The sequence below is a fragment of the Hyperoodon ampullatus genome, assembly GCF_949752795.1.
Source record: "Hyperoodon ampullatus genome assembly, chromosome: 18".
NCBI lineage: Eukaryota > Metazoa > Chordata > Mammalia > Artiodactyla > Ziphiidae > Hyperoodon > Hyperoodon ampullatus.
This window is the reverse complement of record NC_136931.1, coordinates 57506634-57578564: the sequence shown is the minus strand read 5'-3', so window position 1 is coordinate 57578564 and position 71931 is coordinate 57506634. Positions and strand designations below refer to the sequence as shown.

Sequence of the window (71931 nt, the reverse complement as noted above, 5' to 3'; positions counted from 1 at the left end):
AATAGATCAGAGGAACATAATGAGAGTCCAGGAATGGACCTACACAAATAGAGTCAACTGATCTTGACAGAGAAGCAAAGGCAATACAATAGAGAAAAGGCAGTCTTTTCAACAAATGGTGCTGTAACAATTGGACATCCACATTAAAAAAAGAAAAGAAAAGAATCTAGATATAGACCTTATTCCTTTCAAAAAATTCAACACAGAATGGATTATAGATGTAAATGTAAAGTGCATAACTATAAAATTCCTAGACAATAACATAGGAAAAAATCTAGGTGACCTTTGGTTTCACCATGTCTTTTTAAAAATTATTTATTTGATTTATTTATTTGGCTGCACCGGTCTTATTTTCGGCATGTGGAATCTTTAGTTGCAGCATGTGGGATCATGTTCCCTGACCAGGGATTGAACCCAGGCCCCCTGCACTGGGAGTGTGGAGTCTTACCCACTGGACCACCAGGGAAATCCCCACAATGTCTCTTTAGATATAACACCAAAGGCACAATCCATGCAGTTAATCATGAATAATTTAGACTTCACTAAAATTTAAAACTTCTGCTCTCCAAAACACATTAAGAGAATAAAAAGACAAGCCACAGACTGGGAGAAAATATTTGTAAAACAGAATTCTAATAAGGACTGCTACTCAAAATATACAAAGAACTGTTAAAACTCAACAATAAGGAAACAAACAAGCTGATTTGAAAATGCGAAAAAGACAGGAACAAAAACTTCACCAAAAAAGATATACAGATATTTTCATAAGCATATGAAAATAAGATTAACATCATGTATCATGAGAGAGTTGCAAAACAAAACAACAATGAGATACCACTACACATCCAGTGGAATGACCAAAATCCAGATCAATGACAACACAAAATGCTGGGAAGCATGTTGAGCAACAGATACTCTCATTTACTGATGTGGGAACACAAAATGGTAGATAGAGCCATTTTGGAAGACAGTTTGGCATTTTCTTATAAAATTAAATGTACTCTTATCATATGATCACTAGAAGTGAAATAGAACTTGCAATTAAAATTTTTTAAAAACCTCTCTGCAAAACAAAAGTCAAGGATCAAATGGCTTCCTTAGGGAATTCCACCAAAGATACAAAGAACAACTTATTATTCTCCAACAATCCAAAAAAACTGAAGATCAGGGAACACTTCCAAATTCATTCTATGAGGCCACCATCACCCTGATACCAAAACCAGACAAAGACGATTAAAAAAGAAAATTATAAATAGGCCAAAATCTTTGATGAATATAGATGCAAAAATCCTCAACAAAATATTAGCAAACTGGGTCTAATAATATGTAAAAAGGATCATACACCATGATCAAGTTGTATTCATTCCAGTGTTGCAAGGATGGTTCAACATACGCAAAATCAATCAATGTGATACACCAGATTAACAAAAGAAAGGACAAAAACCACGTGATCATCTCAACAGACACTGCAAAAGCATTTGACAAAATTCAACATCCATTCATGATAAAAACTCTCACCAAAGCAGGTATACAGGGAAGATATCTCAACATAATGAAGGCCATTTATGACAAAACCATCACCAACATAATACTCGATGGTGGAAAGCTGAAAGCCTTCCTGCTAAAATCAAGAACAAGACAAGGATGCCCACTCTCACCACTTCTATTCAACATAGTACTGGAAGTCCTAGCCACAGCAATCAGACAGGAAAAGGAAAGAAAATGTATCCAAACTGGAAGGGAAGAGGTAAAATTGTCATTATATGGAGATGACATGATACCCTATATAGAAAACCCTAAAGACTCCCCACACAAACTATTAGAACCAATAAATGAATTCAGCAAGGTAGAAGATACAAGACTAATATACAGAATTTGTTGCATTTCTTACACTAATAATGAAATATCAGAAAGAGAAAGTTAAAAATTCCATTTAAAATCACATCAAAAAAATACCTAGGAATAAACTTATCAAAGGAGGTGAAAGACGTATATGCTGAAAACTAAAAAACAATGATGAAGAAAACTGAAGATGATTCCAAGAAATGGAATGGTATCCCATGCTCATGGGTTGGAAGAATTACTTTTGTTAAAATGGCCACACTACCCAAAGCAGTCTACAGATTTAATGCAATCCCTATCAAAATACCCATGATATTTTTCACAAAACTAGAACAAATAATCATTAAATTCATATAGAACCACAAAAGACCCTGAATTGTCAAAGCAATCCTGAGGAAAAAGAACAAAGCTGGAGGCATGAACCTTCCAGACTTCAGACAATACTACAAAGCAAAATAAATGAAAACAGTGTGGTATTGGCACAAAAAGAGACATATAGATCAGAGGAACAGAATAGAGAGTCCAGAAATAAATCCACACACCTACAGTCAATTAACCTAAGACAAAGGAGCAAGAAATTACAATGGAGAAAAGACAGTCTCTTCAATAAGTGGTACTGGGAAAGCTGGACAGCTACGTGAAAAATCAATGAAATTAGAACACTCCCTCACATCATATTAAACAAGTACAGTCAAAATGGTTTAAAGAACTATGTATGTCACAACATGGTCAACTTTTACAAGACAACACAGGAAAACATTCTCAAACATAAATCACAGCAATTATTTTTTTTATATCAGTCTCCCAAGGCAAAAGAAATAAAAGGAAAAATAAACAAATGGGACCTAATTAAACTTCAAAGCTTTTGCACAGCAAAGGAAAACATCAACAAAATGAAAGACAACCTATGGAATGAGAGAAAATATTTGCAAACCCTACAACCAACAAGGGGTTAATATCCAAAATATATAAACAGGTCATAGATCTCTATACAAAAAACAGCAACCCAATCAAAAAATGGGCACAAGACCTAAATAGACATTTCTCCAAAAAAGACATACAGATGGCCAACAAACACATGATGTTCAACATAACTAAATATAAGAGAAACACAAATCAAATCACAATGAGATATCACCTCAAACTGGTCAGAATGACTATCATCACAAAGTTCACAAATAATGATTGCTGGAGAGGGTGTGGAGAAAAGGGAACACCTGTATATGGTTGGTGGGAATGGAAATTGGTGCAGCCACTATGGAAAACAGTATGGATGTTCCCTAAAAAACTAAACATTGAGCTACTAACTATATAATCCAGCAATCTGACTCCTGGGTATATATATATCTGGAAAAACAAAAACTCTAATTCAAAAAGATACATGCACTCCAATGTTCATAGCATCACTTTGTACAATAGCCAAGACATGAAAACATGTATATATATGCAATGGAATAATACTCAGCCATTAAAAAGAATGAAATATTGCCATCTGCAGCAACATGGAGGGACTGAGAGACTATTATACTTAGTGAAGTAAGTCAGAAAGACAAATACCAAATGATATCACATGTGGAATATAAAAATAATACGAATGAATCTAAATACAAAACAGAAAGAGACTCGCAGACATAGAAAACAAACTTATGGTTACCAAAGGGGTGAGGGAGGGAGAGACAAATCAGGAGTATGGAATTAACAGATACAAGCTTCTATACATAAAATAGATTAGTAACAAGGATTTACTTTATAGCACAGGGATATACAATCTTGTAATAACCTATAGTGGCATATACTCTGAAAAACAAAAAACCGAGTCACTTTGCTGTATAGTTGAAGCAAACACAATATTGTAGATCAACCATACCTCAAAAAAAAAAAAAAGAGTCTCTACATCCCAGTATTTCCCACATCCCTCTGGCTCTCCCAAAAGAAAGCCCTGCTGCCTTTCAAAGCTAAATGTGCTGGGGGCGTACCTTCCCAGTGTGCCAGCCCAATGTAGGGCTCAGAATGCTCACCCCTTGGGAAGAATCTTTGGAATTGTATTATTCTCCTGTTTCTAGGTCACACACCCAGGGCTATGGTTCTTGACTCTACCGAGACTCCAACCCTCCTACCTGTCTCACTGTGGATCCTTCTGCATTCCTTTAGTTGTCGAAGATCTTTTCTGGTAGCTTCTGGTCTTCCTCGTCAGTACTTGCTCTGTATACAGTTGTAATACTGGTGTGTCCAGGAGAAGAGGAGAGCTCACGGTTTCCCTACTCCATCACCTTGGAGCATTCCCCCATGGTATTCTTGGTTACAGCAGCCCTAGCTGACTAAAACAGAGTTTCCTCGTTAATGAAGGTGGGTTGAGTATAATCACCTGAGCTTTAAATAACAGATGCCAAATAGTTACGACTGAAAGAAGTAAGAGATTGAAAACAGGAGAGGGATTCAATTTGCTAATGCTGCCTTTCTAGATGGAGATACTCAGAAGTGAGTCATTAAAGGAAACGTATTCTGCCAACAACACGAATCAGCCCGAAAGCAGTTCTTCCACAGGTTCCAGTTCACAACTTTCCTTTGGACACTGAGGGTGAAGGAAGGAATGAATGAACTGGCAACTGTGCATTGTGGAAATACACACAATTTACATATTTCTCATAATAGTAGGGGATTTTGTATTCCTCAACCAGGCAAAGTAGAGCCTGTGTACACTGGAGTCACGGCTCATGAGCAGAAATGGGCTGACAGTTGGGAAGCACGCAGCAGTGATTACAGTGATGTCCACAGGGAACCAGCTAGGATGATCAAAAAGAGACAAAAGAAGTTGAAAGATGGAGGAAAGGGTATAAAAGTAGACAATGGTGCTCACCAGGAGAAGAATGGTTTTGGCAGCTCTGGACTCAAGGTGGGGGGACCTGGGGGAGGCGTTGGTCCTACAAATGTGTTGGACCTGCTGCTTATGCCTGTACAGGATGAAAACCATGGAGCCACTGGCCCAGAGCATGAGCCCCAAACAGAAAACATCAGGGAATAATAGCGATGCTCCATACAATGCCTGTCTGGTTTTGTCATGATGAACAGCAGAGCAGTATCAAAAATCCTTTCCATTTGTGATGTTTTTGCTGCTCCATTTGCCAGTTATATCGATAGGAAAAACAACATTTACCAGCATTTGGAGCATCCAATACAGGAAAATAGAGGGAACAATGTACTTGGGAGCTTTTACTTTAAGCTCTGCCCACCTGGAGTTCCTGGGACTGATCGTGATGGCCTGAAAGACACTCAAGAGGCATATACTACCAGTGGACACTCCCTCCCCACTCTGTGAAGAAAGAAAAGAAGTCTGCATCCAAAATCACTGGGTCTCTGTTTCCACCCAAAGGGGGAATAATTGTCTGGGGGACCCCTTTAGAGATGAGGACCAAGAAGTTGGCTACAATCAGGTGCTTAAGGATGAAATCTGTGGACCTTAACCTGTAGCCAGTGAAGGAAAGGATGATATAATGACAAAGAAGTGAGAAATTCTCCAGGACTCCAACCACAGTCTGTGTTAAGAAGATCACATCCATTGTCAAATCGCTGCTAGCCATCCTCTTAGTTCACAGTCACTGATACTTGTCTTGTGAGTCTAAATGTCCTGCATGGGAATATGAGGCATGGGCTACATGAATCATGTCAGCTGAAATCCAATACTCTGCACTTACCGTTAGTTCCCAGTTAGAAAAATTTACTTCATGTTTTTCTGTTACTAGCAGCCTTAAAAGGGTTGAATGTATAATTTTTAAAGAGCACTTATATATAAAATTACTCATTGAAGGCACTCCACATGATCACTTCATTCTTCACAAATCCATGAGCCCGGGATTTCTGTGACTTCAATTTTACAGGGAAGGGTAACACAGAGAGGTTACATGTTTCTTGAGATTTGCTGCGTAGGACAGAGTGAAGACTTGAGACCCATTAGGCTGGTAAAGATAGTGCACTGAACCACCATTCTCTGCCAAAAAGCCAGTTAGTTCTATTCAAATAATAATCCAGGTCCATATTTAGTTTTGATTTCACAACTTATTTGATTTTAGACTGGTGGTATTTTATATTTTCATTATAACAAGATTCCATTCTTGTAAAGTTTTATTTTGTAGGGCACTATGTATTGTGAATGAAGCTTTAGGTATCTTAATACATGTAAATGCCCTGCGAGCAGCAGAATATTGCAGGAACCTGCTCCAGGACAAGGTAATGTCTTGAAGATGAGAATGGCTCGGTATTAGGACAACAACAGGAAGACTCATTCATTCATTCATTCATTCATTCATTTATTTGTTGGTGGAGTCTTTTATTTATTTATTTATTTTTGGTTGCATTGGGTCTTCGTTGCTGTCCGCAGGCTTTCTCTAGTTGTATCGAGTGGGGCTACTCTTCGTTGCGGTGCACAGGCTTCTCATTGCAGTGGCTTCTCTTGTTGCGGAGCACAGGCTCTAGGCGCGCAGGCTTCAGTAGTTGTGGCTCGAGGGCTCTAGAGTGCAGGCTCAGTAGTTGTGGCGCACGGGCTTAGTTGCTCCACGGCATGTGGGATCTTCCCAGACCAGGGAATCGAACCCATGTCCCCTGCATTGGCAGGCAGATTCTTAACCACTGTGCCACTAGGGAAGTCCCAGACTCCTTTATTTTTATGTCAGAAAAGCAGGTATAATGGCACCTATCACAGGAATTATTATTATTATTATTTTTGCGATATGCGGGCCTCTCACTGTTGTGGCCTCTCCCGTTGCAGAGCACAGGCTCCAGACGCGCAGGCTCAGTGGCCATGGCTCACGGGCCCAGCCGCTCCGAGGCATGTGGGATCTTTCCAGACAGGGGCACGAACCCGTGTCCCCTGCATCGGCAGGCGGGCTCTCAACCACTGCACCACCAGGGAAGCCCTCACAGGAATTATTGAATAAGCACATGTAATGCCGTAAAGTTTGGGACATAAAACACTAGTACATGACAAAATAGCATAAGCCAAAACTACATTATTATTATTTTCAGTTCATATACTTATCTATTTGTTAATTTCAGAGTTAAGTGAAAAGACTAGCAAAGAAGATTTGTGAATGACACTGACATACAAGACATATATGCAAAACAGCATCTGCAAGGCATGTATTCTTGTGCATTCTATAAATTCAAAGACTGGATTTTTAGATGGATAGTAACAGCATATTTTTTAAACAAATGGAAACAACATGATATGAGACTGCCAGCTGCGGCCTTTAACTCATAATTATCATGTCAACTGTTCTGTAAATGTAAGAGTGATGATAACCTCGCCATAACCCACACACTATGGAGGTTTTCAGTTAAGACAGAGTTACTGTCTCCATTAATTGCATCAGACATCCAGAGTTAGAAAAAACCTTTCTATTCAAGCCATTGCCATTTGCATACACCTTCTGCACAGAACTGGATGATTTTTGCAGATTCATCATACTCTTTATTGCAAACCTGGAAGGATTATTGGTGCACCTCTAGTCATCCTGATTCCTATAAGGTAGACTCAACAGCAGATTGATTTTACAACTTAGAATACAAATATTTTTAAGCAACTTAAAAAGCAGGTTTTGGGCTTCCCTGGTGGCGCAGTGGTTGGGAGTCCGCCTGCCGATGCAGGGGACGCGGGTTCGTGCCCCGGTCCGGGAAGATCCCACATGCCGTGGAGTGGCTAGGCCCGTGAGCCATGGCTGCTGAGCCTGCGCATCTGGAGCCTGTGCTCTGCAACGGGAGAGGCCACAGCAGTGAGAGGCCTGCGTACCGCAAAAAGAAAAAAAAAAAAAAAAAAAAAGCAGGTTTTGTTATAACTTGGAATGTGTCACAACAATCACTGTCAGAGGTTTACATTAAATTGCATGAGGAGTCTTTAGAGATTGGTGTAGATTCTAGGACCTTTACTAGCTCAGCTCATGCCTCAGACTTACTCCACCTTTCTGCACGGTGTTGGCACCGAATCAGGTTACTACACAGAAGACTGCCTTTTTCTGATATGATCTCTTACCCAAACTCTTTTTTTTTTTTTTTTTTGTGGTATGCGGGCCTCTCACTGTTGTGGCCTCTCCCGTTGCGGAGCACAGGCTTCGGATGCGCAGGCTCAGCGGCCATGGCTCACGGGCCCAGCCACTCCGCGGCATGTAGGATCCTCCCGGACCGGGGCACGAACCCGTGTCCCCTGCATTGGCAGGTGGGCTCTCAACCACTGAGCCACCAGGGAAGCCCTACCCAGACTCTTGATCTGTCTTTCTCTTACAGACTCTGCTGCTCAGAATGAAATAGAACCTCCTTACCTGACTCCTTCCTGCTGCCAGGACAATGGGCTCAGAGTGATGGTTTTTATAGCCAGTACCTGTGTGGCAGGGAGCTATCCGGAGCCTGATATATGGGTTTGAGATTCTGTGTCCTCCCCACCCCTCCCATCAGAACTGCAATAATCATTTCACCTGCAGCAGCAATGGGAGTGTAGGCTTGGGATCTGGGAACATTTCTGAAAACTTTTCTCTCAGTTGTTAATTACTAAAAACAATTACAAGTTTCTAGTTAGCCCCCTTAGGAAACAACTGGAGTGTTTTCAAGGGGCACTTTCTTTTCCGTGATCCCTGAAGGCAGACAGGGTCTCACGTGGAGGAGAGTTGGAAATTCTTAAGTCACACAAATAAAGACTGGCATAAAGGGTGTGTGTTCCTCTAGATTCTTCACTTTCCTGAGATGTTTCTCTCCTAATCTTCAGACCACTGAACTGAACCACCAGTTAAAGCATTGGTAGAGAAATGGAATGAGACAAAATACCTGAGAAGTATATTCAAAGAGACACAAGTAAAAGGAAGAATATGATAAATCACTCATTATAGAAAATGTCTGCACAAATCAAAGCCAATTAATTGGACTCATTTGCATAAATCAATGCCAATTAATATGGAGATGTTGTAGGAAAATATACTTTACAATTACTGACCTCCATTAGTGATTAGACTTAGACACAGAACAATATGCATAGAAAAAAATGAGAAGGTTCAAAAACAGTTTCTCACAAATTAGCATCTAGTTCTGATGGCTCAACAGAGAGATTTTACTATTCTTGTAAATATCAGGTGAACCAATGCTCAATTACTTAATTCAAGGGGATCAAATAGTTACCAGATTGCTCTACATTAATTAATTAATTGTGCTATTTTTCAGTAATGAGCACTTGATGCTTTGATAACTAAGAAATATAAATTAGGAGTTGAAAGTAATCTTTCAGTTTTCCCTACAAATAAATCCACATTTGATGCACAGTCACGATGCAATCATTGTCAATTTTCAAGTCAGGATTTGGAGCCATAATGGTGGTCAACCATGTCTGCACACAAACACGAACTCATTTAAACACAGGCAGAAGCAAACACACGTGCATTCACACTCACATACTCATATATACTCACATACATATACATAAGTCACATACTCACACAACTACAGGTGCAAACTCACATTCATGCACACGTTCAGCACAAACTCGCATCATATTCATAAACACACATGACGCCTTCATATGAAAGCATTCACTTTCATAAAATTAACTTACACAGTCCCTGTGTATCTGTGGACGACATGTTCATATACAGAAGAATAGTTGTATCTCCAGACTTCTGGATGCAGGAAAAAGGGGTCCTTTCCATTGTTTGTAATCCTTTCAACGCTGCAACAACCAACAGACAATATTTGCTATATGCAGCCTAAAATTGCTATGCGTATTACCTCCTTAGGTGGGTCAGAGGGTAAGAAAGGTAGAGTGCTCAGAGGCATGGCAGTGAATGGGTATGTGATAGGTCAGTATGAGAGAGAGGGCATAGAAAAAGGGGTACACAAATAAGACCATGGTGAAGGAAGCCTGGAGTGTGGGAGAGAGTACAGGGAAAGAGAAAAGTCAGAAGCATAAAGAAAAAGGAATATGAAAAATCCCAAGTGGTTAAAGTGCATTGCCGGTTTTGAGAGTACAACGAGGCAAAGTGTGCGGCGAAGTGAAGGGTATGAGGCATACCGGGTTCGAGGGAAATAGGTGCGGGATTCCATGGTTATGAAGGAAATAAGGGTATGAGGAGTTCGGGGGCAAAAATGTTAAAGGTCAGTGGTTGATAAAACTCCCAAGAGACTTATTGTCTTTGAGGGATTAAAATGATAGTGAGGGCTTCCCTGGTGGCGCAGTGGTTGAGAGTCCATCTGCCGATGCAGGGAACGCGGGTTTGATCCCTGGTCCAGGATCCCACATGCCGCAGAGCAGCTGGGCCCGCATGCCACAGCTGCTGGGCCTGTGCTCTGGAGCCCGCGAGCCACAGCTACTGAGCCCGCGTGCCACAACTACTGAGCCCGCGTGCCACAACTACTGAAACCCACATGCCTAGAGCCCGTGCTCCGCAACAAGAGAAGCCACCACAATGAGAAGACCACGCACCACAACGAAGAGCAGCCCCTGCTCCCTGCAATTAGAGAAAGCCCAAGTGGAGCAACAAAGACCCAACGCAGCCAAAAAAAAAAAAAAAAACAAAACAGTGAGAGGAGGAAGGGGAGTACGTGTGGGGAAGGCAAATGCTGGAAATATAATGTGGCCCAAGGCAGAAATAGAGAATTGAAAGAGGACATGAAGCCTGGTGAAGATAATGACCAAGAGAAGAGGAAAAAAATGGGCACATGAGAGTGAGGAAGCTGGGAGAACGTTGGGCATGAGTGAGCCAAGGAGTCCAGGAGAAAGGGTCAGGGATAAGAGGGTTGTGGGTTGTAGATTTGGTTTATGAATTAGTTGAGGATGCCTGAGAGTTGGGGCTGGGGTCCTTGATGGTGTGGGTGTAGAGTACATGGGGAATGGGCTGAGATATTTGGCTTGGAAGTAGATGCAGGGTAAGAAAATAAAGGCTCAAATGATGTGGTTTGCAGGGGGGATGGAAGGTGAGGCAGGCCAGACTAGAATCACATAGGAATGGATGTCCAAAAAGTGACAGGAGGGAGGTCGAGAATGCAATATAGGAGTCTGAAAAAGTTGAGTGAAGTTGAGGAGATTGGTGCATGGCTACAGCTCACAGGGGTGGAGGCACAGAAGATGTATCTGAGGGAGGGGAAATACACAAAAGAAGAGGGGAGGAATGGAACTGGGAAAGACGGAAGTGGCAATGTGCAGATTGGAGGCCACTATTTGATTTCCCATACATTAATTCTCCAATTTATGGTCAAATCACAACAGTCATGGGTAGTTTCTAATTTCAGCTCAGGGGAGCAAAAATCTTGCTTATATAAAATGCCCCCCAAACCGCTGAAATAGAACATACAATGTAGGATGGAAGCTAAATTTTGGGGTAAACAACACAATAGCATTTCACTCTTCATTTGGGAAACCACGTAAAGGATGTGACTTCCGTAGGTCATGCAAAAGAGGCTGTTTATTAGCCTCATGTAAATCAATGAAGTTAGAAAACTCCCTCACACCATATACAAAAATAAACTCAAAATGGCTTAAAGACAAATATAACATAGGATACCATAAAACTCCTAGACGAGAACATAGGCAAAACATTCTCTGATGTAAATTGTAGCAATGTTTTCTTAGATCAGTCTCCCAAGGCAAAAGAAATAGAAGCAAACATAAACAAATGGAACCTAATCAAACGTATAAGCTTTTGCACAGCAAAGGAAACCATAAGAAATTGAAAAGACAATCTACGGACTGGGTGAAAATATTTGCAAATGATGCGACTGACGAGGGCTTAATTTCCAAAAGGTATAAACATCTCATACAGCTCAATATAAAAAAAAACCCAATCAGAAAATGGGCAGAAGACCTAAATAAACATTCCTCCAAAGAAGACATACAGATGGGCAACAGGCACATGAAAATATGCACAAAATCTCTAATTATCAGAGACATGCAAATCCAAACTACAATGAGCTATCACCTGACACTGTATAGAATGGCCATTATTTTAAAATCCACAAAAAATAAATGCTGGAGAGGGTGTGGAGAAAAGGGAACCCTCCTACACTGTTGGTGGGAATGTAAATTGGTGCAGCCACTGCAGAAGACAATATGTAGGTTCCTTAAAAAACTAAAAATAGAGTTACCATAGGATCTAGCAATCCCACTCCAGGGCATATATCTGGAGAAAACCCTAATTTGAAAAGATACATGCACCCCAGTGTTTACAGCAGCACTATTTACAATAGCCAAGACATGGAAGCAACCTAAATGTCCATCAGCTGATGAATGGATAAAGAAGATGTGGTATATATACACAATGGAATACTACTCAGCCATAAAAAAGAACAAAATAATGCCATTTGCAGCAACATGGTTGGACCTAGAGGTTATCATACTAAGTGAAGTAAGTCAGACAGAGGAAGACAAATATCATATGATATCGCTTGTGTGTGGAATCTAAAATATGATACAAATGAACTTATTTACAAAGTAGGAACAGACTCAGACATAGAAAACAAATTTATGGTTACCAAAGGTGAAGGTGGGGGGAAGAATAAATTAGGAGTTTGGGGTTATCAGATACAAACTACTATATATAAAACAGATAAAAAAAACAAGGTCCTACTATATAGCACAGGAAACTATAATCAATATCTTGTAATAACTTATAATGAAAAAGAATATATATATGTGTATATATATAAAACTAACTCACTTTGCTGTACACCAGAAACTAACACATTGTAAATCAACTATACTTCAATAAAAAATAAAATAAATAAGATACTTAAGTTTTTGGTAAATGTTTGTGGTAATATAAAAGTAAAAAACATAGGAAGAACTTTAATGATCAAATAGTTAAGCAATAAAATTATTCATGAGTTACATTAGCAATAAACTATCAAAAAGTAAAATTAAGAAAGTAATACCACCTAAAACTGCACTGAAAAAAATAAGATACCTAAGAAATCATCTAACCAAGGAGGTAAAAGACCTGTACTTTAAAAACTATAAGCCTGGGCTTCCCTGGTGGTGCAGTGGGTGAGAGTCCGCCTGCTGATGCAGGGGACACGGGTTCGTGCCCCGGTCCAGGAAGATCCCACATGCCGCGGAGCGGCTGGGCCCTTGAGCCATGGCCGCTGAGCCTGCGCATCCGGAGCCTGTGCTCCGCAGCGGGAGAGGCCATGGCAGTGAAAGGCCCGCGTACCGCGAAACAAAACAAAACAAAAAAAACCTATAAGCCTGATGAAACAAATTGAAGACAACACAAATAAATGGAAAGAAATACCATATTCGTGGATTGGAGGCATTAGTATTATTAAATGATCATAGTCCCTAAGACAAGGTACAGGTTCAATGGAATCCCTGTCAAAATACCAATGGCATTTTTCACAGACTAGAGCAAATAATTATAAAGTTTGTATGGAAACACAGAAGACCCTGAATAGCCAAAATAATCTTGAGAAGGAAGAACAAAGCTGGAGGTGTCATGCTCCCTGATTTCAAACTATACTACAAAGCTTCAGGCATCAAAACAGTGTGGTACTGGCACAAGATCAATGGACACATAGATCAATGGAACAGAAAAGATAGAACAGAAATAAACCCATGCCTACATGGTCAATTAATCTATGACAAAGGAGGCAAGCAGATACAATAGGACAAAGACAGCCTCTTCCACAAATAAATGGTGTTGGGGAACTGGACAGCTACATGCAAATCTATCAAACTGGAATAATTTCTCACACCATATACAAAAATAAACTGGTATATACATACAATGGAATATTATTTATTTAATAATTAATTATTTTATTCTTATATATATTTTTATTTTTGGCTGCGTTGGGTCTTCGTTGCTGCGTGCAGGCTGTCTCTACTTGTGGCGAGCGGGGGCCACTCTTTGCTGTGGTGCACGGGCTTCTCATTGTGGTGACTTCTCTTGTTGCAGAGCACAGGCTCTAGGCGCACGGGCTTCAGTAGCTGTGGCACGTGGGCTTAGCTACTCCACGGTATGTGGGATCTTCCCGGACCAGGGCTCGAACCTGTGTCCCCTGCATTGGCAGGCAGATTCTCAAACACTGGACCACGAGGAAAGTCCCTATAATGGAATATTATTTAGGCTTAAAGGGGAGGAAATAAAGACATGTGCCACAACATGGATGAACTTTGAGGACATTATGCAAAAAGACAAATACTGTACGATTCCACTTTTATGAGATATTTATAGAAGTAAAAATCAGCAATAAAAATCACAGCAATAAAAGTAGAAAGGTGGTTGTCAGGGTATTGCAGAAGGAGAGATGGGGAGTTACTGTTTCAGTTTTGCAAGATGAAAAGAGTTCTTGGAGATGGATAGTGGTAATTAGCTTGGACAAAAATATGAATATATTTAACCACTAAACTGTACACTTAAAAAGAGTTAAGATTGTAAAATTGTATTTTATTTATCATAATAAAAAATAGAAAAAAAAAGTCCTTGAGCACTGCCACAAGAGGTGAGGGCGGGGGAGAGTTTGATGAGAAAGTTGGAGTTAGTGGGGTATGACTGAGAATAGGCGTGATAAAGTGAGGCGGGAAGGAAGAGGGCACAGGGACAGGGGGATGTAAGAGCAAGATTGTGGAGATTCATGGAGCATGGGGGTTGGGGGATAAAATGCAGGAAGAGAGAGACTGTAGAGGCTTAAAATGTACACAGGGGTTGAAGAGTGCAGTGTGTTTAAAGTGCACTGTGGGACACACGTCCTGACCCAACTGCTTTTCTTCCCTTCCTACCTGATTACACGTGTATCTTTCTTACAGCCTTGGCTGTAAAGGAGTCCTTCTCCCAGCTTCCAGTTACTTTCCAGTGAGAATTGTTCCACAAGTAGATGTATTTTTGATGTGTTTGTGGAGGAGGTGAGCTCCAAGTCCTCTTACTCCGCCATCTTGATCAAGAGGACTGAGTACTTTTTTCTTGAAGAGTCTGTTGCTTTGTCATTTTTTGTGTGTTTTCTGTCCTTTTCTTACTGAATTTTTATAAGTTCTCTATATACACTAAATAGGAGGTCTTTCTTGGCTCTATCTCTCTCTTTATCGCTTTTTCTATCTTGTTGTCTTTTGATGAGTAGAAGCTCTTAACTTCAATACAGCATCATTTGTCATGTTCTCCTTTGTAGTCAATATTTTCGTTCTGTTTAAGAAGTCTTTTCCTATTATCTCAAAAATGTTTTGTTTTCCTCTAAAAAATCATTATACCTTTAAATTTTACATCAGCAATCTATTCAGAATAATTTGTTATATGTGTTAGTAGTGACTTAAGTCTTTTTATCCATCAAGATAACACACTCCCATTTATTCTGAAAATGTTGTGTTTGCCTTTCTTTTTATTTGCTGTCATCTATCATTGCCTCATCTAGTTTAACATCACCTCACCCTCGGAGCTGATTTTCTGTCAAGTCTCCTGGTGATTCAGGCTTTTCTTATCTCTTTCAATCTTTACAACCTCAGTGTGCCACACAATCAAGGTCAGTCTTGGTACCAGAAATCTTCAGTGGAAATTTTTGTTTAGAGCATTGATTATTCTCATGTTTTAAAGGGAAAATTGCACCATGTTGAGAGACAATTTTTGGTCTCTTATGTTTTTTCACAGCTTGTATCATCTTCTGTCCTAAATTACCTTTTCAATGATTTTTTGTATAACAATCAGTTTCAGATAATGTCTGCAGTACCTCCTCCAGGGAAAAGGACAGATTAATTACTGGACCAACATAATAAAAATAGTGCCTTCCTCTGAGGCAAAATTTCGGCAGGTTTGTTGAGGACCAACTTTTTTTTTTTTTGCAGTACGCGGGCCTCTCACTGTTGTGGCCTCTCCCGTTGCGGAGCACAGGCTCCGGACGCGCAGGCTCAGCAGCCACGGCTCACGGGCCCAGCCGCTCCGCGGCACGTGGGGTCCTCCCAGACCGGGGCACGAACCCGCATCCCCTGCATCGGCAGGCGGACTCTCAACCACTGCGCCACCAGGGAAGCCCGAGGACCAACTTTTAAATATTTGGATTTCTTAACCTTGACAACATCCTCACTTGTGATGCATCCTCACTTGTGATGCATCCTGGGCCTCTTTGTATCATCTCTGAGGAACTTGAGGTGGACAAGAAGAATAAATGCAAACATGAAGCTTCTGCTGTTTACTATGTCATGAATAATAAAATCTTCTTTCTCAGACCCCAGAGTCTCATGCCTCCTGACAGCATCCACGAAGTTGACAGGATAATTTGTTATCTTGCCAGTAGGGTAAAATCTAAGAGATTTCCTCACATTCCTTAACAGTCATGATGAGGAGGATGTGATGCCGGGAGAGACAAGATTTTCTCAGAGAGAAAATTACAAAAATCCTTCAGAATCCCAGTTAAGGGATAGGAGAATGCTTCCTAGAACAAGTGGAAATTTTCTCACCCAAGTTCTGGGCAACGTGAGAAAAGGACAGTCCTTTTCAACAAATGATGCTGGGAAAATTGGATATCTACATGCAAAAGAAGGAGGTTGGACCCTTAACACCTCATACAAAAATTAACTCAAACTGGATCAAAGACCTAAATGTAAGACCTAAAACAATAAAACTCTTAGAAGAAAACAAAGGGCAAAAGGTTCGTGACATTAGACTTGGCACTGATTTCTTTGGATTTGACACCAAAGGCACAGGTAACACAAACTGAACTTCACAAAATTTAAAAAGCTTTTGTGCATCAAAAGAATCATCAGAGTAAAAAGACAATCCACCGAATAGGAGAAAATATTTGCAAGTCATATACCTGATAAGAGATTAATATCCAAAATACAGAGAGAACTCTTAAAACTCAAAAAAAAACCAACACCAAAAAACCAGAAATAACCCAATTTAAAAATTGGCAAAGGACGTGAATAGACATTTTTCCACAGAAGATATACAAATGACAAATAAGCACATGAAAAGATGCTCAACATCACTATTCATTAGGTGAATGCAAATCAAAAAATCAAAACTACAATGAAATACTATCTTACAGCCATTAGGATGGCTACTATCAAAATAATAGAAAACACGTGATGGCAAGAATGTGGAGAAACTGGAACCCTGTGCAGTTGGTAGGAATGTAAGATGGCACAGCCGCTGGAAAACAGGATGGCAGCTCCTCAGAAAATTGAAAATAAAATTACAATATGATCCAGCAATTCCACTTCTGGGTACCTATACAAAAGAATTGAAAGCAGGGTCTCAAAGAGATATTTGATAGCTAAGACATGGAAGCAACCCAACTGTCCATCAACAGATGAACAGACAAGTGCGGTATATACATAAAATGCAATATTACTCAGTCTTAAAAGAAAGGAAATTCTGCGATATAATACAACATGAACCTTGAGAATGTGAACATTAATAAAGGGAACCCTCACCAAGACGGTGTCGGGAGACCAGCAGGGGAAGCTCTCACACGCGTACCACTGGATCTCAGTAGATTCCAGGAAGAGATGTTTCCTTGCATCTCTGGCAGGAAGTGACGCTACTTTACTACCACCAGCAAGAGGAAGCAAGATTTTCTCATTGCCTAGCAACAGTTCAGCCAATGAGAGACTGTCACAACTCAATGAAAAGCCACTGTACTTTGAACTCCCAGTTTCCGCCAATGGATTTTTTGTATAACAGCCCCTCCCAACTGCCCTTTCTCCTCTATAAAATTTTCCTCTTCTTTGCTTTACTGGACTTACACGTTTCCTCACAGGTGCATGTCCCAAATTGTAATTCTTTGCAGCTCCTGCATAAACCCATTTTGCTGGTAAAGTAACTGGCTGTTTTAGGTTAACAAGGGCATTACACTAAGTGAAATAAACCAGTCACAAAAGGACAAATACTGTATGATTCCACTATGTGAGATACTTATAGTAGTCAAAATCATAGAAGGCAGAAAGTATGAGTGGTGGTTTCCAGGGATCGGGGAAAGGGGGAGATGAGGAGTTATTGTTTAATCGGCATAGAGTTTCAGTTTTACAAGATGAAATGAGTTACAGAGCTGAATGGTGGTGATGGCTGCACATTATGGATGTATTTAACACCACTGATCTGTATAATTTTTAATGGTTAAGATGGTAAATTTTATGAGTATTTTTGCTACAATTTTAAAAATTGGAAAAAAAAAATCCAGGGACTTGTTCAAATGAGAAAATCTAATAAAGACCCAACCCCAGGACCTGGCTCAAGCAACCCTTCTCCCCCAATGTTTTAAACATCACATACCTGTGGGTGAGTAGGGTTACAGACCTGGTAGAGCTGGATTTTCCCCACTCAGCCTCCAGGAGGGTAAAAGAAAAGTAGCTCCACATGTCACAAAACCAGAAACTAGAAGTTTGAGTTGGCTAGACTCTGATTTCAGGTGGATGGAGAGAAACATGTGACCCTGATACTCTTCGTGGTGAGTAGCTACCCCCTGCCCCCCAGAGCTCCTTACTTTCCCAATGGAGGCTGAGGAGCTGGAATCTACCCCCACCCTGTAGTTTAGCTTTAATGAAAATGAAGAGCAGTTCCCATTCTGCTGTTCCCCTACCCTGTGTGTATATAGAGTATTAGGAAAAACAGACCTTCCAGCTCCACGTGTGGGGAAGCAGGGGAGCAACCAGGAACCCTGGTGTGGGCCTTGGTCAGCTCCCCGCTCCACATGAAGAGTGTTGAGGTTACTGCCCTTCCCTTAGTATCTCAACCTAGAGTCTGGGCCAACAGTGCTGCGAGAAGGGTAATGACGCATGAGTATGTCTGCAGTAGCCCCAGCTATTTGACCGTTGAACACTGGCCAGAAGAGGAATGAGCAATGGTGGGAGTGTTCATGAGGTAACCACATGCTGCCGTAGTGAAAACGAGGCAGAGAGTAAGAAAGCAGCTGAGATAGAATGAGTAGGTAATGAATGAAGGGGGGAAAGAACAGCCAGCCTGGTGGGAATGAATGAAAACACCCCCATCATCTTCATCTTCGCCACCCACCCATACACACAGATCCAGGTCCCATGTCCTTGTGGCTCAGGGATGAACTCTAGGCCACATTGATGCATCCCTGCAGAAATGTGCATGGAACTTGTCTTTAAGCACAAAGACGTCTGAGAGATGTTTTCAGGCCTGTCATCACCCATTTGGGAAGATGATCCCGGTGCCTTCCTTCCATCCATACTTGATGACAGTATTTAGAATCTTGTCCTTCTTGTAAAGTTTGCACATCAGGAACAAAGCGCCCCCCTGTGGCCCTTATCTGCTTGGGCAGCCATGGTAATTCTCCTCCGAGGAGACACGTGCATTTCATGCACCACAGGCTGACCTCATGAGAACACAGTAATTCTAGGGCTCTGCTAGGACCTCTACTCAGACTATTGAAGTTAAAGCAGCCAAAGGTACCAACTGGCTCCTCAAACTCATCCACTTCCAGGTCATCTAGGTCGAAGCATTTGAAGGGCTGAATGGAGATGCTGGTGGTTTAAAAAAAAAAAAAAAAAATCCAGCCAAAGTGGAGTCATCAAAAAGGGAGACAATGTTACTTTGGGGTGGAGGGTTCTCATGAATGGTGTTGTGGAAGAGGCCACTGGAGACAAGTGATGCACCACTGCTGATTCAAGCCTGCAGGGGACAAGAAATTAGGGCCACGTAGCTCATTCCATCTCCACCCCGGTCTCTTCACTCTGACCGGATCAAGGACTTGGAGCAGCAAACATCAGCTCTTACAGAAAGGGTCGGCTTACAGAGCAAACAAAGCCTGTGGCCCGGGAGTGCTGCTCATAACAATACACTTAATATCACACATTCATCATTTTATTTGATTCTCCCAACTTGAAGTTCATAAAAGCCAAGTCACCCTCTAGATGGAAAAGACAGGACTGGAAAACTCAGAGGATGGGCCCCGAGGGCCAGTGACCTTTTCCATGTACTCCATGGCTGAGGCATTTCTCAACAAATGAGAGTGGGTGGATTTGAAGGGCCGTGTGACTGACCTCAGGTCACACTGAGTGGGAAATTTCTTCAAAAAAACAAAAAGAAAAAAAGAGCCATAAACATTAAGCTAAAAAAATAAATAAAATTAAAAAAAAGAAACGTTAAGCTATACTCAGTAGACTATTAGTAAATCTGTTAGTCATTCTGGAACTATTACAAATATTTTATGTGCCTTTCTGATATACGGAACGTGTAATTATATAACATATACTCTATGATACTTATATATTTTATATAATTATATTTGTTTCCAAATATCCTAAAATGTAATTCTAAGTATTATATAATTATATACATATCCTGCAATGTGAATAAAACAAATGATTATGTCAATGTAATTAAAAACTAAGCTTTTCAGCATAAAAGACAAAAGAAGTACCGTAAATATAAAATCAAACAGATCTGGGTTGTGATCAGACATTCTGCATTTCTAACAAGTTCCCAGGGGATGCCAAGGCTGTTGGTCCATTCCGCATTCTGAGTATCAAGATTCTAAGGTTCTGGGCTTCTCTGGTGGCACAGTGGTTAAGAATCCACCTGCCAACGCAGGGGACACAGGTTTGAGCCCTGGTCCGGGAAGATCGCACATGCCGCGGAGCAACTAAGTCCATGTGCCACAACTACTGAGCCTGCGTTCTAGAGCCTGCGAGCCACAACTACGGAAGCCCACACACCTAGAGCCCGTGCTCCACAACAGAGTAGCCCCCACTCGCCACAACTAGAGAAAGCCCACGTGCAGCAACGAAGACCCAACTCAGCCAAAAGTAAAATAAAAATAAATTTATTTTAAAAAAAGATTCTAAGGCTCTTGTATTAACACGAGGAGGATAAAGGTTTTGATTGTTAGACTTTGATATGTTGGTTATGCGTGTGCTAATTTCTAGGGCAGCGGTCTCAGCTGGGAGGGATTTTGCCTCCTAGTGCATAAATGCCACGTTGGAGACAATTCTGGCCATGGAGGAGGTGGGAGGTGTGACTGCTAACTAGTGGAAGCTGGGGATGCAGATAAATTTACTACAGCACCACCCCTACAACAAATTATCAGGCTGAAAATATCAACAGTACTCACGTGGGGAAACACTGTTCTAGGGGAACCACTAAAAGAATAAAAACAGAGTCTGTGGATTCCAAACCAGGAAGAGGGGAGAAAAGAATTGGTAAAATAAATCCTAAGTCAATCCACAAAGAGGCAATGAGAAAAAGAAAAACAGAAGAGTAGAAGAAATAGAAAGCATAAAGGGAGGTGGCAGATTTAGGCACAAATATATTAGTTAAGTACATTAAATATAATTGGAACTAAATATCAGTTAACAAAGATTGTCAGACTGGATTTTCTAAAACTATGCCATTTACGATCGCTATATATATAACCTAAGGCTGCAGAAAGTTTGAAAACAAAAGGATGGGAAAAGCATACTGTGCAAATACTAATCAAAAGAAAGCTGATGGATCTATATTAGTATCAGAGAAATAAGACTTGACATGAAAAGGTCCCTGCTCAATGTAAAGAAGTAATCTCATAATGATAAGACTGAATTCACCAACATATAAAGTCTTCATTTTAAAATGCCTCTATAAACATGGCTTCAAAATACATAAAGCAGAAATTTACAAAACAGAGCAGGCAATTCTACAATTAAAGTGGGAGATTAGCAATTTTCTTAGTATTAATTTGTTAAAAGCTAAATTTAGAAATGAATAGCAGATCTGCCTACCACAAATAAACTTGGTCTTTTGGACCTTGCAGAATGTTGCTCAGAGCTGCTGACTCTACTCAATGACACAAAGAGAGTTACAACACTTGACCATATACTGGGCCCCGTAAGTTAAGTCTCAGCTGTTATCAAACGATTTAAAAAATATCAAACATATTCTCTAACTATACTGCAAAGAAGACAGAAATGGATAGCAAGTATTAGGAAAGTCCTCTTCTAAACAGCACCTGAAAAAAATAGTCATCCCTTGGTATATGTGGGTTAACCCCAGAACCCCCCATGGATACCAAAATCCATGTATGCTCAAGCCCCTTATATAAAATGCCATAGTAGGGCTTCCCTGGTGGCGCAGTGGTTGAGAGTCCGCCTGCCAATGCAGGGGACGCGGGTTCGTGCCCCGGTCCGGGAAGATCCCACATGCCACGGAGCGGCTGGGACCGTGAGCCATGGCCGCTGAGCCTGCGCGTCCGGAGCCTGTGCTCCGCAACGGGAGAGGCCACAACAGTGAGAGGCCCACGTACCGCAAATAAATAAATAAATAAATAAAATGCCGTAGTAATTGCACATAACCAACGCACACCCTCTTATATACTTTAAATCATCTCTAGATTACTTATAATACCTACTGCAATGTAAACGCTATGTAAATAGTTGCCAGCATGCAGCAAGTTCAAGTTTTGGCGTTTGAAACTTTCTGGAATTTTTTTCCCCCCAAATATTTTCAACCCGATGGTGCAGAGGGCCAACTGAAGTATAAATAACTTTGTGGAGAAGACAGAAGAAAATTGTTTTATTCTTACAAACCTACTTACCTAGACCGGGGTAGCCAGATAGGGCTTAGTGGTGACCGTTCTTCATTGAGATGTAATTCATGTATCATCAAATTTACCCTCTTATAGTGTACAATTACATGGGTTTTAGTATATTTACAAAGTTGTGAAACCATTTCCACTAGTTCCAGGACGCTTCATCACCCCCAAGAGAAGCCTGATACTCATTAAAGAGTCACTTTCCATTGCCCACCACCCCCTACCCCGACCCCTCGACCTCAGCCACTTATCTACTTTGTCTCTATAGATCTGCCTATCTGGACATTTCATGTAAATGGAAGTTCACAATATATGGCCGCTTGTGTCTGGCTCCTTTCGCTTAGCGTAATTTTTTTTTTCCAGGTTCACCCATGTTGTAGCACATGTCAGTACTTGGGTCATTTTTATAGCTAAGTAGTATCCATTATATGGATACACCCCATTTTATTTGTCCATTCATCAGCTGATAAACACTTGAGTGGGTTCCACATTTTGGCTCTTGTGAACAATGCTGTTAGCAGCATTCGTGTACATGCTCTTCTGTGGCCATGTTTCCAATTCTCTTGGGTATATACCTAGCAGTGGAACTGCTTGGTAATGTTTTCCAAAGGGGGTCCACCATTTTACATTCTCACCAGCAGTGCATGAGGGCTCCAATTATCTCCACATCCTCACCAAACACTTGCTATTGTCTGCAATAATACAAATGATTTCTGTGATCTTGTATCCTGCCATCTTGCTAAACATGTTTAGTAGCTCAATTTTTTTTTTAGTGGACTCCTTAGGATTTCCTATATACAAGATCATGTCATCTGCAAACAGTTTTACTTCTTCCTTTCCAATCTGCAAGCCTTTGCTTTTTCTTGACTAAATATTCTGGCTAGAACTTCCAGTACAATGAGTAGAAAGGACAAGAGTGTCTTGTTCCTGATCTTATGTGGAAAGCACCCAGTCTTTCACCGTTAAGTATTATGTTAGCTGTGGGGTTTTGGAGACGTCTTTTATCATGTTAAGGAGGTTCCCCTCTATTCCTAGTTTGTTGAGTGTTTTTATCGCAAAAAGGTGTTGGATTTTGTCAAATGCTTTTTCTGCATCAACTGAGATGATTATGTGGTTTTGCGTTTTATTCTACTAATGATGTATTACATTGATTTTTCTGATGTTAAACCTTGAATGCTTGGGATAAATTCCATTTGGTCATGGTGTATAATTTTTTTTAATGTGTTGCTGAATTCAGGTTGTATTTTTGAGCATTTCTGCATCTTTGTTCTTAAGCGATAATGGTCTAGTAGATCTCTTTCATTTGGCGTTTTTGTCTGGTTTTAGGTATCAGGGCAATACTGGTCTCAGAATAAGCTGGGACGTGTTTCCTCCCCTTCTGTTTTTTGGAGAGTTTGTAAAGAACGGGTATTAATTAGTTAAATGTTTTGGTAGAATTCAGTAAAGCCATCTGGGTCTGGGCTTCTGTTTGTGGATAGTTTCTTCGAGGACTAATTCAGTGTATTCCACATATTCCAAACACAGGAACATTTCTGTTGTGCTTTATATTCCATAGAAAAGGGATAAAACTCTACCTAACAGCCTAAGTCAGATTTTGTCACTAGAGCAGTTCCGGTCAGATCAGGTTTTGCCCCGACTCATTAAAAAGGATTTCCACAACGTGCATCACGGCTGAGAGATCAGGACTTGTATTCCTGTAGTATTACTAAGCCAGCCATGCCATGTCCCTCCCTCGTCTACCTTGTCAAGCCAGCTTCCTTCTTTGACTGGGCTGAAGAGGATCTCAAGCTACAAGAGGAAATCAAGGCATTTTCTTTCTTCTGGGAGATTTATGGAGTTCTGGTCTGGTCGGTCCGTAAGGGCCCACATCACACACCCAACACACTCTGGGTCTGTTCCCCCATCTGGGAAACACAGCTGGACAGGGAAGCACTGAAGGGAGTGGCTGGCGTGGGGATTTCCTCCACACAGGAGGGCTGATGACAGGTTATGTGCTGAAACTTCAGATATTCTGACGAGAACCAAGGACAGGAGAGAGACCAGGCCTTCCTTCCGGCTGCTCCTTGTGTAATTTCTTGTGGGTTTGAAAAGGAGAAGTGGCATCAGGTCCACCTCCTCCATCCCTCTGCCCTCTGTCCTCAACCACAGCCCAGCTGAGGTCCTCACCCTCCAGGACCACCATGCCAGCCTCTTCCCTGGCTTCCTGGCCTTGTTTGACCCCAGAAGGATCTCCCCAAGTCTTACTGGACCCCGTCCCTCAGGGCCAAGTTCAAGCCCTGCGCCCTGCTATTTAGAGGCTCCTCGGGATCTGGCCCCTACCTACTCCTCCATGCTCCCCAGGTAACTCCGTCTCACTTCCCCACTCTCCATACTAATTACTTGTTTCCCTGATGAGGGAGGAAGAGGGAAAGCTTTCCAGGTAGAGTTTCATGTCACAGGCAAAAGGTTGGAGATGCTGAAGCATGTGTGGGTTTGCAGGAGCCAAGAATGTCTGCCAGGGAGTGGTGGGTAGCGAGACTGGGAAGATCTGAATCCTGGGTGCCAAGGTGACAGCAACCTTCCCTTTACTCCCCTAATGCAGGTGCCACCAAGTCCCAATCTGTCTCCTTGGGAATTTTCCTGTTACCCTCGTTACCTGCCACCTCCCCAACTCCACCTGCTCCAGCCCACTTAGACCAGAATCCTCCTGGATCTCTTAGCCTCAAGTCTCCCCACCTTCAATTCTGATGCTGTCACTCCTTTGCCAAAACAAGTCACATGGCCAAGCCCAGAGCCAGTGTGGGAGGGGACCACTCAAGATGTGAGCCCTGGAGTGTGGTCCACTGGAGGCCGCCAATGTAACAGTCCTACCATGTGTGGTCCAGAGACATCTTAGCTCCGCTGCTGACGTGCAGACGCATCAACAGCATAAAGAGATGAGGCTGACTCCAGGGCATATAGAGTATTTTGGAGCAAGCTGAAGACTGCAGCTTTATCCCGGAAGGCAGAAGCAACCACAGGGGTCTTGGCAATGAAGAAGTCATCTTGAACACTGCAGCCCCAGCAGACACCACACGGAGCAGAAGAACCTCCCAACTGAGCCAAGCCCAGGCCACAGAGTTACAAGGAATAACACATCTCATTGTTTTAGGTCACTGAGTTTGGGGGTTTGGGTTGTCACGCAGTAAAACGCTAAGTGGGACACCACAGTCACTTGTGAACGCTCCTCCAACGGTTACTGGCAGGCTGATGACGAAGCTTGAACATCCAACATCACGCTGCAAGTGATTAGTACACTGCCTGCCTGCCCACCGCATGAGTTCTTCACTCGTCCAGTCCTTCACATGTTTATAACCCAGGAAAGGTACATTTGGGTTTGGTGGGGTGGGGGGACTGAGTTTAAACCACAGGCCCTGCCCTTAGGAAATGAAGGTGAGCTAATAACAGGAGGAACAGAGTCCCTTTCACCCTCACCCCCCAGGGTTCGATGTGGTCTAACGAACAGTAGGGACTCGGTAACGTGAGGACTGAGCTGGTGAAAGCACCTTGTCACCCAATGCCAACTTCCCCTCCACCCTGCGGAGCCAGATTTCACTCAGGTGTCATGTCCTCTGTGAAACCTTACACGCACCACCATCCACTACGTCTGCTGCTCCTCTCTCTGGGGCTCTTTGGTCCCTGCATCAGTTAGAACTCGGGTGACCTGTAAGTGATGAAACCCCAAACAGTCACTTAAACAGTTTAACTCTCCCAGGCGACTGGTAACTTGTGTGGGTCTCGGCAGCATCAGGAACCCAGGCTCCGCCTATCTTGTTCTGCTGCCTTGCTGGGCCTACACGTCTAAGATCACTTCCGGGCCTGGGATGGCTGCTCCCATTCCGGCCATCTGTTCCACATTCCAGAGCACCCGAAGGAGGAAAGGAGGGGGAGCCTATCTCCTCCCCGCTTAGGAACCCTTCCTAAGAGCTGCACATACCACTTTGTTCACATATTACTGGCCAGAATTTAATCGCAATGCCACACCAAATTTCAAGAGACCCTGGGAAACTGCCTTGAATCCAGGCAGTCATGTGCCCAGCTAAAAATCAGGGTGTCTATCTTAGTAAAGAAATAGGCAGACAGATGTTGTGGGATAACTGGTTCTGTCTAGCCACAGTCCCCGGCCTGCTCCCTGTCACAGCCGTGACTATCCTGAGACCTCCCAACCACAGGGGGTTCTCCAGCAAGTTACAGCTCCCGAGCGACTCCTCTGATGCCCGAGTCAGTATCCACCTTATGTGTATTAACTCATTGAGTCTTCACACCTGGCCCCTCAATCTGGTTCTACTGTTATCCCCATTTTACACACTCTTGTAACCTGAGTTCAGAAAGACTGGGCAACCTACTCAAGGCCACACAGCTATTAAGTGAAGGAACTGGGATGTGGATGCAAGCAGTCTGGCTCCAAGGCACCTGCTCTTAACCACCACATACTCAGCCAACGTCTGTGAAACTGAACTGCACCTCAGGACTGTGCTGGCCAGAGACACCTCGTGGACCCGCTACCCAGTGGGCCAGCTGCACTCCCATCGGCTTCCCAGAGAACCCTCCTCACTCGCAGGACACAGGGGTGTGCGAGCCCAGTAATTAGGTCCTCCCCAGAGAGAAGGGCAAGACTGTGACACTGAGGTGGTGCCCTCTTCTCCATGCTAGCGACTAACACCAGAGGACCAGCTATTTCTAGACCTTTATTTCTCTGTGAAAAGGGGAAAAAAAGGAATAAAATAAAAACGACACAGTTGACACAAAGAAAACCACTGAGGGGAAGGAAGGGAGGTGGAGAAGTAGATGGCAGAGAGGGTCCCCATTACAGCAGTAGGAGCCAGTGACCCGGGATGCTCACATCTCTCCCCCAGCGTGGGCGGCAGTGGCCCCTTCCTCCCAAGGTCTCTGCCCTGTCCCAACTTGCGCTCCCCTCAGCCCCTTGGGAGGTGGATGGTGAGAAGTCGGATTCCCAGGCTGGGGAGGGGAGGACCCGTGCTGGGGGAGGGGCCTGGGGTCAGACCATGCACAGGGAATGACAGCCAAAGGCCCCCAATGTCTCCCTGAGGGAGGGACTCGGGGGGAGGGTGGACACCAGAGGCCGGCGTTGGCTCCTCTTCCAGCATCAGGCGAGAGACAGAACTGGGGGAACAGGAACAGCTGGGAGTCAGAAGAGCAGCTAGCCCTCTGCCCACAGCTGCTCCTGCGTCTCCCCACCTGGAGCAGCTGCTCCCAGGCCTAGCGCCATCCTTGCAGACCACCCTGCCGCTGGGGTCTCGGAGTTCTCAATGCCTTACCAGTCAGAGCCTCCTGGGCAAAGTACTTGACGTCCACGTCCTGGTCCTGGGTCAGCTTCTCTAGGATGGGCTTGACTTCGCTCTGCAGTGTGCTGGGAAGAGAAGAGGAGGGCAAGGGGTCAGCCAGGTGGGGCCGGGGGCACGAGGTGTGCACAGACAGACACACAATTGAATTAAGAGTCTCAGGGGCCAGAGAAACAGTTACTTTGAAGGTTGAAAGTCTGACAAACCAGGACAGAGGCCTCTGGGGCCCAGAACAGGTACAGGGAGGTCAGACAGTGTGGAAAAGTGGAATCCAGAACCCACAAGTCTCTGAGCCTTAGCAATCGGTACCTTCCATTCATTTAACATATTTATTGAGGCCTACTGCATATTAGATGTGAACACAGTGGAAAATCCAACCCTCTTGATTCTCACCCACGTGGAGCCTGGGATGGGAGGAAGACACAGACCAAACTGATGAAGAGTAACCGGAGAGGCAAGCGCCAAAATGGAGGGCCTTGGCCCTACAGGAGCCCAGGGAGGTAAGGGGCCCAGGGAGGTAAGGGGCCCAGGGAAAGGCATCTGCACCGACACTCGGTTGTCTGGGGAAACGAAGGTGGACTTCAGAGAGAAACTAAAGGTATGAAGCTGTGTCGTGGACAGAGAGAGAAGTCAGAGGTGCAGGTGTCACATGTCCCCTTCCAGTTGACAGAGCTCCCCCCGCCAATATAACCACTTTTCTCATTTCCATCACCTACATGCCCCTTCATCCATTTTTGAAGTTGATATGAATGGAATCCCAGGATAGGTTTTCTTGGGCCTGGCTTCTCACGCAGGTGAGTCTTTGAGAGTCACCTAGGTTGCTGCATACAGCAGGAAGGAGGCTTTTTATTGCTAAATAGTCTCCTACCATATGAATAAACCACAACTTATCCACTATACTGTCGATGGGCACTTGTGCTGTTTCCACTTCATGGTTAATATGAATAAAGCTACCATAAACATTCTTTTGTTAGAAACAAGCACTCCTTTCTCTCGGATATACACCCAGGAGAGGATACACCCGGGAGAGGACACGCCAGCTCATGGGGTGTACGTCTAATTAGCTTCACTCAACTCTACCAATTTTCAATGATTAGGCCTATTTATTATTTACAGCCCCACCGGCAAGATATGAGAGTTCCAGACGTCTACCAACACCAGAGTGTTCTTCACCAACACTGCGCCACTGAGCTTTTTTAGTTTAGTCATTCTGACAGAGCGATCCATTTCCCCCACTGAACTGCAGTAGCAGCTGCTGTGGTATACACGAGGGTCTGTTTCTGTGCCCTCAATTCTGTGCCATTGAGCTATTTGAATATTATTGTGCCAACACCTCACTTTTTAATTACTGTGGCATCATAGTTAAGTCTTGGTATCTGGTAGCATAAGTCTTCCAACTCTGTTATTCTTTAGGATCGACTTGCTTATTCCAGATCTTTGCATTTTCACGTTAATTGCAGAATCTACTTGTCAATTTTTCAACAAAGAACCTGCTGAGATGAACTGAGATTATACTAAACTTATGAGTCTGGGGAACCACCCCATCCATGAATATTATGTATGTCTTCTTTAATTTCCCAAAGCAACATTTCATAGTTTTCACTAGAGGTATTACACATCTTTCATTAAGTTTATTACTTGGTATTTGATGGTTTTGGTGCAATTGTAAATTACACACACACACTTGTTAATTTTATTTTCTAATGATTTGTTGCTATTATATAGAACTGCCACCTTCTCACCCCCTCACACTATGTGAGGCAGGTCATGTGAATTCTCATTCTACATTTGAAGAAACTAAGACCTCGCGGTCACAGAGCAAGCAAACAGCAGTGCCGGGCCTCAAACCCTAAGCTCTGCCTTCAAAAGTCAAAGATTAAGATGCCCAAAACCAGCGCTGCTGGTGTGTGAAGGAGGGTCCAGGCCTCACCTGTTGTCCAGGATGGGCCCTATCTTCTGCAGGGACTTGGCCACATTGAAGCGGACATTGGCGACGGGGTCCCCAGCCATACGCAGCACTGTGGGCAGCATGTGCTTGGTGGTGATGTCCTGCCCACAGACCTCAGACAGCACCTGGAGGTAGTGAGGAGCAGAGGGTGACTACCCAAAGTGCATGGCTAACTCCCATTTCTCTCCCTTTCTGACCAGGCCACTCTGGTGACTGTCAGGCCAGAGGGTGAAGCTGAGCAACAGGGGGAGTTCTGAGCCCAGATTCGCCCACCCTGAGGGTAGTTTATTCTCCGGAAGCTCCCATTTCCCCTAACACCCTCCTAACACCACTGTCTCCCTGCCCCGCAAACCCCCAGTCCACACTGTCCCATCCTGTCTCCCCACCCTCAGACTTCCCTTCATCCTCTTGGGATGGGACTTGATTCCTGACCCCTGGGATCCCTTCCTCAGTGCAGTGGTCTCCGAAGTGAGGCACGGGAAGAAATTATCAGAACACTTAGTTATGTTAGTTTTGAAATCCTATCCTTTAATTTCTAGTTATGTGTATGGTTTATTTAAGTGATTAAATATAGCTAATATATGGCAGAGCTAGAATTAAAAAGCAGGTCTGATTCTATAAACTGCACATTTAACCATTGTATCATAAATAGATATATACACATTTTGTGGGGAAGGAGAGGGTGCTCAGAAAGGTTTGGCAATCACTGTTCCGAGAGGCCAAGTCTCCCTAGTCCTGGGCCTCCCACAACGTCAGGTCCCCACCCCCAGAGGCCCTGTGACTCTGACTGGGGAGCCCCAACCTCTGGCCTGCAGTTCCCCAAGGACTCACCCCTGCAACCCCAGATCCCATCACCTCCCCACCCCCAAGCCAGGCTTCTCCCCTGAGGACCCTCTGCCATTCCTCCTCTCCTAGGTACTCCCCATCCCTCAGGGACAGGCCGGAGGCAGGTGGGCATGCTCACATTGATGCAGAAGAGCGTAGTCATGCGGTGCAGGTAGTTGGGGTCCCCAGACATGGCCAAGACCTTGGGGATGATAGTAGCATGGGCCCACTCCTTCCCAAACTTCTCCACCAGTTTCTTCAGGTTGCTGGTGGCCGCCTCGCGGATGGCATAGACTGCAGAAGGATGAGGGACAGGGGGCGGTGATTCAGAGGTGAAGGACTGACTCGGGCGGGGAGTCACAGTCACACTCGCTACTGCCTACCGAGCAGTCCTAGGTACCAGGCCACATACGAACCAATAAACTCCAAGAGAAAGAAAGGGCTTGCTGTGTGCTAAATGTAGGGTTTCCTTTCCACGCAGTACCTCAAGAGCTCCAAGATACAGACGGGCACACTGAGGCTCCGAGAAGTGATTTGCCCAAGCAAATGATTTAGTACTTAGTACATGGAATGGAGCCTGCCTGTTACAGAAAAATGTTAACTTTTATTTTTGCCACTCTTAGTGAAAACAATGAGCAGTTCTCACAATGGCCTTGAAAGTCTGGGATGAGAAGTCCCATGTTTCACAGAATGAGCATGGGCTCAAAGATGGCAAGTGACTTGCTTAAGCTTCAACAGCCAGGAGATGGGATTCAAACCCAGGCTGTCTGCTTGGTGGCCCTAGGACTCTTGACTGTAGCAGGCAGCCCCAGGGTGACCTGTTATGTCCGCCTCCGACCCCTGCGCTTCTCTGGGACTCCAAAAAGCAAGGAGTTGGTCCACATGAGCATCTGACAGCATGGGAGAGTGACTCTAGCCTCCTCCCTCCCCCCACCTGCCCCAGACAACCCACCCCTGCCTTCCTCCTGGAGCCCCCACCTCCTCCCAGAGACACCAGAAGTACTCACCATGATCTACAAGCCAGGCCATGCACAAGGAGTTGAGTTTCTCATCAAAGAACTCCACCCCCTGCAGAAGACAAGGAAGTAAGGGATCACGGGAGACCGGGTAGTTTCCAGCAAACCTCAGGGAAAACACACCCACCCCAAGCAGCCGGGACACTGCTCAGCTTCACCTGAGGGGCTTCTCTCTCTCCTCTCTCTCATTTAATTCTATCCATCTTATAAAGGCCCTATTTCCTGTGCACCTTCCTCCGACTCCCCGGACAGTCCTCACACCTTCCACTGAGCCCTCACGGCCCCCAGGTCCACCGGCACAGCCCAGGACACACTGCACTGTGACTAGACTCCACCGTCCACCTCTCCCAGGGCAGCGTGCCTGGCACCAGGCCTCCGCACTCACCAGCTGTCCAGCCAGCAGAGGCATGTACTCAATGATGGCCAGCCGCACTCGCCACTTGGCATCCTCAGCCAGCTCCACAATGGCGGGAAGCAGGGACTGGGACAGCTGCCGGATGCCAATCACCTCGTTTACGCAGTCCAGGTTGGAGATGATGTTCAGCCGCACCTCCGGGCACTGAGGAGAGGACAGAAGGGTTCTGGGAGAAGGCCAACACATGCAGAACCCAGGGCAGGGCGCAAAGGGCTCAACCACACCGACCTCGTGGAATACACATCTCTGCAGGGCAGACTACCACTGCCCAAGCCCAGCTCCCGGCCCTGGGGACGCATTAAAAGCACACACAAAGCAAGCAACATGAATTATTAAATGGGACAGCTTTTCAAATCTCATCATAGAAGCACAAGAAATGTTTAGCCCTTTTGAAGAAGTTGCAGGAATCACAGTGCAAAAACACGGTGCCCTGGGAAAAACAGACAAGATACTAATCCCAGCTCTGCCATTTGCTAGCTGGGAGCCCTTTGGCAAGGGGCTTAACATTCCTGGATATCAATCTGTGACACAGAAACGTCCATCTAATCCCAAAGGGTGGTAGAGGCTACTGAACTGCCTGATCCACAAAGGGCTTGGCATGTGGGAGTTTATTACTTTTATCATTTCTGTTGCTTTTACTCTTTTTGCTAGTCTTTGAGCTCTGTAAGGAGCACGTCTCATTTATCCTTATGTCTCCAGTACCCAGCAGAGTTTCTGGACCATAGTAGGTGCTCAGTACATCAGCTGAAAGAAAAAAACGAAGGAATAAAGAAATATTTTTGAACAACTAGGTGACTACCAATATTATGAGCTCTGACTTACAACGTGCACATATGCGGGTATCCCCCACTTTTCATAAGTTCGCTTTACACCACTTTGAGTTTATGAAAAGACCTACACTGGTGCCTGCTTTTGCTAACCCAAAGAAACCCAAAGAGGATTTTTGCTTTTACGAGAGAAAAAAACTGCTTCTTTGCTCTACACCATTTCGACTTATGACAGGTTCATAAGAACGCTCTATCTTAGGATAGCAAGGAAATCTGTGCCCCCATCTGCTTCTAAAAACCTTTGAAGCAACTTTTAAGAAAAGGCACATAGGGGCTTCCCTGGTGGCGCAGTGGTTGAGAGTCCGCCTGCCGATGCAGGGGACACGGGTTCGTGCCCCGGTCTGGGAGGATCCCACATGCCGCGGAGTGGCTGGGCCCGTGAGCCATGGCCTCTGAGCCTGCACATCCGGAGCCTGTGCTCCGCAATGGGAGAGGCCACAACAGTGAGAGGCCCGCATACCGCAAAAAAAAAAAAAAAGAAAAGGCACATAAACACAACTAATTCCTTGTCCAACATCATATATTCCTGGATGGCAGACACCACAGTTAATTTTTTCTACATCTCCCTCTGGGAGCTGTGGGGTAAGGGAGCAAACACTGAAATGAATCAGTGAACCAAATAAGCAAGTGTGCAGTAAAGGGTTAACTGGACAGGTCTAGGCTGTTCAAACTTGGCACATTCCAAAGGACTGGCCCTTGACCAGCTCCTGGGAGGTGATCTCTAAGCACCTGGAATATCCAACCTGATAAAAGGGTCTTTGTTTACCTGGGGGCCTTGGGCCATGCCAGATAGAGTATGCTAATAATGTGATTTATGGTGAGGACCTTGAGCCATGTGGCATCAACTTGACCTCTACAGGGGCTGGAGACAGAGTAACCTAAGGTCAGCCACGCGAACGGCTCCATTCCATGCCTACGTGACCAACCCCCAATAAAAGTCCTGGAAACCAAGGCTCGGCGAGCTTCCCTAGCTGGCAGTCTCCTCATGTGCTGTCACACGTTGGTGCTGGGAGAATTAAACGCACTATGTATAACTCCATTGGCAGAAGATAACTGGAAACTGGCGCCTGGTCTCATGCACCTTCTTCCTTTGAGGATATTAATCTGTATCCTTTCACTGTAATCAACAGTGACCATGAGTATAACAGCTTTTCTGAGGTCCGAAGGTTGTTCAGGCAAATCACTGGAGCTAAGGGTGGCCATGGGGACTAAGACCCAGCACGCAATGAAGAAGAGTAATGGCAACCGCTGAAAAGACAAGACAGCCTCAGTTGCCGGCTCCAAAGTGAGATTTCCCAAAAGGCCTCTCCACAAATCCTTTGAGAAAAGCACGTTAAGTCCTGCTTTTCAAAAATAATAGCCTCCTTTAGGAATGAAAGACAGCCAATTTCCTACTACCTAGTCTAAGAACTGAAGACGACTCTCAGAGCCAACACAACTTCCCCCTCCCCTTCACTGGATTAATGTGTTTCTTCCTAAAGCCAAGGATACTCAGGGAGACAGAGAGGGAAGGAACCGGCCCAGGGCTCATCAGCTTGTTAGTTTCACTTTTTCTGTTACAGTCCTTTGAATCTTCCACTAGATATAGCTGCTGCGAATGTTCATGAAACACCGTTTACATAAATAACACAGATGATTTAATTTTAAGTTTACTTATCTTTCTTAAAAGGACATTATATCCAATGATTATAAAAGCCTCAACTGTCATAATTGGGGGAGGGGTGTGCACAGCAGGGGACTCACCTGTGAAGAAATGAACTGTTACAATGTTCCCTCCAACTTCCTAGTGCACCGCATATGTGTGCCCGTGTGTGTGTGTGGTGTACGCACGCTCGTGTGCATGTGCATGTATGTCAGGGTGAGGTCTCTGAGAACACAGAAGTTACACTAACGGGTCTCACACTAGCCTGTGGTATCACCATCTGCCCAGTCCCCACCAAGGCAAACAGCAGGGGGCCTGCGGGCCCCCAGGCCCCGGCACGGCCCCTCCTACCTCTCAAAACCAGCCGTACCTCTGCAGCTTCACCCCCCCTCCCAGACTCCAGCAGCAGCCTCCAGTCTGGTCTCCCTGCGCCTCTTCAGGCTGCAGCACTTGCATCTTCCTTCGACACGTCTCAGGGCTCCTTCCCAACACCCAGACCTGCTCCGCCTCCTCCACCTCAGGTTCAAGTCCACACTCCTGCCCTGGCTGTCACCCCATGGCCTCTCCAGCCATCGCGCGGTGCTCTCTCTCATCTTTTGTGCTTCAAGCCAAATAAATAGCTAGCTGAGGTCAGTCGCATGACTGGCTCTGGCCAATGGGGTGTGAATAGACAGGATGGGTGCCCTCTTTGGGGTCTTACTGTTGAGAGGACTGGGCCTGCTGCTGGTCGGTGCCCTCCCCCTTCAGCCACCTCAGACCCACAGAGAGCCAAGGTCAGCAGGGCCAACCCCCCAGTGTAGGTCCACCCCACCTCTGGAGTGTTGTGAGAGAAATAATTCTCTTATTTAAGCCACTGTATTTTGGGGTCTCTATTACAGCATCTTAGCCTGAACTCTGATCATCATGAATGTATCACAGCACCTGTATGATCAGGGCATCATGGGACTGCCCGTCTGTCCCTCTCCACTGCCAGTCTCTGAAGGTCCTTGAGGATCAAAAGTGTCTCATTCTTTTTTCTTGGAATCCCTAGTGCCCAGGAAAAAAGGACTAGTACAGAATAAGGGCATGCAAAACAAACGCCTAATAAACAAATAAGCTAACGTGCAGTCCATCATGCCCACAAACATTCAACTCCTTGGCAACCTGGGTGTTTGCTGAAGATCCTGGCGAACCTGGGAAAGCAGCTGCCCCACCTGTCACAGCGAGAGCACAGAGCCTTCCCGGTGCCCTTACCTCATCCTTCAGCTGAGCCAGGAAGAGGGGCAGGAGGTGCTCGATGGTGTTGTCTTTGCCCAGGATGGGAGAGAGGCCCATGATGACTGAGGCCAGGGCCGACTTGACATGTTGGTTGGCGTCTGACACCAGCTCCTGGGAGGGAGAAGGAATGGGGGAGCCACAGGGTCAGTGGCCAAGAAGACTCCAACTCCTAAGAAGCCCTAGACACAGCCTACTCTCTCCATCTCAATCCAGGGCAGGCTTGGAGTACACGGGGAATTGCAGGTCCGTACATGTCCGGCCTGCCTAGAGTTCAACGACCCCTGTTCCCAGCAGCTTTCACCCCAATCCCAGAGCTCTCTGGATGAGGAGATCCAGTGAGCTTCGAGGGGGAAGCACTCCCTGCCCCCGCGTCCAGCCCTGAGCCCCAGACGCTGCCTGCACTCAGGGCCCCTAACTGCTCCAAACCCAAGACCGCCCGCTCCTGGAAGGCCGGGAACTTGGTTTGCATCTGGCTGCCACTAATGCCCAATCCCCATCCCTTCTTTCCAGAAGGCTCAGATCTGCTCTATTCCTCCCGCCAAGTTCCCTGTTACCTTGATGCAGGGCAAGATCTGGGTCATGATCACATTCTCCCGACAGTCAGCTGAGAGGTTTTCACAGAATTCTGTGGGCAGGGAAAGGGAGGTGGCGGCAGGTAAGACCTGATGTCCTAGCTCTGCCTTCAGCCTCCCGGACACCCACCCGCTTACTGTGTCCTGGTTGCCAGCACCAACCTTTGACCTTGTGGGAGGCTGCGGCCCTCACCTCGGCCTCACAGTCTTTCATCAGGTTCTGGAAGGCAGGGACCAGGTCCGTCTTGGTGATCTCAGGCCCCACTGCTTTCTGGAGCTGCAGAAAGGGAAGGTCAGGGGGGTCAAAGGGCTTGGCAGGTATTCTAAATGAATGAGAACAAAATCAAAGATAAAGGCACCACGAATGGAGTAAAAAACAGTCCCTGAAATCACTGCTGAGATGTAATGCCAGGGCCATGGGGGTGACCTCGGCCAAGTCTCGGAGCCTCTCTGAGCCTTGGTTTCCTTGTTGTACAGTGCCGAGTTGGGCTGGGTAGTGCAGTGGTCACGAGCATGGCTCTGGAGTCCAACTGCCTGGCTCAAATTCTTACTCTTACTTACCACCTGTGCGACCCTGGGTGAGTCCCTGTACGTCTCTGGGCCTCTGTCTCCTCAAACCACGAGGGTACTTACTGCACAGTATTGTTGTCTGCATTAGAAAGAACCACAGACCTCCTTCCTGTTCAGGCTATTCGGGGTTGGGTTTTCTGTTACGTGATCCAAAAACAGTCTAATGATGTGTGGTGGCTCTCACTTTTTGATTTAAATATTTCTGTGTTTTCTGAGATTGGTTACCAGAGCCCGTGTGACTTTTGTAATGAAGATGAAATGCTAAATGTCAAGAGGGAAGCAGGCACGCTAGGCCCTCCGCATCTCATGACACCAGGCAAGAACAGGCACACAGGTCCTGCTGGCGTGCCGCTTCTGGAGGCCTGGGGGAGGCAGGGCGGTTCCTGACCAAGGGGAGAGGTGAGGACCCCGGGGGCCTGGTGCCCAGCTCTCCAGTGTCCCCTTGCCCCAAAGCCAGTCCCACATGCCCTTGCTTGTACTTGCCCTCACTGCCCAGTGTCCGCTGCCCACACCAGACACAGTCCCTACCCCAGTCCTCACCCACTCATCTTCCAGGACCTGCCTCAGTGCTTCCAGGCCCAGGAACACCCGCCAGCCCCGCACCTGTCACACTTCAACATTACACTTCCCTCTGTCTCAGCTGGCCTCCCCCTTCAGGCTGTCTGTTCCCTGAAGGCCAGGGATGTGCTGAACTCACCGTACCCCAATGCCCAGCAAAGAGCTGGTGCTCAATAAACCTGCTTGTGCGATAAGCAAACTAAGATTTCTGTGGAAAGAGCACTGTCCTGGGACACGTGGCATCTTGTCCCTGTTCTGCCCGCCTGATGGTGTCACTGTGACCAGTCTAACCTCTGGGCTGTCTTATGGGGCTGAACTGTATCTCCCCTGAAATTCATACACTGAAGTCCTAACACACCCCACACCTCCCTGGAACCTCAGAATGTGACTATACTTGAAGACAGGGTCTTTAAAGAAGTCATAAGGTAAAATAAGGTCATTAGGGTGAGCCCTAATCCAAAATGACTAAAGTCTTTATAAGAAGAGAGGAGATGAGAACACAGACACACAATTAAAGACACGGGGAGAAGAGAGCCATCTACAACCAAGGAAAAGAAGTCTCAGAAAAACCACCCCTGCTGACACTTTGATTTTGGACTTCTAGCCTCCAGAACGGTGGGGAAATAAAGTACCACCCAGTCTGTGGTACTCGGCCACAGCAGCCCCAGCAAATAGACTATGTCTTCCCTTTTGTAAAAGGAGATAAAGTTCGATTAGGTCAGGAACACATACATGCTATCCTTTCTCTGCTCCTGTGGTTCTCTCCCACAGAACCTTAAGTTGGCTCAGAACCCTTCAATCAGGATTGGCAAGTGAAGTGAGATCCAAATGGATGATTACCGAGATCTTACCGCTTAAACACCCGATGATTCCCCTGGGCTTCACTAAATCCAGCTACTGTATGTGGTCCCTCCCCTTTGCCTGAGGCCTCAGTCTCCGCACCTGTGAGACGCTGCCAACAGCCCCCTCATGTACCTCTGTGAACTTGTCGGCCACCATGTATCGGACACGCCAGGACTTGTCCTCAGCAGCCTGGCGCAGGGTGGGCATCACCAGGGCCTCCAGATCCTCCTGGGGCAGGAGCTGGGCGATGTTCACACACGCCTCCACCGCTAGCAGCCGCACCGAGTCCTGAGGAGAGGATGGGAACAGGGAGAGTGCAGCAGAGGCCCCATCAGCCCTGGGACTCCCTTTCAGACTCAGGGTCCACCGGAGGGAGACAGAGGAGAGGGGTGTGGAGCAGACCCCACCTGCTCGTCAGAGGCCAGGTTGGAGAACATGGGGATGATCTCACTCTTGACGTTGTCCAGCTCCAGCACCTTGGCGAACTCCCCCAGCTTGGAGGCTGCGGCCCGCCGCACCATGGGGGTGTCATCTGAGCACAGGTTCCGGAAGTACCTGGGGGTTGGGATGGGGCTCAGGAGGAGGGATCCCTGGGATCCCAAGGCAGCAGGCAACACCACGGAGGGCGAGCACAGACGCTATAGTCATGCAGTTCCTGGCTTTGCCTGGGTGACCCTAGGCGAGTGAAGGCCTCTGAATCTTCCCAGCCCTACACAGTGGAGCTGATAACAGTACCTACCCTACAGGGTCGTTATGAGGGTTAAATGAGACAATGTGCATGAAACAATCAGCAGCCTTTCTGCACATAAGTCTATAGTGAATGGTAGGTACTGATTATATTATTATGACCACATAAAATTGCTTGGCTAAGGTGCTGGGCTGAGGCTACTCAAAGATTTTCCGGGCTTCCCTGGTGGCGCAGTGGTTGAGAGTCCGCCTGCCGATGCAGTGGACACGGGTTTGTGCCCCGGTCTGGGAAGATCCCACATGCCACGGAGCGGCTGGGCCCGTGAGCAATGGCCACTGAGCCTGCACGTCCGGAGCCTGTGCTCCGCAATGGGAGAGGCCACAACAGTGAGAAGCCCGCGTACCGCAAAAAAAAAAAAAAGATTTTCCCTTCCGGCAGTGACTGCTCCAGTTAGAGATGCACGGGGGCACATGCAGCCCTCTAAGTGCCTGCAGGCAGCTGTAGACCAGTATTCTGGAAGGAGTGCTGGCTCAGGGCCTGGGCTGGCTGCTCAGTGGTTCATGAAGATGGTGGATGGACACAAGTCCAGAGGGAGGGGAAACACACGTTAATAGAAAATTTTAATCCAATTAAAAATATTTTCACTGGTTCTTCTGGAAGCCAAGTCTTACATGCAAGCAATTCCCTGGGGTATCAAGCCAAAGGGGAGAAGGGTCGTGGAAGAGGCGGCCTCCTATCTGCCAACTGGAAACAGGCCTAAGATAGCATCACACATCACTTGTTGAGTGCTTCTGTGTACCAGATTCTGTTCTAAGCATTTTGTATGTACTAAGTCTTTTAAATCTTCACAATAACCAATGGGAGGAAGAACCATCATTATCTCCACTTCCTAAATGACCAAGAGGCAGCGCCTGGGTTCACACCCAGCTGTGTCCAGACACCACGTCTCTGAGGGGTGGGCAGAGCGGAGTGGGGGCTGGAAGAGCTCTGGGGCCTTTGGGCCCTGGATGGGCCTAGAGGGGGCCGAGGCTTGAGAGGAGGGGACCAAGCAGAGGGAGGAGGCTGGGTCTGGCCAGAGGACTCACTGTCGAAGTTCCGCCTTGACGGCACTGGACACGCGGGGGTAGCAGACGGAGAAGAGGCCGCAGGCCGACGTGCGGGAGGTGAACCAGTCGCCGCCCGCCAGCCGCTTCACGAGCGGCACGAAGTGGGCCTCAAGGTCGGAGGGCGAGTGCTCGTGCGAGATGGCCCGCAGGGACTCCACCGCCTTGTCCCGCACCACGGTTTCCTCCACCGTGGCCAGCGACTCCAGGGGTGGCTGGGGGCAGAACACGAGGTCACTGCCCAGCTCCCTCCCCCCGCCCCACCCACACTGCTCAGCTCCTCCAACAGGCCTTCCCTGACCCCCCAAGCCAGGCTGCCTTCCCTGAAGAACCTCTTTCACAGGTCCCTGAAGGCGTTTCAGTGGGGTCCACACACCTCAAAACTATACACGTCACTTTCTGAGGAGAGGGCTGCAACTGTCATCAGCTTCTCAAAGTGCAGGAATCATCACTGATGTGGACTGGAACATCTATTTACTACGTGTTCTGAGCAGGGCCACACCTCTAGGGGGCACTGGTTCTAACTCACTGAATCCTATGAAGCAGGTCCTATGAAGAGGAAACTGAGGCACAGACAGGCTAAATAACTTGCCCAAGCATAACAGCCACAAGTCAGGATCTAAACCGGGCCAGCTGGCTCCAGAACCTCCAAAGGGCTGAAAAGCAAAGGTGTGGTTTCTGACAGGCAATTGCATCAGGATCTCACAATACTGGGGGACTCTGAGGCTCGTGCCTCTCACTGGTTTGTTACTGTGAGGCCTGGAATGATCACGTTATTTTATGGACATCTGACTGGCTCACCCCCGACCCCAGCAGACCTCTTGGCACAGGGCAGGAACTCGGGAATTACTGACCTAATGAAGGGAGACTCAATTTACCCTAATCTGTTCAAACAAAGATGTGGAGGTTTGTGGTCTGAAGTCAAACCTGCCCTGACAGGTAAAGAAAGTAGAAAGAAATGATAAATGGCAACGCTTCCAGGGCCCATGCAGGAAACAGAAGTGAAGCAATGGGCAAAGGTGACAGGTGGGGACAACTGAGGCAGAGACTGGGGCAAACTGGAGAGCATACAGTCTAGGGAGTACAGCTGCTTTCCAGCTCTGTCAGCTGTCACCACGGGGAAACATGGCTGGTAAAAGCAAATCTGGTTTCCCAAAAGCAGCCAAAAGGGGCAGGTTCTTATCTGTGAAAAAAACCTCATTTAACACATGCTCCAACATGGATGAACCTTGAAGACATTATGCTAAATGAAATTAGCCAGTCGCAAAAGACTCCATACTGAATGACTCCTTTATGTGGGGTGTCCAGAGCACTGGCACGCCTCGTTTTACTGCGCTTCACTTTACTGCACTTTGCAGATACGGCACTGTTTTACAAACTGAAGGTCTGTGGCGTCTACCAACTCCATCAATGTCACTTTTCCAACAGCATTTGCTCACTTCAAGTTTGTGTCACATTCTGGTAATTCTCCCAATATTTCAGACTTGTTCATTAGTAATGTATTTGTTATGGTGACCTGCGATCAGTGACCTTTGATGTTACTATTGCAAAAAGACTACAACTCGCTGAAGGCTCAGATGATGGTTAGTATTTTTTAGCAAGAAAGTATTAACTAAGGTCTATGTACCTTTTTTTGACAGAATGCTATTGCACATTTAATAGACTACAGTAAAGTGTAACCATAACTTTTATATGTACTAGGAAACAAAAAAATTCATGTGACTCGTTTTATTGCAATATTCACTTTACTATGGTAGTCTGGGACCAAGCCTACAATATCTCTGAGGTATGTCTGTAGTCAGATTCACAGAGACAGAAAGTGGAATGGTGGTTGCTGGGGGCTGGGGTAAGGAGCTTGGGGGTCACTGGTTAACGAGTACAGAGTTTCTTTGGGGAAGATGAGAAAGTTCTGGAGATGAATGGTAGTGATGGCTGCACCATAACGTGAATGTACTTAACATCATGGAAGAGTACACTTAAAAATGGTTAGGGCTTCCCTGGTGGCGCAGTGGTTGAGAGTCCGCCTGCCGATGCAGGGGACACGGGTTCGTGCCCCGGTCTGGGAAGATCCCACATGCCGCGGAGCGGCTGGGCCCGTGAGCCATGGCCACTGAGCCTGTGCTCCGGAGCCTGTGCTCCGCAAGGGGAGAGGCCACAACAGTGAGAGGCCCGCCTAACCGCAAAAAAAAAAAAAAAAAAAGGTTAAAATGGTAAATATTATTTATAATTTACCATGATAAAAAAAATCAAAAACAGAATTTTTAAAAACTCATTTTAAAAAGGTGGCAATGGGGGCTTCCCTGGTGGCAGAGTGGTTAAGAATCCACCTGCCAATGCCGGGGACACAGGTTCGAGCCCTGGTCGGGGAAGATGCCACATGCCGTGGAGCAACTAAGCCCATGTGCCACAACTACTGAGCCGGCGCTCTAGAGCCGGTGAGCCACAACTACTGAGCCCACGTGCCACAACTCCTGAAGCCCACGCGCCTAGAGCCCGTGCTCCGCAACAGGAGAGGCCACTGCAATGAGAGGCCCGCACACCACGGCGCAGAGTGGCTCGCACTCTCCGCAGCTAGAGAGGGCCTCCGTGCAATGGCGGGGACCCAACACAGCCATGGGAGGGAGGGAGGGAGGGGGGAGGGAGGGAGGAGGGAGGGGGGAGGGGGGAGGGGGGAGGGAGGGAGGGAGGGGGGAGGGGGGGAGGGAGGGGGGAGGGAGGAGGGAGGGAGGGAGGGAGGGGGGAGGGAGGGGGAGGGGGGGAGGGGGGAGGGGGGGAGGGGGGAGGGGGGAGGGAGGGAGGGGGGAGGGAGGGAGGGAGGGAGGGGGGAGGGAGGGGGGAGGGAGGGAGGGAGGGGGGAGGGAGGGGGAGGGGGGAGGGGGGAGGGGGGAGGGAGGGAGGGGGGAGGGAGGGAGGGAGGGAGGGGGAGGGAGGGAGGGAGGGGGGAGGGAGGGGGAGGGAGGGGGGAGGGAGGGGGAGGGAGGGGGGAGGGAGGGGGAGGGAGGGAGGGAGGGAGGGAGGGAGGGGGAGGGAGGGAGGAGGGAGGGGGAGGGAGGGAGGGAGGGGGAGGGAGGGAGGGAGGGAGGGGGGGAGGGGGAGGGAGGGAGGGAGGGGGGAGGGAGGGGGGAAGGAGGGGGGAGGGAGGGGGGAGGGAGGGAGGGGGCGAGGGGGCAATGATTCAAAAGGAAAACATAAAGCCACGCCTGCCCGGGGACCCTCAGTGTGCGGCCTGTGTCACAGGGACACGCTAGCGTAGGGCTCTGGGTGCAGGGCCGGCTCACAGGGGTGCGGCTGCAGGTGTGGTGTCACTGCAGGGAGCGGGCTCCTCCTATTTCCTTGTTTTCCCACCGCCCAGGCTGGCACACGGGAGGCACTCAATCTTCCATTTAGAGCCCCTCAGTAAATACTGAGTAAGAATTGATTAATACTCAGCAAGTGACTGTAAGTGGAACCTATGGTAACCTGTCACGATCACAGAGGCCTGGGGCCCAAGGCTAAGCAGTAGCTACATCACCCAAGGGTCTCTGCCCCAGTGGGTTCCTGGAGGGACAGGTTCTCACAGTGTGGTTCCCAGACCGCCCACGGCAGGACCACCCAGGAGGCCCCTCCCAGCGCAGACCTGAGAGTCAGACTCTGGGGGCAGGGCCCGGGAAGGCGCACACTGAGGGAGCCCCAAATGGTGTTCCTGCATGACCAAGACCCACTGCCATGAGGCCTCTGTGCGATGGAGGGTGGGGCTCTCAAACCTGGGGAGGGGGAAAGGCACGAACCTCCTAAAATCATCTCTGCTCGTTTGACGAGGGGGTCTGGAGTTTCCATCTAAGGGACCCATGATTCCAAAAGGGTTAAGAGCTGCTGATACAGAAGTAATCCTCACACTATAGCTACACGGATCTCTGTGAAATTCCATCTCACTCACACCGCAGAGAACGAGGGCCGGGATCGGGCGTGACCCACCTCTGGGTTCCCGGAGCCCACAGTCCTTGCTCATGTTCATGGAATGAACAGCTTGCAAAAGAGGCATTTCCCGTAACTTGTCAAATCCACCTCCTCCAGGAGCTCCTCCTCAACGGCTCCCCCATCCCATCCAACCCAGGTCAGCCGCCTCTTCTGGGTTCTACGGGTCCCTGGTTTCCCTTTCTTCCAGCGCAGACCAGCCTGTGGGGCCACCAGGAGCCTCTGCAGACAGCACAGAGGAGCGGTAGCGGCAGCGAGCTGGGGGCCTGGGTTCAAATCCCGGCTCTGCCGCTTCCCAGCTTGTGCCTCGGTTTCCTCATCCGTGAAGTGACACCAGCACAAGCCACACAGGGTCGCTGCAGGACACAATGGGTTACTGTACATAAGGCACTCAGAACACACGCTGCAGGTGCTGAGTGGGCTGAAGCTATTCTGACCTGACTTGCCTGCGGGTTCCCAGTGTTGCCTGGCCCAGAGGATCCTCACGGATACCAGTTCCAGAGGTCACACATGACTGCTCCCCAAACAGAAGCACGGGATAACAGGGGTTTCCCTCACTGGGAATGATCAGTGGAAGACCCTGACTCGGCAGGGGAAGGAAGCCAGGTTCCAGCCTTTTGTCTGCAGACCTGTGGCTCTGGTTGAAGCTGTGGGGTACTCAACAGTGTTCTCTGCTCCTGAGTCCTCTGAGAAGCTGCTGAAAGCTATTAATTCTCTCCTCAGAAAGACTGATAAACACCAGGGGCTGCAGATAGTTCCATGGAGTTCAAGGGACCCCTTTCAGTAGGTCCAGGGACCTCCTCACGTTCCTGGTGTTAAGCAGTCCTGTTCTGTGTAAAATGTATGAAATGACCTCATTCTCATACAATTTTCTGTGTGTGCATATACAATGATACATGTGCACTCAGATGAGAGGCAGGATACCAGAATCTAATGATAATTATCACAGTTTCGTAGAGTTAATGCTTAATGCATGTTTGGAAGAAAACAAATGACCATATCTGCTCAAATCCAAGACCCCAATAAGAAGCACATTATTTCACACACCACTAAGAGGAACAACCCCTGCTGACAGTAACTGTAAAACACCGTCAAGTGCAGATGCCAGAGTATGATAACATGTCTTCAGGAACCACGGAAGCATTATTGGGAGGAAAACAAAGGAGGCAGAGCTGTTCCACAGCTCTGAAGAACCGTGAAAACTGAGCGACCTCCAAGGGCCTTTCCACGCAGGTCACAGGACTGGAGCACTTCCTCCCTTCTCTTCTCCCAAACAGCAGTTACTACCAGTATCTGACCATCTCTGTCCCCAGCCATCACCCAGCACAGGGTCACACAGGCAGGCAGTGGGTGGACACACCTGGAACCCCAGCTCCGCCACTCGCCAGCCGTGCGACCTTCGACGCTGAACCTCGGTGCTCCAGGCGGCTGTCTCTACCCCAAAGGGTGGACACGACCTCTCAACATACGGCATTAATGACAATGGAGCTAAGATCTGTGAGTACTTACTACATGCCAAGTACTGTGCTAAGGGCTTCTTGAGTCGATTCTCAAGGTACGTTTTAATGACTCGAGGTTAAGTAACTTACAGGTCACACAGCAACCAGTGGAAGAACCCAGCCTGGCTCCAAACTGAAAGCCTCACGCACAGAGTGCTGGTGGGGCCTGGCGCTGGTCAGGCACGCCCGGTCAACGGTCAGGAGGACACCCGCGTTTTCGTGCTGATGTATTAAATGTCACTGCTGACTTGCCGGATTAAAGTGAATGTCCAAGGCCCATCTTCTATTCCGAGAAGTTGACCCCAGCCTCTCCTGCACTCTCCCCTCCCCGCCCTGGCTGCCAGGACCATGGGTCTGACCCCACCAGAGGCAGGCAGGGGCCTTCACCACCTTCCAGACTCACCAGCAGGCAGTGCACGTACTCAGGGCCTCCGACCAGAGTGGTGAAGGTGCCCAGCTGTTCTGCCAGGGCCAAGAGGACCTCATCCTCATCGTAGATGGTGTCTGTGGGACAAGACAGACTGGGTTAGAGTTCCACCCCAAGTACGACCCCACCCTTCAGTAACCCAAGCTGGGAACAAGCAGGCTCCACTCTGCTTCCTCAAACTGGCAGCCACCCTCCACCTGGGTGGGCAGAGATGAAGGCAGAGGCTGGGGGCAGCTGACAGAGTGCCTGTGACTAGGTGTGGGACACTGGGGGAGTGAGACCACCTCGCTGCAGCCCGGTTTCCACACCTGGAAAATGGTGCCAATCACCTCCACTGCAGTGACGGCCGGACTGAGGAGCAAACGCGACCATGTGTGACAGCACAGAGCCCGGTAAACGGGAGCTCTTTCTGCTTCTACGCTCGGCACTGTTCCCTCTGCCAGGAACTTCGCTCTCTTCAGCCTGAGAAAGTCTTCTCTGTCCTTCAACACTTGGTTTAGTTACCGCTTCCTGGAAGATTTCCAGGATGCCACCCAGACAGGTCAGGTCCCTTCTCCAGGCTCACTGCCCGACCAGGCCACCCTTATCAGAGACCTCACCACGGGCTACGACCCTCGAGTCCAGGACTGGCTCCTCTCTGTGCCCCAGCTTCCGCCAGAGGTGAGCACAGCGGGCACTCCATCTGCTCAACTTTGCTGAAAGAAGGGACGATTGTGCGCGGAGAGAACTGCTCTGTCCCGACACCTAAATCCAAAGGCCCTTCTCAAGCTCCACCCTCCCTTCGCTGAGGCGACGGGAACGACGATGGCAGAAGACGCCAGCATCCCCAGCGTCCAGGCTGGCATCTCAGCTCCCCAAGTTTACGTGAGGCATGTGCCCATCCCGTGGTAGGTTCAGATCCTGCTCTATCGTTGGCTGTGTGTGTGGCAACTCACTTGGCCTGAGACTCTCTTCTCATCCCCCAAATCACAACAACAGCATTGTTCTGAGACTGAAGGGAAGTAACTGCTTTCTGTGGAGAGCTGAGCGTGGGGCCCAGCACGAGAGTCAGTGCTTTAGTAAACTCTGGCCGGCGTGGCTCTGGCGTGTCCTGCTCTCAGGCTCCCTCCCAGCCTCGGTTTCGCCGGCTCCCCCTGTGGACAGTTCAGATCACCCTCCCTGTTCTGTTCCTTTCCTGGAGACCTTAAGGACATCCTCAACTCGTACTCAACTCAACTCAACCTCCAGTCCAGACTCCTTGGCCAAGCTGCATCCCTGAAAGGCAAATATACGGGAACTGCCAGCACCTCAGATCTCCACCCTTCCCACCTCTACACAACTGCCCTCCCGGCCTCTCCGGCCCAGACCTGTCAACCTCCACCCTAACGTTGCCCCTGCGTCTCTCCCTGCGCCCTCAACGTGCAAAGCACCACGTTCAATCCTGGCTCCGTCTGCCGTTCACTCCTGCCAGCTTCCCTCCCAGGCAGCCTCCCCGCCACCTCCACCAAAAAACTACCAGCAGCACGTGCTGCGTGGAGCACCAGATCCTCCAGCCACCCTGTGAGTTAGGGCCTGCTTTATCCCCCTCTGCAGAGAAGGGAGCTGAGGCTGGGAGAGGTGGAATGGCTTAGCCAGGTGTGCCCAGCAGGTTGGTGGCACACCTAGGTTTCAAACCCAGGTCCTTCCAACTCTTTTCTCTACAGCTTTTTAGCCACTGCTTTACACTGCCATACCACACTCCCTGTACCCCTTTTGCCCCTGAGGCTGTCCGGGCCTCAGTGTTCTAAAGCCGTCAAGTCTCTCCAACAGTTCACCAGTGGAAGCCACTGGTTTGAGGTCATCTGCTCAATGTCATGTGTGCAGATGCCTCCTCCCCATGTGGTGTTCAGAGGCAGACACACCCCTGAGCTCCTCAGTCATCAGCTGTGACTGTGGGCAAGTCCCCGCACATCCCCTCAAGCCTCAACTCCCCCAGTGTGAAATGATGAGGGGGTGAGACTCCCTGCCTCCCTCCCGCCCCCCAGCCCATCACTAGGCCCCAGTGAGAGGATCAGAGATGAAAGAGCTTCACTAGAGACGAAGCACAGCTAACTGTGAGCCTTTACTGGCAATTTTAATTAGTGTGAGGTATGAAGTCATAATAAGAATGATGGGAACTGAGGATTTACCATCAACCGGTGATCCAGTCTGCATCAGACACTGTGTCAAGCGCTGTAAGTGCATCTTCACAGACAGGAGAGCGCAGGAACAGTCTAATCGCTAACACCTGAGCAGCACTTACGTGGGATCTTACTTCATCTGCATATTAGGCTGTACTATTAATGGCCTTCTCACACATGAAGAATCGGAGGCGGGCAGATATGAAATACCTCGCCCGAGGTCACACAGCTAGAAAGTGGCAGAGCTAGCATTTGAGCCCAGGTAGTTGGGACCCAAGTCTGTGCTATGAGTCATTAACCAACACTGTCGAGTTTGGAGCCAGCGTGACTTGATAAATATCCCTTCTGGAGCACCTCCTAATTGTAGGACCAAATAAGTTACCTCATCGCTCCATGCCTCAGTTTCCTCATCTATAAAATGGGGGCAGCAGTCTTACCTACCTTAAGGAGTCACTGTGAGATTAACTTGGACAACGATGGTGGTGTACATTTACTGAGCACAGCTCTATGTGAACGAACTCAATCCTCACAAGAAAGGGTTTAGAACACCACCTGGCACGTTAGGTATATATACAGTAAGTGTTAGCTGTTACTGTTATTATTTAATGTTCACGTCAATGCTACATCACATGTCGACTATGCCCATTTTACACATAAGAACTCTATGGAACAGTGAAGTAACTCGCCTAAAGTCACCAGCTTCTAACTACTGGAGCTTCGATTCAAACCTGGCTCTATCTGCCTCCAGAGCGCTTTTCACCAGTCCCTGCCCCAGCCCCAGCCCCCAGCACACGGCACTTACAAACAGCTTGTTAACTCCAGAGGGGCCTCTCTTACCTGGCAGGAACCACCCCGGGAGCCCCCAGCCGACCTGGGCCCCAGGAGGACCGTACCTGTGAGGAAGGGTAGAAGCTCACTGCGGGTCCTTTCGACGCCAAGGGCCAAGGCGATGGTGGACAGCTTCTTGATGCTGTTGAGGCGAAGCTGATGACGGAACAAGAAGAGGAAGGGAGAACGTTAGCAAGCCCAGACTTCAGGGAGTCTGACACCTCTGGACCCAGTCAGCCCCTGGAAGTCTTGCTAAGCATGTGTGGGGTGCTGAGTAATAACCTGACAAGTCTACCAAGTCCCTCTGTGACCTTGAGTCATTAAATTACAATGGCAGCAGCAGCCTCAGCAAAAGCATCCCTCAGGTCTCACTGAGCCAACACCCCTCGTGGCGCTTTCGAGGACCACTCCGTCCGACACTGCGCCCGCCTCCCCACCGTCCCCGCCCTCCTGCTTTTGCCCCCTCCTGCACTCAGCAAGGCTAACACACTGAGCCTTGGACTCTAACAGCGGTAGCCACGTCCCCAGCTTACTCTGGGCCCAGTCCCAGCCCAAGCGCTCACTTGCACTGTCTCATTTAACTCTCATGACAAGCAGAGGGTTACAAGCCCTGCCCCAGAGAAGAGGAAACGGGCTCAGGGAATGAAAGTCCCTTCCAAGGGTCACACAGCTCAGATGGTGTAGAGAGGGATTGTAACCAGGACTGTTGGCTAACAGTGACAACAGAACAAACAATACTATAATGGCGGGCAGCCACCAGAAGCTCGGGCAGAGGCTCAGACAGCTCTTCTCACAGCCTCTCGAAGGAACCAACACTACTGACAACTTGATCTCAGACTTCTGGCCTCCAGAACTGAGAAAGAACACTCTTGGCTGTTTTAAGCCACCAAAGATGTGATGCTTTGTTGTGGTGACCCTCGGAATCTCACACACTCCGCTGACACACAGCGGGTCTCAAGCTCAGCCTGTTGGTGTTAGGACCTCACTTGATCCTCTCGTCCCCGGGAGCAGGACTAGCGCCAAATTTCCACCACGATGGAGGCACAGAAAGCTGCCTGAGCGAGCACTGAGACCCAGCCCCAGCTGCTGCCGTCTGACTGGGAAACCTCTCCTCCTGTGTCTCCATCCTGACCACAGGGCCACTCCTGCCAAGGCCCCAGGGTTGCGGCTGAACGCAGTGAGCTCATGTGTGTGAGTGGAAGGCGACGCCCTCAAGGGTGAGGAAGCCGCGCCAGGCCAAGCGGGGATCCTCCTCCCGGAAGGAAGGAAAGAATAGGAGGGTCCAGGTCAAGGAGAGCAGCCAGGGCTCCCCCAGCCCATTCTCTCCCAGGCCCCACGCAGCTGCGAAGAGGTCTGCAGGTGACTGGTGTCCTGCATCCCCTCTGGTTTAAGGCGTTAAGACTCTCTGTGGGAATCACAAGGATGAGAACCTCAAGAAATGCTATGGTGGCCTCACCTCAGAAAAACACACACACCGCACTTTTCATACCACGTCACTGGGTTTTGGAGCACCTGGGCTTGAGGTAGTCCAAGCACTCACCATCCTGGTAGTAAAAGGATCTTCAGATTAGGTACTACAAGGCCTGCATCTTATTTTTAGCCCCAAATTAAATGTATATAAAGACAGACCTATAGAAACAGATGAAGAACTAAACATGGTGCACAGGAACGCTCAGTGAACCTGAGAGGTAAGCACACAGGTGCTCACTGCACCAGTCCAGAGGTGGGCAGACGTTCTGTAAATCGCCAGGGAGTATTTTCAGCTTTGCAGGCCACTCGGTCTCTATCTCAGCTACTCAACTGTGTCTCCGTAACACAAAAGCAGCCAAAGACGCAGACGATACGTAAGCAAGTGGGCATGACTGCATTCCAGTAAAGCCACACCTGCAAGGCCGCGTGCGGGGCAGAACCTGGCCACAGGCTGCAGTGTCCTGGCCCTTGTGCTAGGCCTTCGACGTTCTGTACGTTTGAAGTTTTCCTCAAGAGTACATCAGAGTAAGTATGGACTCAGTTGCCTGTTTCTCTGTCACCTCCAAGTTGAATCTCTGTGTTCTTCTCTCAGCCGGGCTACATGCAAAAGTACACTGGGCCAGGGCACAGGATGCTGGCAGGGGAGAATCATAATGACGGTAACAACAGCCACTAGCATTTATTGATTGCTTACTATGTGCTTGGCAGCATCCAAGTGCTTGACTTGGCTAATGAACACATTCACTCCTTAGAACTGTGCTCTGAGGTGGGCACTGTTCCTAGAATCCTCCCTTTTAAAGGTAAGCACGCTGTTGTGCAGAGAAGCTGCCACTTGGTGGAAAGGTGCAGGGCCGTGCCCAGAAGCCAGATGCCCTGATCTTATTAAGCTCAACATCACACTGTCACTGAGGAACGACGCCCAGGAACCCGGCCCAGGAGAGTCAGGCCAACTCTGCCGTGGTGGAGAGCCCCCTTCTGCCCACTGCCGTCTCTGGAGATCCTGCTTTGGGTTTTAAGAACAGCTGCTGGTTTCTTCAGTATAAATGGCACCGTGAACGCTTAAGAAAGGCAGCAACAGGGAGGGCTTCAGATACACTATCTGGGTTCAAGGCTAAGTTGCTTTTCACATTAGCTGTGGGACCTTGGGCCACTCTTTGTACCTTTTTGAGTCTCAACTTTCTCATCTGTGAAATGGGGGCCTGTAATAATACCTATCCTTTGTACTTTGTGAGTACAAAGTGACACGATACTGGGAACAGCCTCGCACCAGAGGAAGATGAATAATGGCAGCTATGGCAACCTTGCTCAGTTGACAGCACCCTCATTTTCGTCCACGTATCAAGGACACGTGCAGCAGCTGGCCAGCTGTCCACCGACGTCTCTTTTCCCTTCTCTCACAGTGACAGAGTAATAATGACAAACATTTCTTTGGTACTCACTATGTGCCAGTAGTGTTCTAGGTGCCAATGTTTTCACTCATTTGACCCTCACAACTGTGAGGTAAACACAGGATCACCCATTTTGGGGCAGAAAAAACAAAACCTCACACAGCTCTCAGGTGGCAAGATGTGAACCCCAGCCACTTGGCTCTGAGCCAATACTATCAATTCATATTTCTGTTTTATGGTGTTTTTCAGTTGGGGGGTGCACTATGAACCCCTTAGCAGGTTTTTAAATTATCACAATTTTGAAACAGAGGTGAGCATAAACAGCACTAGAAGTATTTGCAACAGCTGAAATGAGCTCTGAAGAGTTATGATTACCACTGGTGACAGAGTCATAGGTTTTCTGTTTTTTTTTTTTTTGCGGTACACGGGCCTCTCACTGTTGTGGCCTCCCCCGTTGCGGAGCACAGGCTCTGGACGCGCAGGCTCAGCGGCCATGGCTCACGGGCCCAGCCGCTCTGCGGCATGTGGGATCCTCCCGGACCAGGGCACGAACCCGTGTCCCCTGCATCGGCAGGCGGACTCTCAACCACTGCGCCACCAGGGAAGCCCGAGTCATAGGTTTTGCTAACGCTATTTATAGTATGCTATAATACACTATTATGTATAAATATAATTCATAATAGAAGAGAAGCTAAATTTGAGTTAGGGATTGGTGAAAATAAAGATGTTATTTTTCTCATCCAAATTCTTGGACCTGCCCTGAATGCCAGATGGGCCCCAGGTTAAGAGCTCCTGCACTGGGCTATAACCTCTGGTTTTCACCTGTGCACATGAACCCTTGGCGAAGATATTTCTGAATCACCTGTGCATTTGGATATGACCATGAGACTAATGTCTGGCCAGTGAAATCCAAGTGGGAATGGTGTGTGTGACTTCTAGAAGTGTCTCTATGGGGAGACAGGGTCACATCCTTCATCCTTCCTTCCTGTTTAGAATGGGGCTATGATGGCTGGGGCTTCAGCAGCCATCTTGGGGTCTTGAGATAACCTGAGGATGGGGAGGGCAGGATGGAGGCCAAACAGAGAACAATGTGTAAGAGCCTGGGACCCTAACACCTAGAGTGACACACCAGCTTGGACTGCCACCAGACTTTTTGACTGTGAGTCAGAAATAAACTTCAAGCTCATTTAAGTCTCATATATTTATAGAATTTTCCTATTATTCACAGCCAACCTTAATCCTAACTAACCCCGTCAATGACCTAGTTCTAGACACAAAGACATAAGGACAAACTGGCCCAAGGAGCTTCCAGGAAAGATTTTCCTCTTTGACAAAAGGGAGGAGGACCAGAACCGCCTCCTTGTCCCAGTCGGCCCCTGCTTTCAGTGTGGTCCCACGAGGACGTAAAGGCAGCAGATGGATGCAGCAACCCCGTGACCACACGAAGCAGGTCAAAAGAACTGCACACTCTGACCCAATTCTGTGATATCCTTGAGCTGCCGAACTTGTTACATGAGGCAAAAGTGAACGCTTATTTAAATGACTGTTGGTTGAGTTCTCTGGAACGTTCCTGAGAGAGCAGCTATTAAAATCAATAAGAACCCTTCACTGTCCCTTCATCCAGTTGTAGCCATACGAGTTCCCTGTGCACTGTCCCCAAGCATGTCCCCACCAACACCTACCACAATGCTCATCTATGGTTCCATGGCCACGCTTATCACCATGGGCTGGGGATGCAGGCATCCCCAGCAGCCCTCAGGCTAGTACATGAGACATAATAAATAATCAATAAAATGGGCTTCCCTGGTGGCACAGTGGTTGAGAGTCTGCCTGCCGATGCGGGGGACACGGGTTCGAGCCCTGGTCTGGGAGGATCCCACATGCCGCGGAGCAACTGGGCCCGTGAGCCACAACTACTGAGCTTGTGCGTCTGGAGCCTGTGCTCCGCAACAAGAGAGGCCGCGATAGTGAGAGGCCCGCACACCGCGATGAAGAGTGGCCCCTGCTTGCCTCAACTAGAGAAAGCCCTTGCACAGAAATGAAGACCCAACACAGCAAAAATAAATAAATATATATATTTAAAAAAAAAATAATAATCAATAAAATCTCCCTCCCCACCACTACATCCGCATAGAAACACTACTCACTTTTTAAAACCCACGTCACGTTCAATCCGTGGAGCTTCCCTGACACGACCACGTACAGTACGAGCCCACAGGCAGTACATCTTCCCTCCACAAGCGAATAAAGCCCGAAGGCCCTGCTATGGACTACAAGGCCCAGCATGACGTGGTCCCTGTCCACGGATCCACTCTCACTTCCCACGCCCTCCTCTGGCTCCCTGGGCTCCTGTCACAGTGGTTCCCTTGACAGTAACTAAAATGCAAACGTATTGTTAGCCCAGGTCTTCACACTTGCTGACTTGCTTCTTCCTCAGCCTGAGACACCCTTCCCCCCAGACAGCCCAGGGCCCCTCTCACTGCATTCAGGCCCCTGCTTCATCCTCACCAATGACCACCCTGGGTAAACTAGCATGCCCCCGTCACTCTCTATACGTCTTAACTCATCACTTCCGACATATGCAGCTGATCCTTGAACGAGAGCGTTAGGGGTGCCCACCCTCCCCGCACTTGAAAACCTGAGTATAACTTATAGTGGTCCCTCCGTATCTGAAGTTTCACATCTGTGGATTCAACCAAGTGTAGATCATGTAGCACTGTAGTATTTACTACTGAAAACGATCCGCATAAGTGGACCTGCACAGTTCAAATCCGTGTTGTTCAAGGGTCAACTGTTCTTCTTTGTTCACTGTTTATCCTTCCCCACTAGAATGCGGGCTTCACAAAGGCAGGGACTCTGTCTTCTGCCCTCTGTGCCCCAAAATCCCAGGAGAGTGCCTGGCAAAGAGTAAGAGTCCAAAAGAATCTGGAGGAATATGCTCCAAACTGTTACTGTTTGGTAGAGCTGGTGGCTGATAATGAGCAGTGTGGAGGGGTCTGCAACGTGGGTGCTTTAACAGTGAGCCTCAGCCCGGGGAAATGCTCAGTGAGCCACACAAGTGCCTCTTCACCTCCTATCAAATCCTAAACACCGGGACTTCCCTGGTGGCACTATGGTTAAGAATCCACCTGCCGCCTGATCGAACATGGGTTCGATCCCTGGTCCGGGAAGATCCCACATGCTGTGGAGCAACTAAGCCCGTGCGCCACAACTACTGAGCCTGCGCTCTAGAGCCCACACGCCTAGAGCCCATGCTCCGCAACAAGAAGCCACCGCAATAAGAAGCCCATGCACCACAACAAAGAGCAGCCCCCTCTGGTCACAACTAGAGAAAGGCTGCACGCAGCAATGAAGACCCAACAGAGCCAAAAAAAAAAAAAAAGTCCTAAACGTCCTTCCACCTCATTCCATGAAGAATCATGTTTTTTTTTTTTTTGCGGTATGCAGGCCTCTCACTGTTGGGGCCTCTCCCGTTGCGGAGCACAGGCTCCGGACGCGCAGGCTCAGCGGCCATGACTCACGGGCCCAGCCGCTCCGCGGCATGTGGGATCTTCCCGGACCGGGGCACGAACCCGTGTCCCCTGCATAGGCAGGCGGACGTTCAACCACTGCGCCATCAGGGAAGCCCAGAATCATGTTTTTAAATGAACATAATGTGTGTGGGTACGTGTGGGTGGATGGGCGTGAAAAGTTCTGCATCACCCAAGAGTGAAATGGGCACCACAATCTCTCTTTCTGGAGCTTTTTTTTTTCTTTTTTAAAGTAACGAATGAGCAGGTACTCTGGCTTCACCAGTCAGCTAAGGGTCTCCAGATAAATCCCAGGCACCTCAAAGCTTGAGTTTCCTCACTGTAAGATGGTTATTACAACAATGCCTGCCTCACAGGATTGCTGGGATAATCAAATAAGGAAGACAGAGACAGAGCTTGGCACGTAGCAAGCACCCAAGTGTTAACCATTATTCTCATCGTTATTTCTCACGTATTTGTATTTCTTGAGCACGGGAAAGAAAAAGGTAAATTGAAACAGAAAAAGTAATCTCACCACCCCTTGGAAACTGCAGCACAAACAAATACTTTCCTAGCAGTTTGCCTGGTGTTGTAATTATTTATGGATGTGCCTGTTCCCCCTTTTGGAAGGTGACTTGTCTCTGGGATGAAGAAGGGACACGACTATTACCAACTGGTGATTCCTGACCCTAATACTGGGCTGGGCACATCAAAAAGCAAAAATATACATATGTTTCAAGTTTTTAAAAATGCAGGTCCCCCAGTGAAGGCATGGCAGAGCCTGGAACTTGAACCCATGTTCTTCACCATCACCCTATACCAACTTCTTTTTAAACTCTCAGAGGGCAGCCTTACTCCTAAGTTCTGCTTCAAATCCCCACGTACTCCTTGAAAAGAAGTCGGAGCCATATTTCTAAGATGAGGACACAGGGGCATGCTGCCACGATGGCTTTGACAGTGGTGAATACCTGCTGTCTTTACAGTTTATCTCACTTAATCCTCACAACAGCCCTGCCAGGTGTGTCTTCCACCCTTTTCCTCATTTAACAAGAAAATCAAGGCCCAGAAGAGTTGAGTAACTCCTAAAGTGGCCAGTCCAGGATCTGAAACCCTGGACTGCGTCCACCCATGGCACTGCCTCCTCTGTGTCTCCTCTGGGCCTACACGCTGTCCCCACAGGGGCCCAGCTCAGTGGTGAAGAGTGCTGCCCTGAAACCCAGTGCCCTTGGCTAAGTCCTAGTTTCAGTATTTACTGGGTGGTATGACAATGATTGAGTAGCCTTATGTAAAAAATGGGAAGAGGGTTTCCCTGGTGGCGCAGTGGTTGAGAATCTGACTGCTAATGCAGGGGACACGGGTTCGAGCCCTGGTCTGGGAGGATCCCACATGCCGCGGAGCAACTAGGCCCGTGAACCACAACTACTGAGCCTGCGCGTCTGGAGCCTGTGCTCCGCAACAAGAGAGGCCGCGATAGTGAGAGGCCCGCGCACCGCAATGAAGAGTGGCCCCCGCTTGCCACAACTAGAGAAAGCCCTTGCACAGAAACGAAGACCCAACACAGCCAAAAATAAATAAATAAGTTAATTAATTAATTAAAAAGCCAAGCATTTGAAACCCTTAAAAAAAAGGGGGGGAAGAATTTCAGACTGAAGATTCATACTCACATTCAGGATCTGATTTAAACAAGCTAACTGTAAAAGAACACTTCTGGAACAATCAGAGAAATCTGATTTTGAACCAACTACTAGGTGATACCAACGAATCACTGTAAAAACTTTGTTAGCTATGATAAAAAACGAAACAAAAACTTCGTTAGCTATGATAACGGCATTGTGGTTATTAAATGTCTTGTTTTATAGGTGCATGACGAAAGACGTAGGAGAAAATATCTGGGGCCTGGGATTTATTTTTAAAATATTCAGCCAAAAAAAAAAAGGTGGGGGGGAGAAGGATGAGGGACAGGTGAAAAAATATGGTAAAACTTTTAAAAAAACTGCTGAATCTGGATTTGGTACTATTTTCTCTGTTGTTTGAAATTTGACAATCAAAAAACATTTACTGGAAAGAAAACTAGCACCTATCTCAGATGTGTTTTGTGAAGACTCAATGAATGCACACAAAACACTTAGCAGGCTGGCATACAGCAGGGTTTCTCAACCTTGGCACCACGGACCCCCGGGGCTGGGCCACCCTCTGCGGCGGGGAAGGGCCTGGGCAGTGCAGGGTGTCAGGCAGCATCCCTGGTCTCTCCCCCGCTGGCTGCCTGCAGCACTCCCCCCACTAGCCGTGACAACCAAAAATATCCCGACATCTGTCCCCTGGTAAGAACTGCTGCTCTAGAGTAACCATTAGAGGAAGAGCTTTTAAAAGGCCTGCAGCACCTCACCTAGGACAACTGAGGCCCTCCTTATTTCACCACCACCACCGGCAGACATTTAACGAAAACTTAAAATACATCAAGCACTGTTCTAAGCGTTTTCCACGTACGAACCTATTTAATCCTCGCAACAACCCTCTGAGCTGCTAAATTAAAATTTATTCCCATTTTTTTCCTTTTCTTTTTTTTTGCCAAGCCGCACAGCTTGAAGGATCCTGGTTCCCCAAGTAGGGACTGAACCCCGGGCCCACAGCAGTGAAAGTGCCGAGTCCCAACCACTGGACCGCCAGGGAGTTCCCTAGTCCCTTTTATAGGTGAGAAAACTGAGGCAGAGACAGTATTAATAACACAGAAACCTGGCCTCTCAACCAGTGGACCACATTTTAAGAAACATGGTGCCCCAAACATCCCTGAGATAATGCAATCCAGCCACTGCCTCTTACTGGCTGGGGCGGCGATCTCTTTGCAGCTCACTTTCCCAAGTATAAAACCACAAGCCACCATGACAACTGAACAAGGTCAGCACTTCCTGAACGCCTTCTCTGAGGCAGCCACTTACCATGCCAATTCCACTGCAACTTCCCAACCAGGTAGATGCTGCTTCCTCATTATTATTTCTTGTAGATGAGGAATCTGGACCCAGAAACGGGGAAGGCACTGGTGCAGGGCACAAAGGGAGCAAACAGGTAGAGCTGGGATTCAAACCTCAGTCACCCCTGACTCCTCCTTCCACATCACTCACCACGGTGCATCCAATCCATCAGCAAATCTCAACAACCCTCCTTTTCAAGATACCCCCAATCTCACCACTTCCCGCTACCTGCCTGCCAGCGCTGGTCCTGGCTGCTCTGCAGTGGCATCCTGGTAAGTCTATCTGCTCCTGCCCGGCCCCTTCTCGGCAGCCAGAAGTCAGAACATGTCACTTCTCTTCGCAAAGCCTTGAACTGGCTCCCCCACCTCACCAGAGTCTTTGCCCTACTGGTCCACAGGCCTCACCTGATCTAGCCCAGGATTAGTCCGCACCTGACACCACTTTGGCAGTCACTGTGCTGCAGCTACCACGCTGGCCTTGTTCTCTGAACTCACTGAGCACGCTCCCATCTCAGGGAGCCAGCACGCACCTGGCACTCCTTACGTATTTCCTGAATAATTCCCCTTCAGACTTCAGTGCAATAAAAGTAACAAACAAAAAGAAAAATTAAATTACTTGAAAATGTTTAAAAAAAAGGGGGGGGCACTTCACCACCATCCTCAGACTCCTACCACTCTTCCCTCTCAATCTCTACCTTGCAACCCAGCGACTATGGTATGCAGAATAACGGCCTCCCAAAGATGTCCATATCCTGAGCCCTAGAAGCTGTATGTCACTTTACATGGCAACAGGGACTTGGCAGGTGTGATCAAGGTTAAGGACCTTGAGATGGGGAGAGTATCCTGGATTACTCAGGTGGGCCCAATCTCATCACATGGATCCTTAAAATCAGAGACCCTCTCCCGGCTGGTCAGGAGATGTGACTACAGTAGAACCGTCACAGAGACACAACGCTGCTGGCTTTAGAGATGGACAAAGGGGCCACAAGCCAAGAAATGCGGGCAGCCTCCAGAACCTGGAAAATGGTAAAGACACGGATTCTCCTCTAGAGCCTCCAGAAAGGGCTACAATCCTGACAACACTGTGATTTTAGCCCAGTGAGACCTGTGTCAGACTACTGACCTCCAGAACTGTAAGATAGTATATTTGTGTTCTTTTAAACCACTACATTTACCTCAGGACTTTCCCACAGAGGGCTTCTCGCAATCTCATCACGATGGACATTTTGGGTGGATGATCCTTTGCTGTGCAGGCGGTCCTATGCGTTGTACGTTTAGCAGATCCCTGACCTCTATCCACTAGACGCCAGCAGCACTTCCCCAGTTGTGACAAGCAAAAATGTCTCCAGACGTTGCCAATGTCCCCTCGTGGGCACAAATCACCGTGGGTTGAGAGCCAGTGCCATTACTTGTCTCCTCTCTCTTCCTGGAAGGCTCTTCCCCATCTTCCTTGGGGAGCTGACTCCTTCTTCTGGTCTTGTCCTAAACTGCATCCTCAGAGGGGTTTTCCCTGACTGACTGTCTTAAAATGAATCTTCCCCACCCCACTCCGTGCTTGCTGGGTACTCTGCCCAGAGAGCCTCAAGGCTCCTTCCCCTGCCCCCTTCAGATCTTTGCTCAGACACCACCTTCTGAGCAAGGCCTTCAATGACCACTCCGAATCCGCATCCTCCACCCGCTTCCTTTATTTTCTCTATAGTACTTATCCCCATCTAACATAATACGTATTTTCCGTATTGTTTATTGTCTTTTTTCCCCTCACTACAAGGTAAGCTCCACAAAGCCAGATTTTGTCTGACTTTCTCCCTGTTGTACACCTGTGCCTAGAACAGTGCCCAGCACAGAGCACAGGCCCAATAATTTTTACTGACTCGCTATCACAACATCCTGCTGTTTCCTGTCCACCACGTCTCATACGTGTGAATAATGTATTCGGTTCCGTTTCACATCTGTCTCTCGTATAACAACTGGCCTCACCATCAGTCACATCCTCAGCACCACAGCTGATATGTGGCAGGTGTCTATTGAACCAACGAATTCCTACTACAGCCCTATGAGTCAGACAATCACCTCTATTTGAGAGAAGACGAAACCGAGGCTTGGAGAGATTAACTTGCCCACGTCCATCAGCAAGAAGTGAAAGAGCCAGGAGCTCACCCTCTGCCTGCCTGACTACTGAACTAGAGTCACAGAGCCGGGACCTCAGAGGCTGGGGGCTGGGCCAGTGCAACCCGCTCAATTTTATAAACGGGGAAATTGAGGCCCAGATGCGAACTCTTCAGTCACCGCTCCCCGTAACTACAGCTATACTGCACCCTAACAACAGACCAGGCGCCATTCTACGTGACTCGTATTATTAACTCGTTCAGTGCCTCACAACCACCCAATGAGGCCGGGACTATTATTAGACCACAGTTTACGGAAAACAGAGGCCCAGATCCGTGAGGTAATCTGCACAAGGTCACTCACTCGGCGAGTGAGAGGCGGGGCTGGGATGGGCAAACCCTAGAACCCTACCTCTTCTCAATCCCTCGCCGGCTGGCCTCAGGGCCCTGAGCCCCCTCCCCCCCCACCAGAAGTGGTAGCCCGTTTAGTACACTGCCCACCCCCCAGGCAATGGGAGGCTCCCAGAAGGGGGGCGACTTTCCGCCTAGTAATTCGCTGCTGAATTTAGCGAGTTGCCCCCCTTGGGAATGGGCTTTCCGTCTCCCTCTCCCCTTCGGAGGTCTACACCACAAGTGGAGGCGGGTGGGAGGGCAGGAATTAGAAAGTCAGCTTTCACATCTCAGTCTCCATCTGGAGGGTACACCCCACAGCGCTGAGACCCAGCAAGGAGAAAACCGACCCGGGTCCCCATCAACCAGGCGGCCCCTCCCCAACTCGGAGCAAGTCACGCGCCCACCCCATCCCCAAGGGGCCATTCAAGGGCCGCCGCCTATCACCCTCCCCTCGTCTCTCCCCGACCCAGACGTCCGAGCCCCTGCTGGGCCGCGGGCCCCAAGGCCCGGGGCCGCCGCGCGCACTTGGCAGGCCCGGGACCCTCCAAGCTTGCCCTCGCCCCCGCGCGCTGCTGGGCCGACACCCAATCCCGGGCGCCGTCTCACTGAGTCCGGGGACCGAGAGAGATGAGAGCGGAACGCTGACTGGCCGCCGCTCCCTTCCGCCACTCTCGGCGAACACTGAACCCTCTCCGCGAGGGACGCCCGTGCTCCCAGGTCCCCCTTCCCGTCTTCCCCAAGTCCCCCTTCCCGTCTTCCCCAAGTCCCTCGTTGCCTCCGGACCTGAACATCCTCGTTGCGGAGCTCGTCTATGAGCACCGCGATGGGGTAGAGCGAATCGTCGCCGTCGGCCGCCGCCATCTTGGCTCCGTCCGGTTCCTGTCAGACTGCGGCCAGCGCCTTACTAAAACGGGGGTAGGCAGGGGCTGGGCTGGGAGGAGGAAAAGAGGGCGTGGGGACGCCCGAGCCACTTTACAGGGGCTGCCCCACAGTCATTGCCCAATGACCGGGCCAAGCCTGCGTTTCTTTGGTCCGAACAAAGGAAGTCCCGCCTACCGCCTATTTGCCATTGGCCGAAGGGACATTAAGTTTGCCAGAGCCTAGAAGAGGGGGAAGAGGAAACGGAAGTAGGTAGTATCTTAGCGACAAAGATTGTGCCCGCCTACGTCGCCGCTAACAACGGCCTAGACGAGCAGTTGTTTCTAGCCAATGAGGGGCAGGATTGGGAGGTGGCGAAGCCCGTTCTCCGAGTCCCGGAGAAAGCTTCTGCGAGTGCGTCGCTAGGAGTGCGTCGCTAGCAGTGCGTGACGTCATGGGGGGGGGGTGAACCAATACAGTCTGCAGGTTTCGGCTTGGGAGGCAGTGGCCCCCTCCGGCTGGCGGGCGGACTCCCAGAGCCTTTGTGCGGGAGAAGGAGAGAGAGAGTCTTTCATTTCTGCCTTATTATGCCGAGGCCCAGAGAAGGGTGGCGACTTGCCTTACTCTCTGGACAAAACTCACGCCCCTCAGGTTGGTATGTGGATCTGCTTACCGAACGCACGTCTCCCACCTTCCCTTTTTACTCTGCAGCGGTTCTGGAAAATTAGCTACCTGAGCACATCATGCTTTTTCATGCCAACAAGTCTTTGCGCAAACCGTACGTTCTATTTGGAGAGCAGTTCCTATTAAATTGTCCGATCTCTACGTAAATATCTCCCTTTCCCTTCCTCTCTTTTAGGCTTGGTCCTCAAGCCCCAGAGCCACGTAATCAATCTCGCTCGCTCGCTCTCTCAAAATTCCTGTCCCTTGGCTGGGGCTGTGACCGTACACTGGAGTCTGTCTCCTCCCACAGCGTGAGAGCAGGGGTGGGGCTGACGAATCTCTGTTCCTTGCCTCACTCAACACAGCCCCTCACCCGCAATTTTAGAACCACGCTAACAGAGTTGGGGGATGGGGAGGCCTGGGATGCACCTTCCCCCTTATCGTGTCACTTCAAGGGCACAGCTGAGCTAGGACTCTAGGACAGGTCCAAGCATCTTTTCCAAAGACCCCTACCCACTCCAGTTAGGAAACTACTCCCTATAAAAGGGGGTGTCCTTATTCCAAGGATCTTTCCCCCAACCCAACCCTTCTAGCCCACTGAGACTACAGGTTCCTTAGCTAAGGATGCACTTTAAATACCTTAGAATTTTATTTGTCAGTTATACCTCAGTAAAGCTCCCCCCCCAAAAAAAGTCCCAAGTGTGCCTTGCAGAGATAGTCTCTGCATTGGACAGATGCAGTCAGCAGCTTGATTCTGGTCAGACTCTTCAAAGAGCAGGCCCTGACCGTGAGCATCTAAATGAGTGACCCAGACAATTCTCTCAGCACTGCAACTTGTTTGCACAGTTCACATCCTAAAAGAGGGATGTCCAAGTGGCACAGTAAACACCTGTGTGCCACTTGGACACAGTGGCAGCAGTCCAAGTCTCTGGCCAGTGATGAGAACAATCACATCTGCTTTCTATTCTTGCAGAGCTGGCACTAAGACTAACCAGCCACAGTGGCCCAGGGGACAACTTCAGGTTTCAGCTTACTTAAACCATCAGTATAGTCAGACCATGCATTTAGGGAAGTCTCAGAGGACTGAGGGTTGGTAGTGCCAGTGGCTTTGGGTACAGTGTAGAGCTTAAAATTTCCCCCAAAGGGATAGGTACCACTTATTCCTGTAAAGCCAGGATGTTGCTGGAGCCAGTCTGGGTTCATTCTTGAATAAGTGCGTTGCATGAGATGCAGGACTTTGGGGGCCCTTCCTACCTTGCTGGTAGTGGAGTCCAAGTTGATTCATCCCCAAATTTGGAATATCAAGCCAGAGAGTCACAAGGCTTCTACAGATCAGGCTTCAGCTTTGAGGTGCATTTACTAGCAAGCTAATTACTGGGGGTTTTTTTGTTTGTTTGTTTGTTTTTGCGGTACGCGGGCCTCTCACCGCTGTGGCCTCTCCCGTTGCGGAGCACAGGCTCTGGACCTGCAGGCTCAGCGGCCATGGCTCATGGGCCCAGCCGCTCCGCGGCACATGGGATCCTCCCGGACCGGGGCACGAACCCGTGTCCCCTGCATCAGCAGGCGGACTCTCAACCATTGCGCCACCAGGGAAGCCCTAATTACTGCTTTTAAAAAGCAGTGCACCTGTTAGTAGTGTCAGAGTGGCCCTGAGTTCATAAAGCAATGGGGACTTTTAGGTGGAGGCTGCATCCCTTTGCCAGAGGCTCTAACTGACAAAATCATCAGGACATTGTCTCCCATGTCCCAGGAGTCTAGTAAGGGCTGAGCCTCCTTTGGATAACGGGGAGTCAAAGACAACAGTTTTTCCTTCACTGCTGGAAGGATTGAGCATTGTAATCTGAGTCCCACTGAGTCAAATTAAACTTTCGCTTGAAAACAGAACTTGAATTTGGTCAGGTTATATCAGCTGTCCCAACTGGCAGAGATGTGATGACAAGTTAGACAGGGCTGTGGAGACTGGGGCCTCTCACTTGCCAACAAAGAGAATATTATTTATATAATGAAAACTTTGTACATCAGAAGTTAGTGGCACTTGATTGAAATCCTTACCCACCCTCTGTTACCTCTGGTGATAAGTAAAAAGGTAGTCTGTCTCACTAACACTTGTCTACCAGCATCTCACCCTTACTGGAATACTCACCTCTGGCCCTTATGGGATAGGGAAACACAAGCATGTAACACAACAATTCCTGATATATTCTGATGTGGAATGTTGAATTTTTCCGAAGGATCCTGCTGTGGTCTGTTTGTGTGCACTCAAAATTCAAATATTGAAACCTAACCCCCAAGGTGATGCTATGAGGAGGTGGAGCCTTTGCCAGGTGATTAGGTCATTGAGGGCAGAGCCCTCATGAATGGGATTATAATGACCTTTCAAAAGAGGCCTGAGGGCCTCCCTGGTGGCGCAGTGGTTGAGAGTCCGCCTGCCGATGCAGGGGACGCGGGTTCGTGCCCCGGTCTGGGAAGATCCCACGTGCCATGGAGCGGCTGGGCCCGTGAGCCATGGCCGCTGGGCCTGCGCGTCCGGAGCCTGTGCTCCACAACGGGAGAGGCCACAACAGTGAGAGGCCCGCGTACCGCAAAAAAAAAAAAAAAAAAAAAAAGAGGCCTGAGAGAGCCTTGCCCCCTTCTGCCTTGTGAAGATACAACAAGAAGTCTGCAACCCAGAAGAGGGCCCTCACCTGACCATGCTGACACCTTCATCTCAGACTTCCAGCCTCTAGAAGATATAAATTGATGTTTATGAGCCACCCAGTCTGTGGACTTTTTTTTTTATAGCAGCCCAAACAGACTGAGATAGACCCCCAACTACCTCATCGATTTCGCTTCCCCCTGCAATTGTGATAATGCACTAAGGTTGTTCGTCGTGTGGCTCAGTCACTGCCCCATCCTCATTGCCAGGACTTTCAAGAAACGTAAAGGGTGTAAGATTTTACCCCATTTGCAAACCAAGTCACTTGCCAGTTTCACAGATGCTGGCACAAGATGTGAGACGCCTGGGACTGAGACAGAATATTATTATTTGTGGCACAACAGGCAGCGAGTTCACACCTGTTCCCACTGCTCCCACAAGCCCCATGGGGGCCATGCAAAGAGGTCCCAGTGGATGCCACACACAAAGTGGGGTTTCGTGTCACAGATGGAGAACATTATGCTTAAGAAATCCTTATCTTTTAATGTGGATTGTAAGTACACCAGCCAACCCTTCCCTGTGAGGAAGGCATTCTCTTTATTATATTAGTTAGGTAATGAACCTGCCCTTGCCCCCAAGACAGACACTACTGCTATCTTCCAAGGCTGTTATACAAAAACCCTTTCAAAATAGTTCAGGACAGAAGCTGATACAAGACATGAAAAAAAAAAAAATCGAGGGGCTCATGGAGAACTGTCTCCCGATAAGGTGCACCTTCCCCTTCAACTTTTGGGAAGAAGTAAAGAGATTCATTGAAGATTTCTGATACAAAGACTGACCTTGGTTGTGTGGTGCTGTGCGATTGTTAAAAGACTGGACAAGTAAGAAAGACAGATTTATCAGGATACTTTGTGGGTGAGGTGACATTAACCTGGGTGAGCAGTGAGAGGTGAGAGCAAATGAAAAGAAAGAATAATGTCACATATTCTGAATGAACTGAAATTTGCTGGCTTATCAGAAGAATGTATGATTCACTGTCCACACATACAACAAGTCGATTCTGGATGGATTGCTGATCTAAATTTTAAAGCTAAATAAAAATTTTAAAAGAAAACAAAGGCAAACATCTCTTGTCATCTTGGAATGGGGAAATACTTCTTAAACAGAATAATAAACATTATAAAGGAGGAAATATTAAGTTACATTAAAATTAAGGCTTTCTCCTCTTTGACACACACACACACACACACACACACACACACACACACGCACACAGGAAGACAGAGAGAACATGAGATAAAGGAAATCAAGAACGGCATCATGTCCAGCAGTTATATAGAACTACTACAAATCAATAAGAAGGCAACACAATAGAAAAAAATGGATAAAACTAAGCTAAAACATACATTTCAAAGAGGTTTCCCAGTAAAGAGAAGTAAATGTGAAAATATGCTCAACTTCCATAACAGTGAAGGAAATAAAATTACTACTTGATACCAACACATACCATCAGAAGTCCAAAATAAAAATGAAAATAAAAAATTGGAAGTGTTGACAACGATGTGGGTAAACCAAGAATCTCCTACACTGCTGGTGAGTGTGGAAATTGGGCCAAACATTTTCCAAACCTCTTTGGCACTGTCTCTAAAAGGTAAAGATGTAAATCTGTCACCCAACAATTCTGTTATTACATATATAGCCAACAGAAATTAGTATGCGTCTCATCAAAACATGTTCCCGATTTACATAGCAGCACTATTCCTAATAGTCCCAAACTGAAAACAACCCATATGCCAACTAACGGTGGAATGATTAAAGTAATTGTTTTGTTTTGTTTTGCGGTACACGGGCCTCTCACTGTCGTGGCCTCTCCCGTTGCGGAGCACAGGCTCCGGACGTGCAGGCTCAGCGGCCATGGCTCACGGGCCCAGCTGCTCCGCGGCATGTGGGATCTTCCTGGACCGGGGCACGAACCCATGTCCCCTACATCGGCAGGCGGACTCTCAACCACTGCGCCACCAGGGAAGCCCAAAGTAATTGTTTTATATTCACATGATAGAATCCTACACAGCAATGCAAACGAATGATCAATAACAACACCCAGCAATAAATTCACAAACAACATGAGAAATGACAAAAGCCAAATACAAAAAAAAGTTTATGCTTCATCACTTATTTTACATAAAATTCAAACAATCTAAAGTGCTGTATACTGTTGGATGTCAGAGCAGTGGTTACCCTGAGGAATAGTGAATAGGAAGGAAGAGCAGAGAGTTTCTGGGAGCCTGACAATATTCAATTTACAGATCTAGGTACTGAGTACCAAAATGTGTTTACTCTGGATTTTCATTGAGCTCTGCACGTATAAACTGTGCATGTGTCTTCACAATTTTAAAATATTGCCAATCAAAAAGATAGAACACGCTGTCAGAATGACTATCATCAAAAAGATCACTCCTGGGCTTCCCTGGTGGCACAGTGGTTAAGAATTTGCCTGCCAATGCAGGGGACACGTGTGTGTATATATATACACACACATACATACATATATATACATGGATCACAGACACATATATACACATTTGTAGGTATGTGTCTACCTATATATTTTTCTTCTTCCTTTGTGATCTAGTTTCTGGTAAATATTTAAGTGTCTCATGTGAAATAAAAATATTGATTTCTCTCTGTGATACAAGGTTCAATCTATATATCAATTTGGTCAGAATAACTCTTTTGCTTTTCAACCTGTTGAATTCTCAATACTGTCACTGGCTTCAGAATATCAATACAGAGAAAACCATACAAAAATCTCTCCTAATTTTGAGGCAATATCCGCATTGCTCATTTAAAATCAAGGAGCCCCAGGGAATTCCGTGGCAGTCCCATGGTTAGGACTCTGCGTGTCCGCTGCAGGGAACCCGGGTTTGATCCCTGGTCGGGGAACTAAGATCCCACAAACTGAGGGGCGGGGCAAGAAAAAAATAATCAAGGAACCCCAAACTACAAGCTCCACATACACAAAATGGATCCATGTCTTTCCCTTTCAAATGGCTCCTCCTGTGATGCTCTGAATTTAGTGGAAGTCTCCAGCAGAAACTAATTTCATAGCTTTAGGGACGCGAGCAATACCTATAAACCTCTTTCTTGACAACTTGCCCAAGTCATCTTCACAAAAGAGAAAAAGTGCCTTCTACAGATCCCAATTCCATGCTATTCACATCTTTTTTAATTGTCACAATCACCTGATATTACTTCAAAATATGGTAAAATGCAATTTTATGCTCTCCTTTGCTGACTCCAGTTCAGTCTGGCCATTTCTACCTGAGAATGTTTAAACATGCTCACCTCCCTATATAACATATCATTTCAAATACGTAACTGCCGTCTCTCTAAGGACATAATGGACAAAAACTCATGACCGGCTCCCAAAAGCTTTACTCAAGGACTGAATTTCCCCTCCAGCACTATTGTCTTCAGTTTCAGTAATGATCTGCCACACGCTCTTCCCTTTTCACAGACGTTTTCTTAATATTCCATGTCTACTACATTTTTCAGAAATGTACTGTGATACATTTAAGTTATACACTCCTACACTTCTCCAAAATATCCAGATTGTTTCAGGACCTGATGTTTATTATTGCATAAATTCTGAGCTCCTCCAATAAAAGTACTAGGAAAACTTCCATTACATAAGTATTTACATGATAATTAGATATTTAATTACAATTACTATTATAACATTGTTTACTTTGAAGAAGATGCTCCCATGTCCTGTTTACCATCCTCTGGTAAGCCACTCACAATTTCACTAAGGACTCTGAGAGAAGTGAGTGAATTACCAAGTGAATACAGTCCAAATACACACATTTTATATTTTTCTCATAGGATTAGGAGAATTTTTATTCCTTACCCCAGCAAAGCAGAGCCTTGACATTCTGGAGTCACAGCTCATGAGCTGAAAAGGGCTGACAGTTGGGAAACATGAACTATTTATTGCAGAGGTTTTCAAAAAGAAAAACTCAATACTGTTAAAAGAAAAGACAAAATAATATTATTGATGAAGGAAAGGGTGTTGAAATAGATAAGGTGCTCACCAGGAGAAGGACAGTTTTGGTGGCTCTGGACTGAGGGGAGGATACAGAGCGTTGATCCTATGAATGTTTTGGACCCATAGTGAAAATACATACTATTTACATCTTTCTCATAAGGGCAGGGGAATTTGTATCCTTTTCCCAGCAAAGCAGAGCCTGGATATTCTGGAGTCACAACTCATGAGCAGAAAGGGGCTGACAGATGGGAAACATGAAGGGATTATTACAGAGATGTTGGAAATGAACAAATTAGCACTGTTCAAAAGACCCAAAATAATGTAACAGATGGAGGAAAGGGTGTTAAAATACACAAAGGTGCTCACTACGAGAAGGACAGTTTTGGTGGCTCTGGACTCAAGGGAGGATACGGAGGAGACACTGATCCTATGAATGTTTTGGACCCTCTGCTTATGCCTGTACAGGAGGAAAACCGTGGAACCGCTGGCCAAGATCATGAGCACAAAACATAAGACATCGGGGAAGGATAGCAATGCTGCATATAATGCGTCTCTGGTTTGGTCGTGACAAACAGCAGAACAGTGTCTGAAACTTTTTCTGTTTGTGATGCTCTTGTTTCTCAATATTCTACTCATGTACCTAGGATAAATGACATTTACCAACACGTTCAGGATCCAGCACAGGAAAATTGGAGGAACAAAGCACTTGAGAGCGTTCACTTTAGGCTTTGCCCACCTGGAGGTCCAGGGACTGATCTGATGGCCTGGAAGATGCTCAAGAGGCAGGTGATGCCAATGGACACTCCCCTGCCCACCGCACCAACATAGGGGAAAAATCTGCAAGTAAAATCACTGTCCATGTGGTGCCACCCAAAATTTCTCACTGTGGAATCCAGTAGAAAACAGAACCAAGATGTTGGCTGTTATCACATTCCTGACAATAAAATCTATGGTCCTCAGCCTATACCCAGTGCAACAAAGCAAGAAATAATGGTAAAGAATACAGAAATTCCCCAGGATTCCAAATATAGTCTGTAATAAAAAGGTCGTTCCTGGGCTTCCCTGGTGGCGCAGTGGTTGAGAGTCCGCCTGCCGATGCAGGGGACGCGGGTTCGTGCCCCGGTCCGGGAAGATCCCACATGCCGCGGAGCGGCTGGGCCTGTGAGCCATGGCCGCTGGGCCTGCACGTCCGGAGCCTGTGCTCCGCAACGGGAGAGGCCACAACAGTGAGAGGCCCGCATAACGCAAAAAAAAAAAAGGTCGTTCCTGCTGCCAAATCCCTCGCAGCCATGCTGTCAGGTCTCAGTGACTGATGGCTGTCTTCTGAGCTAGAGGATCCTGAATGAAAATACGAGGCATGGACTGCAGGTACCAGGACAACTGAAATCCAACATTCTCCACTTACCAATAATTCTTACTGTGAAGTAATTACTTAAAGTTTTCCTGTCATGTAAATGCTTCCAAGGGTTGAACGTATATCCACTAAAGAACACTTGCAATGTACTAATCACTAGGATGAAACTACACATGCGTTAACTTCTTTATTCCTCACAAATTCATGAGTCAGACGCTATTATATTCCTTATACAGATGAGGCAAACTTCGGCACTGAAAGGTGAAGTATTTCCTCTAAATTCACTCACTGGTTAGGGGCAGATGGTTAGTGAGGATTTGACCCTGGCTGGGGTGCATTTAATCCAGAAAACACTCAAATACTGGTCACCTGTGTTCTTCCAATAAGCCAGATCTAAATTTAGTTTTGCTTTTGCACCTTGCCATTTCAATTTATGTTGGTGGTATTTTATTTTAAAATGTTGGTAGTGACATGTTTCCACATATTGAAAAAGACTTATTCTATATGCAAATACAAACTCTGAATAAAGCTTTAGAGATTTAATTAAATGTAGATGTACTGACCGCAGTATAACTGCAGGTACCTGCCCCCATGACAAGGTGGATTTAATTAATACAAGAATGGCTCAGTATTAGGATGGAAGCTGAAAGACTCATTTACTTTCGTTCCTGGACAAAAGTACAATGGCACAAGTCACAGGAACTATGGGAAAGGAAACACTGATACCTGATTAATAAGTGCATGGTAGAAACAAAATTATTATTTTCAGATATGTATATATATTTATTAATACTTAAGTCAAATAAAAATATTAGCAGTACGGCAAGGTTTGCGAAAGATATGAAACTACAAGACACATGCAAAATCGAATGTTACGTGAGCCACTTGTGTACTGTATAAATGACATACATTTTTTGGATCAGTATTCTAATATTTAAAAGCAGCATAAATATCACAAGATATTTCAGAGCCTAAAAATGGTATCTGAAACATATAAAGTTCCACTTCTCTTAAATTCTGCTTCCCTAACTTTACGTGGGAAGAGCCTCTCCATAATCAATAGAGATACAATTATTAAATCTACTCAGCACTTCATACAGCAGTAGTTAGAGAAAACGTTTATAATATATTCCAGCAACGGCTGCTAAACACACTGTTTTTGCACAGGATCAGACGATTCCTACAGATTCATCCTACTCTTTGTTACAAGTCTGGAGTACTATGGCCGTACTTCTCAACCTAAAAACTATGTCTATGATTCCTGAAAAGTAGACTGGAACAGCAGATGGACTGGGGAAATACAGTCCTTAAGCACATGAAAAATCAGATGTCATTATCACTTGGATTAAACCACAAAAATCAGTTAGCGAGGATTACATACATTACATTAGGAGCCGTCAGGGATTGGTGAAGCCCTAGGACCCCAGCTCCCTTTACTATCTCAGTTCACACCTCAGGATTTATCCCACTTTCCTGCATGGCTTTGGTGCTGGACCAGGTTCATACACGGGACATTCCCTTTGTCCAATATGTTCGCTTACCAGATTCCTGATACAAATCCTACTTCTCATACCAATACAGAGAAAACCATCAACTTCTTCCTGCTGCCTGGATGGTGGGCTCAATGTGAAGGTCAAAGCAATCAGTACACGTGCGAGAGGGGTAGCTCCACCCTGAGATATGAGTTTGTGATCCTGTGACCTCACCTCCTCTCAGAACTGCAATTATCACTTCACCTGGAGCAGCACTGGCAGGAACAGGCTTGGGAGCTGTGATTATTTTTGAAAAC

General features: G+C 47.5%; 2 protein-coding genes and 1 pseudogene across 3 annotated transcripts in view; all 3 read right to left on the bottom strand.

The window, feature by feature from the left end:
* Positions 1–4474: 4474 nt before the first annotated feature.
* On the bottom strand, positions 4475–5420 carry LOC307065871 (vomeronasal type-1 receptor 4-like; the record flags this gene model as incomplete). Its single annotated transcript, XM_079722866.1, is given in 4 exon segments — positions 4475–4921; positions 4925–5145; positions 5148–5217; positions 5220–5420. Coding segments are annotated over 4 exon segments (939 nt in total).
* Positions 5421–27013: 21593 nt separating this feature from the next.
* On the bottom strand, positions 27014–61508 carry PPP2R1A (protein phosphatase 2 scaffold subunit Aalpha). Its single transcript, XM_079722864.1, has 15 exons — positions 61368–61508; positions 48817–48907; positions 45762–45862; positions 39888–40120; positions 38522–38669; positions 38247–38402; positions 36306–36420; positions 36126–36196; positions 35548–35682; positions 31816–31989; positions 31422–31482; positions 30554–30708; positions 29572–29714; positions 27618–27709; positions 27014–27462 (listed from the first exon to the last, which is right to left on the bottom strand). Exons 1-15 carry the CDS (start codon positions 61443–61445, stop codon positions 27446–27448), a joined length of 1770 nt encoding a protein of 589 aa, XP_079578990.1. The 5' UTR covers positions 61446–61508; the 3' UTR covers positions 27014–27445.
* Positions 61509–68941: 7433 nt separating this feature from the next.
* The window catches only part of LOC307066922 (vomeronasal type-1 receptor 4-like), a 4287-nt pseudogene continuing 1297 nt past the window's right edge, over positions 68942–71931 (bottom strand). The window contains exon 2 of the transcript in view: positions 68942–69820. The product of the transcript in view is annotated as a vomeronasal type-1 receptor 4-like (transcript). The remainder of the gene's footprint in view (positions 69821–71931) is intronic.

Coding starts and splice junctions, on each gene's coding strand:
- PPP2R1A (XM_079722864.1), bottom strand. CDS start 61,445: ATGGCGGCGGCCGACGGCGACGATTCGCTCTACCCCATCGCGGTGCTC. Junction 48,908..61,367: donor TCCGCAACGAGGATGTTCAG/GTCCGGAGGCAA, acceptor TTCCGTCATCAG/CTTCGCCTCAACAGCATCAA. Junction 36,197..36,305: donor AGCCTCCCACAAGGTCAAAG/GTTGGTGCTGGC, acceptor CCCTGCCCACAG/AATTCTGTGAAAACCTCTCA.